Source organism: Notolepis coatsorum (assembly GCF_963971535.1).
Source record: "Notolepis coatsorum genome assembly, chromosome: 3".
NCBI lineage: Eukaryota > Metazoa > Chordata > Actinopteri > Aulopiformes > Paralepididae > Notolepis > Notolepis coatsorum.
Window position 1 is genome coordinate 212061862 of NC_140167.1, and position 72089 is coordinate 212133950.

The following is a 72089-nucleotide window of genomic DNA, read 5'->3' on the forward strand; positions in this document are numbered from 1 at the left end:
AAAGAACACATTTCTGAATTTAGTTTCAAAATAGCGCCCCCTAATGGCAAAGATCTGAAATGTTACATATATGTCACTAGGGATGGGTACCTTTCACATTTGAACCGATATCGGTACCGGTACCTGTGAATCAATACCGGTACCCAACGTTACCTTTTTTCGGTGCTTTAGTCTCTAAAATTTTTTGTAAAAAAAGAAATTCCAAATTAATAAATAAATAATGTATTTTTATTACTTTATTATTATTTACATCTTACTGATGTAAAGCACTTTGAACTGCAATCCCCTGTATGAAAGGTGCTATACAAATAAAGTTATTATTATTATTTACTTAGAACAACATATATATATATACACACAAGTTAACACAAGTTACACAACACGCACATATCTTTAAATAAATGTTATGTTTATTTTAAAAAATATGTTTAACAAATTAACTAAAAAGGTACACATCTATATATTTAACTAAAAAAAAATAAAGGTACTGTATTTGACAAAATAACAAGTATAAAACAAGGGTAAACAAACCACTCTAGCAGCAATGAACTATTCTGCTGATAAATAAATACACATCTATTATTTAAATAACAAATAGATGAAAGTGTCTGCTGCTGTATTCTAGCAGTTCTTTTTCAAAAATATCAACATGTCCACTCTCTCTGGTAAGAGCCGAGCCCGCTCCACACTCACTGTGTCCCCGGCTGTGGAGAAGACCCGCTCTGAGGGTGTAGAGGAGGCCTCACTGTGTCCCAGGCTGTAGAGAAGACCTGCTCTGAGGGTGTAGAGGAGGCCTCACTGTGTCCCCGGCTGTAGAGAAGACCCGCTCTGAGGGTGTAGAGGAGGCCTCACTGTGTCCCAGGCTGTAGAGAAGACCTGCTCTGAGGGTGTAGAGGAGGCCTCACTGTGTCCCCGGCTGTAGAGAAGACCCGCTCTGAGGGTGTAGAGGAGGCCTCACTGTGTCCCAGGCTGTAGAGAAGACCCGCTCTGAGGGTGTAGAGGAGGCCTCACTGTGTCCCAGGCTGTGGTGAAGACCCGCTCTGAGGGTGTAGAGGAGGCCTCACTGTGTCCCAGGCTGTAGAGAAGACCTGCTCTGAGGGTGTAGAGGAGGCCTCACTGTGTCCCCGGCTGTGGTGAAGACCCGCTCTGAGGGTGTAGAGGAGGCCTCACTGTGTCCCAGGCTGTAGAGAAGACCTGCTCTGAGGGTGTAGAGGAGGCCTCACTGTGTCCCAGGCTGTAGAGAAGACCTGCTCTGAGGGTGTAGAGGAGGCCTCACTGTGTCCCAGGCTGTGGAGAAGACCCGCTCTGAGGGTGTAGAGGAGGCCTCACTGTGTCCCCGGCTGTGGTGAAGACCCGCTCTGAGGGTGTAGAGGAGGCCTCACTGTGTCCCCGGCTGTGGAGAAGACCCGCTCTGAGGGTGTAGAGGAGGCCTCACTGTGTCCCCGGCTGTGGTGAAGACCTGCTCTGAGGGTGTAGAGGAGGCCTCACTGTGTCCCAGGCTGTGGAGAAGACCCGCTCTGAGGGTGTAGAGGAGGCCTCACTGTGTCCCCGGCTGTGGAGAAGACCCGCTCTGAGGGTGTAGAGGAGGCCTCACTGTGTCCCAGGCTGTGGAGAAGACCTGCTCTGAGGGTGTAGAGGAGGCCTCACTGTGTCCCCGGCTGTGGTGAAGACCCGCTCTGAGGGTGTAGAGGAGGCCTCACTGTGTCCCAGGCTGTGGTTAAGACCCGCTCTGAGGGTGTAGAGGAGGCCTCACTGTGTCCCAGGCTGTGGAGAAGACCCGCTCTGAGGGTGTAGAGGAGGCCTCACTGTGTCCCAGGCTGTGGAGAAGACCTGCTCTGAGGGTGTAGAGGAGGCCTCACTGTGTCCCCGGCTGTGGTGAAGACCCGCTCTGAGGGTGTAGAGGAGGCCTCACTGTGTCCCAGGCTGTGGAGAAGACCTGCTCTGAGGGTGTAGAGGAGGCCTCACTGTGTCCCAGGCTGTAGAGAAGACCTGCTCTGAGGGTGTAGAGGAGGCCTCACTGTGTCCCCGGCTGTAGAGAAGACCCGCTCTGAGGGTGTAGAGGAGGCCTCACTGTGTCCCCGGCTGTGGAGAAGACCCGCTCTGAGGGTGTAGAGGAGGCCTCACTGTGTCCCCGGCTGTAGAGAAGACCCGCTCTGAGGGTGTAGAGGAGGCCTCACTGTGTCCCAGGCTGTGGTGAAGACCCGCTCTGAGGGTGTAGAGGAGGCCTCACTGTGTCCCCGGCTGTGGTGAAGACCCGCTCTGAGGGTGTAGAGGAGGCCTCACTGTGTCCCAGGCTGTGGAGAAGACCCGCTCTGAGGGTGTAGAGGAGGCCTCACTGTGTCCCCGGCTGTGGTTAAGACCCGCTCTGAGGGTGTAGAGGAGGCCTCACTGTGTCCCCGGCTGTGGTTAAGACCCGCTCTGAGGGTGTAGAGGAGGCCTGCACACACAGATATTTTTTTGCCAAGTTGGCCAGCATTGGCATCTGGTCCCTCTTCTGCCACCACCACAGGATAGGGTCTACTGAGCTCAGGACAGTAGGGAAGCTCTGATACACCTGTATCTCTTTCTTGGCCTTTCCAGCGGCTGAGGGGCCCTGTGGCCCTTATCAACTCTCTGGTGGGGAAACGCCGTCTTCTGAGCAAGAGTGAAGGGTGTAACATCTGCAGATGTCACTGTGACACAAGGCCGACAAGGGTGGGTTGAGAGTGGGACAGAGAGCACCTGGTCAATGAAAGCAAGAGTAACACAAATTCCTAATAGTCTTGGCTAGTACGTTTTGCTAGTAAAAAGCTAACGTTTTTACATAATCTTCTACTCTTTCCAAACAAAAACCAAGACAGTGAAAAAAGCCCAGTTATCTCCAACAACAACGTATCCAAATATAGTACTAACGCTAGCGAATTCATTAATTAATTACCTGACGATGTTGATGCCTCAGTGTCGTAGACGGATGCATCTTCATCAATGCTGGCTGCAGGCTTGCTGCTGATGCTGAGGGCTTACTTTTCTTTGCATCAAAGATGCTACAATCTTCAGCTTTCAAATAGATGCTGTGTTTGACCAAGTGTTTCCTCAAGTTGCTTGTATTACCCTTCCCTGTTTTGCACGTTGCGTTACAAATGTTGCAGAGAGCGTTGTCAGCATCTATTTTCATAAAGTGTAACCACACTTGCGACCGTTTTCGACTTGCCATAGTAAAATCCTAGGTAAACATGTACTGCACATGCCGTTCGTGCGGTTTCGTTTAGCGATAAACTAAACCTTGACGTCATCGGACTTAACATATATAAAAAATTATATATATTTTGATCTTATATATTTTTTTAAAGAATAATAATAAAAATCATAAAAATAAACGTTTTTTTGATTATTATTATTATTTCTTTTTAATACAGACAACGGTGTCTCACGTGAATCGATACTCGGTAGTACCGACGTGTTTCGGTAAGTACAGATAAAAGTACCAAATTCGGTACCCATCCCTATATGTCACATTGTTAATCATTAAACGTATTCCTAATTCCTATGTAGTGCACAACATCTAATGTAAAGTACATGTGATACCTGTGTCACAGTGGGTCCTAATGGGTTAATCAAAACTAACTCTTCTGTGATGTCTGTGGCAGTTATATGATTCAGATGTTGTTTAGTATTCAATTGACAAAAGATCATAGAATAATAAGGTAACACTTTTTATAAAGGCTCATTATTATAAAGTGTCACCAATAATAATATTACAATTCTATGCTCTTATAGGGTATACCATTCACAGATGTGGCTTACAATGTAACCAAAAGCTCCATTATCATTGTATCCACTGCCAGTCAACAATTAACCATCGGCTGGACTTTATCAAGCACCTTGACTATTGCAAGAAAAAGACCACCGCCACTGCAGAGACCACCGCCACTGCAGAGACCACCGCCACTGCAGAGACCACCGCCACTGCAGTGACCACCGCAGAGACCACCGCCACTGCAGAGACCACCGCCACTGCAGAGACCACCGCCACTGCAGAGACTACCGCAGAGACCACCGCCACTGCAGAGACCACCGCAGAGACCACCGCCACTGCAGAGACTACCGCAGAGACCACCGCCACTGCAGAGACCACCGCAGAGACCACCGCCACTGCAGAGACCACCTCCACTGCAGAGACCACCGCCACTGCAGAGCCCACCGCCACTGCAGAGACCACCACTGCAGTGACCACCAGTGCAAAGACCACAATGCCAACCCCCCCGTGTGGACAGATGAAAAGGGTGCGTCATCGTCTGCAAATAAAACAAAAATGTCCTAGCTGCCATCTTCTTATTAACAAAAAAAACCTTAAAAAGCACATAGAGGAAGCACACACAGACGCTGGACATCTCACCTAAAAAGTGAGTGTGTAGATCCTATCAATGGGATCTATGCTGTTCTTAAGACGTATCATGGTGTCAGCACTCCTCTGCATGCCCAAGTTAAGGTATGGGGGGAAAATCAACATGTGTCATGTGAATCTTCAGAGTGCCAGATGAACATGGAGTTAGCACGTAGGAGTGGATTAGCCGCTTTTCAGTGCAGACACCTGAAATATATAGCATACTGTATAGGGATGCACCGATATGAAAATTGGCCGCCGATATCGATACCGATTGTTCAGCTAACACTATCGGCCGATACCGATACCGATATTTGTATATTTGTATATAAGTATTTGTAATTTTTTTTTAATTTTTTTTAATTTTTTTTATTTTTTATTTTTTTATTTTTTTATGAAACTACTGTATATTTGTATGTGTATGTTTGTATTTGTAGGCCTCTTTACTTACTTAAAAAAAGGAAACATCAAGAAATATGTTTATGGTATCACTATCTCTCTCCCAGTATCGTCTTGCGGCCTGCAGAGGGATACTATTTTCTCAACCAGAGCTTTCAACCAATGCAATGGAACCATTCTTGCGGCCTGCAGCAGGATACTATTCTCTCAACCAGAGCTTTCAACCAATGCAATGGAACCATTTTGATTGACAGTCGATTCGGCCAATTACGCCACACCGCAAGCACCCACCTCCTTGTCCGGCAAGCGTTTATTCATTTTTCTACTTTCGGGCATGCCGCCATTGTTCTGTTTGCGAGAGCGAATACGTTAGCTTCCCGGCCCGCCGACCGGCGGTCCACAGCATGACCAAATGAGACAATGATTTTACTGCAACAAATGTTATAATAAAACAAAGCCTTTCTATACATTTGTCTGGTTGAAAACTTTATTAACAGAGTGCAGAATGTGTAGTTGGGTACGGAATGAGCAACGGAATGGAACCGAGCTATGAACGGACTAACGGAGTAATGCCTTGTTTACTGCCATCTTCGGGTAAATAATATGCTTGTTATTGAACGTGTAACACTAACTATATAGCGTTAATGCCACAAAACGAATGTTTGTCATTTTAACAGCAGATACTTTCTTAAATGCCATCTTCCCGAGAGAGGGTGTTGACGGGGAGTTGTGTTATTATTATTAATAGCATTGAACAGCTAACCGAAAGCTAGCGTTAACTAATGTTAAAGGTTTAGCCATAACGTTACCTTGGCTAAAGTTGGGAAGTTGGCAAAGGAGTATTCCAACGCAAATCACATTTTCACCAGTAACGTTAGTCTTGCATCTCCCGGTAGCTAATGAACGAACTAACGGAGTAATGCCTTGCTGCCATGGGTAATAATAATATGCTGATGTTATTGTCCGTGTAACACTAACTATATAATGTTAATGCCACAAAACGAATGCCTCGTTAATCATAAGTAGTAACTGATGCAGTAGCTTGTGTGCGTGTGTGGGGGACGGCGGGCGTTGTGCGCGAGTGAACTTTTTTTTTTGCCTTTTGACGCTACACAAATTGATGGGTATTTATCGGCGACTGCTATCGGCACATTTGAGCTTATCGGCCGATAGGCCGATAGCAGTCAACAAGGCACTTAACGGCCGATACCGATACCCGACCGATATATCGGTGCACCCCTAATACTGTACATTATATGCTTATCCACCGGCTCTTCATGAGGAAACCCTTAAAGAGATGGTTACCCTTAAAGAGTCTACGAACAGGTCGAAAAGTACCTAGCGGAAACAAATCTAATCTACGAATTCCAATCTGGCTTCAGAACATCCCACTCCACTGACACATGCCTTCTCTATTTGAACGACCACATCAAACAAGAGGTGGACGCGGGCAAATACTGCGGCATGGTCATGCTGGACCTACAAAAGGCCTTCGACACTGTCAATCACTCCATTCTGATTGACAAGTTAAAAGCAATCGGTTTTGATAGTCTATCAGTGAGCTGGATGCAATCCTACCTTGAGGGGAGGGAACAGATGGTGGAGGTAAACGGTACCCTACCCCCCCCCCCTTCACAGTGAGCTGTGGTGTTCCACAAGGAAGCATACTAGGACCACTACTGTTCCTAATTTATGTAAATGACATGTCATCAGCTTGTGACTGCAACTTGTTCCTGTTTGCGGACGACTCAGCCCTGCTGGTCTCTGACAAGAACAAGTTACAGGTTGAAAAAACCCTCAGCTCTGAACTAGGCAAAATCTGCATATGGCTCGCTGATAACAAACTATCATTACACATGGGCAAAACAGAGTCCATTCTCTTCGGCTCAAATAACAAACTCAGCAAGACCGCGACGGCTTCTCAGTTACAGTGGGTGACAATATTGTCACAAGGAAAGATGAAATTACCTACCTGGGTTCCATCCTAGAGGCTAATCTCTTCTGTGACAAAATGGCATCCAATGTAATAAAAAAAGTCAACCAACAAACTCTATTCTTGTACCGGATCTCCTCTCTGGTAAACAAGAATACCCTGAAGACTCTGGCAGGAGCACTCATTCAAGGGTACTACGACTATGCTTGCACCTCATGGTACCAAAGCACCTCAAAGGCGCTAAAAACAAAATTACAAACATCTCAAAACAAACTGGTTAGACTACTGCTTGACCTTACTCCTAGAACCCACCTCACCCCTGCCCACTTTGACAACCTAGGATGGCTTAGAGTAGACGACAGAGTACAGCAACTTGCAATGGGCCCGGTCTACAAGATACACTACACGACCAAGGTACCCATGTACATGTCAAAATACTTCCCAAAGGTCCGTGAATACCACGATCACAACACCAGAGGGAGCCACACAAATCATGTTAAACCCAGATTCGGCTCAAACAAGGGACTAAACACGTTTCGCAATTATGCCACATCAATGTGGAACGCCCTACCTAAAGCTGTAAAGGAATGTGAATCACTACCCACTTTCAAAACCACTCTCAAAGAACACCTACGGGAGACTGCAATTCTAAACTGGCCCCTGTAAATGTCCTAACCCAACCCCCTCCAATGTACAGTCATTTACCTAATATGGTTTTGTCAATATTCCAATGTACAGTTTTGCTTGTTTGTACAGTGTGTGTCCCCAACCCCCTCCAATGTACAGTAAATTACCTAGTATGGTTGTCAATATTCCAATGTACAGTCTTGCTTGTACAGTTGTACAGTGTTTCCCCCCCCCAACCCCACCCAACCTCCTCCAATGTACAGTTTTTACGTCAAATGTATATACTCCCTTTTCTGGACTCTTTTTGTATCACAAACGGTACTGTATTTGCAAATCTGGTATGTCATAAATGAAACTTGAAAGTAACGCAATAGTTACTTTCTGAAGTAACTAGTTACTTTTATAATTTGTAACTGAGTAAGTAATTTAGTTACTTTTTGGAAGAAGTAACTGTAACTAGTTACTTTTTAAAAGTAACTTGCCCAACACTGCATTTGTGACATACAAGATATGCAAATATACAGTACTGTTACTGTAAGACACTACATATGTGGGTGGTCTTGTGGTCAAAGTTATGTCTGTGGAATCATATAAGAACGTTCAATTTGACCAATTAAGGCCCTTTATTTTTCTAGATGCATATCACCATTCAAAATGGGACATCTTTGCCGGAGCTGCAGAGATGTACCACGTGCTGCCAGCACTTTCACTGCCCTTTCTGTGATGCATCCTTATTCAAACCAACAAAGTTGAGTAAGTTGAAGACCCACCTGGAGGCCCATTTCAAGCTGGGAGTTTCCTATGAAGGTAAAGTTGGGCAACATTCTCTGGGAAATGCAAATGGCGTTACAGTAGAGAGTGAGACCAATTCCATTTGAGAAGTTAACCCATTAGCACCCACACACCCATTTCTCCTTCAAGGAAAATTATGAGGGGCATAAGACTGACTAAATAGACTACAAAGAACACATTTCTGAATTTATTTTCAAAATAGCGCCCCCTAATGGCAAAGATCTGAAATGTTACATATATGTCACTAGGGATGGGTACCTTTCACATTTGAACCAATATCGTTACCGGTACCCAACGTTACCTTTTTTCTATACCTGTCTCTGTCCATTGCCCTCTTCAGCCGTGTGTCCATGGAAGCTGCCTGGATGGCAGGGTATTGTTCAATGAAGCGCTCTATCATTAGGAAGAGGCTGTTCCATCTTGTCCGGACATCTACAACGAGGGCATGTTCTGGAAGGCCTTTAGGAAAACAGACAAAAACAATACATTGCAATTTGCAAACTAAAGACATTATTTGGTTTGACTCCAGTAGAAAATAGTATGCATATATGGAGGAATTGTGTTGGAATTTAAAAACAATACAAATAATTATACAAAAAACAAAAGAAATTGGATAAATAAATATCCAATGATTTTTTCTTAGATTGACCTTTAACTTACCAAGGAGTCTCTGCTTTTCCTTTAAGACAGGCTTGGCGAGGCTAGCTTTCCTAAGCCGCACCACGACGGCCCGTCTCCTGGCAGACCATGCAGCAACAGTCTTCACAGTGTAGAGTTTCTGTGCTGCTACATTAGTGGGCAAAACATCCCATCTTCAACACGTTCAGCCTCTTCACAGCTACATCCATATTGGCAGCGTTGTCAACTGTGATCGCAACCACTTTAGATTTCACCCCAAAATCATGGAGAATTGTGTCAATCTCCTCTGCTACAGCAGGCCCCGTCTGGGAGACATACACTGCACGGGTGTGCAGGACTTTCTCCCTTAGCTCTGCCTCCACGATATAATGCACAGTGGCAGTGAGGTAGTGGTCTTGTGCCACACTGCTCCAACCATCAGCTGTCACTGCAACATGGTCAACTGCCCTCAGTTCCTCCTTCACATTCTCCTTCTCAATAGTATACCAGGCTGGTATCAACTTGTTGGAGAGAAGGTCTCTCGAAGGGGGGGGGGGGGGGGGGATTTTGGGTTCAGGGTCCTTGTCATCTCCCTAAATAGAATTATGCAAGACAAAATACTATAAATAACTACAATCAGAATAGTCTTTATTGCCAAGTAGTTTTCACATACAACAAGGAATGACCTTTGGTCGTTTTCGGTGCAACATTAGCGGACAGACATTAACAGACAGATAAATAATACAATAAGGTGGAGTAAGATCTAATTAAATATGAATTAAGTTAAGTATAATATAATTATGAAATAAAATAGGCCAGGGCTGCCTATAACTGTAAATAAAGAGGTTGAATAAAATTATATGGGATATAATTATAAACTAAATTAAATATGCATTAGTAACTATCATTAGTAATTTAGCTTCATGATCAGATCACAAACATAATCACTAATTTACTGGTGTGTGTGATATTTTACCTAAGCCACGGGGTATCCACCAATGAGAAGGGCAACATTCCTTTAACGATGAACTCCGTCACTGCCCTGTGGCCCTTATCAACTCTCTGGCGGGGAAACGCCGTCTTCTGAGCATGAGTGAAGGGTGTAACATCTGCAGATGTCACTGTGACACAAGGCCGACAAGGGTGGGTTGAGAGTGGGACAGAGAGCACCTGGTCAATGAAAGCAAGAGTAACACAAATTCCTAATAGTCTTGGCTAGTACGTTTTGCTAGTAAAAAGCTAGCGTTTTACATAATCTTCTACTCTTTCCAAACAAAAACCAAGACAGTGAAAAAAGCCCAGTTATCTCCAACAACAACGTATCCAAATATAGTACTAACGCTAGCGAATTCATTAATTAATTACCTGACGATGTTGATGCCTCAGTGTCGTAGACGGATGCATCTTCATCAATGCTGGCTGCAGGCTTGCTGCTGATGCTGAGGGCTTACTTTTCTTTGCATCAAAGATGCTACAATCTTCAGCTTTCAAATAGATGCTGTGTTTGACCAAGTGTTTCCTCAAGTTGCTTGTATTACCCTTCCCTGTTTTGCACGTTGCGTTACAAATGTTGCAGAGAGCGTTGTCAGCATCTATTTTCATAAAGTGTAACCACACTTGCAACCGTTTTTTCGACTTGCCATAGTAAAATCCTAGGTAATCATGTATTGTGCGTTTCGTTTAGCGATAAACTAAACCTTGACGTCATCGGACTTAACATATATATATATAAATTTTTTTTGGTATACTTTTTTTTTCTTATATATTTTTTTTTAAATAATAATAATAAAAATCATAAAAATAAACGTTTTTTTTTATTATTATTTCTTTTTAATACAGACAACGGTGTCTCGCGTGAATCGATACTCGGTAGTATCGACGTGTTTCGGTAAGTACCGATAAAAGTACCAAATTCGGTACCCATCCCTATATGTCACATTGGGCGTTAATCATTAAACGTATTCCTAATTCCTATGTAGTGCACAACATCTAATGTAAAGTACATGTGACACCTGTGTCACAGTGGGTCCTAATGGGTTAATCAAAACTAACCCTTCTGTGATGTCTGTGGCAGTTATATGATTCAGATGTTGTTTAGTATTCAATTGACAAAAGATCATAGAATAATAAGGTAACACTTTATAAAGGCTCATTATTATAAAGTGTCACCAATAATAATATTACAATTCTATGCTCTTATAGGGTATACCATTCACAGATGTGGCTTACAATGTAACCAAAAGACCCATTATCATTGTATCCACTGCCAGTCAACAATTAACCGTCGGCTGGTCTTTATCAAGCACCTTGACTATTGCAAGAAAAAGACCACCGCCACTGCAGAGACCACCGCCACTGCAGAGACCACCGCCACTGCAGTGACCACCGTCACTGCAGAGATCACCGCCACTGCAGAGACCACCGCCACTGCAGAGACTACCGCAGAGACCACCGCCACTGCAGAGACCACCGCCACTGCAGAGACCACCGCCACTGCAGAGACCACCTCCACTGCAGAGACCACTGCAGAGACCACCGCAGAGACCACCGCCACCGCAGAGACCACCGCAGAGACCACCGCCACTGCAGAGACCACCGCAGAGACCACCGCCACTGCAGAGACCACCGCCACTGCAGTGACCACCGCCACTGCAGAGACCACCGCCACTGCAGCGACCACCACTGCAGTGACCACCAGTGCAAAGACCACAATGCCAACCCCCCCGTGTGGACAGATGAAAAGGGTGCGTCATCGTCTGCAAATAAAACAAAAATGTCCTAGCTGCCATCTTCTTATTAACAAAAAAAAACTTAAAAAGCACATAGAGGAAGCACACACAGACGCTGGACATCTCACCTAAAAAGTGAGTGTGTAGATCCTATCAATGGGATCTATGCTGTTCTTAAGACGTATCATGGTGTCAGCACTCCTCTGCATGCCCAAGTTAAGGTATGGGGGGAAAATCAACATGTGTCATGTGAATCTTCAGAGTGCCAGATGAACATGGAGTTAGCACGTAGGAGTGGATTAGCCGCTTTTCAGTGCAGACACCTGAAATATATAGCATACTGTACATTATATGCTTATCCACCGGCTCTTCATGAGGAAACCCTTAAAGAGATGGTTACCCTTAAAGAGTCTACGAACAGGTCGAAAAGTACCTAGCGGAAACAAATCTAATCTACGAATTCCAATCTGGCTTCAGAACATCCCACTCCACTGACACATGCCTTCTCTATTTGAACGACCACATCAAACAAGAGGTGGACGTGGGCAAATACTGCGGCATGGTCATGCTGGACCTACAAAAGGCCTTCGACACTGTCAATCACTCCATTCTGATTGACAAGTTAAAAGCAATCGGTTTTGATAGTCTATCAGTGAGCTGGATGCAATCCTACCTTGAGGGGAGGGAACAGATGGTGGAGGTAAACGGTACCCTATCCCCCCCCCCTCACAGTGAGCTGTGGTGTTCCACAAGGAAGCATACTAGGACCACTACTGTTCCTAATTTATGTAAATGACATGTCATCAGCTTGTGACTGCAACTTGTTCCTGTTTGCGGACGACTCAGCCCTGCTGGTCTCTGACAAGAACAAGTTACAGGTTGAAAAAACCCTCAGCTCGGAACTAGGCAAAATCTGCATATGGCTCGCTGATAACAAACTATCATTACACATGGGCAAAACAGAGTCCATTCTCTTCGGCTCAAATAACAAACTCAGCAAGACCGCGACGGCTTCTCAGTTACAGTGGGTGACAATATTGTCACAAGGAAAGATGAAATTACCTACCTGGGTTCCATCCTAGAGGCTAATCTCTTCTGTGACAAAATGGCATCCAATGTAATAAAAAAAGTCAACCAACGAACTCGATTCTTGTACCGGATCTCCTCTCTGGTAAACAAGAATACCCTGAAGACTCTGGCAGGAGCACTCATTCAAGGGTACTACGACTATGCTTGCACCTCATGGTACCAAAGCACCTCAAAGGCGCTAAAAACTAAATTACAAACATCTCAAAACAAACTGGTTAGACTACTGCTTGACCTTACTCCTAGAACCCACCTCACCCCTGCCCACTTTGACAACCTAGGATGGCTTAGAGTAGACGACCGAGTACAGCAACTTGCAATGGGCCTGGTCTACAAGATACACTACACGACCAAGGTACCCATGTACATGTCAAAATACTTCCCAAAGGTCCGTGAATACCACGATCACAACACCAGAGGGAGCCACACAAATCATGTTAAACCCAGATTCGGCTCAAACAAGGGACTAAACACGTTTTGCAATTATGCCACATCAATGTGGAACGCCCTACCTAAAGCTGTAAAGGAATGTGAATCACTACCCACTTTCAAAACCACTCTCAAAGAACACCTACGAGAGACTGCAATTCTAAACTGGCCCCTGTAAATGTCCTAACCCAACCCCCTCCAATGTACAGTAATTTACCTAATATGGTTGTCAATATTCCAATGTACAGTTTTGCTTGTTTGTACAGTGTGTGTGTCCCCAACCCCCTCCAATGTACAGTAAATTACCTAGTATGGTTGTCAATATTCCAATGTACAGTCTTGCTTGTACAGTTGTACAGTGTTTCCCCCCCCCCAACCCCACCCAACCTCCTCCAATGTACAGTTTTTACGTCAAATGTATATACTCCCTTTTCTGGACTCTTTTTGTATCACAAACGGTACTGTATTTGCAAATCTGGTATGTCATAAATGAAACTTGAAAGTAACGCAATAGTTACTTTCTGAAGTAACTAGTTACTTTTATAATTTGTAACTGAGTAAGTAATTTAGTTACTTTTTGGAAGAAGTAACTGTAACTAGTTACTTTTTAAAAGTAACTTGCCCAACACTGCATTTGTGACATACAAGATATGCAAATATACAGTACTGTTACTGTAAGACACTACATATGTGGGTGGTCTTGTGGTCAAAGTTATGTCTGTGGAATCATATAAGAACGTTCAATTTGACCAATTAAGGCCCTTTATTTTTCTAGATGCATATCACCATTCAAAATGGGACATCTTTGCCGGAGCTGCAGAGATGTACCACGTGCTGCCAGCACTTTCACTGCCCTTTCTGTGATGCATCCTTATTCAAACCAACAAAGTTGAGTAAGTTGAAGACCCACCTGGAGGCCCATTTCAAGCTGGGAGTTTCCTATGAAGGTAAAGTTGGGCAACATTCTCTGGGAAATGCAAATGGCGTTACAGTAGAGAGTGAGACCAATTCCATTTGAGAAGTTAACCCATTAGCACCCACACACCCATTTCTCCTTCAAGGAAAATTATGAGGGGCATAAGACTGACTAAATAGACTACAAAGAACACATTTCTGAATTTATTTTCAAAATAGCGCCCCCTAATGGCAAAGATCTGAAATGTTACATATATGTCACTAGGGATGGGTACCTTTCACATTTGAACCAATATCGTTACCGGTACCCAACGTTACCTTTTTTCTATACCTGTCTCTGTCCATTGCCCTCTTCAGCCGTGTGTCCATGGAAGCTGCCTGGATGGCAGGGTATTGTTCAATGAAGCGCTCTATCATTAGGAAGAGGCTGTTCCATCTTGTCCGGACATCTACAACGAGGGCATGTTCTGGAAGGCCTTTAGGAAAACAGACAAAAACAATACATTGCAATTTGCAAACTAAAGACATTATTTGGTTTGACTCCAGTAGAAAATAGTATGCATATATGGAGGAATTGTGTTGGAATTTAAAAACAATACAAATAATTATACAAAAAACAAAATAAATTGGATAAATAAATATCCAATGATTTTTTCTTAGATTGACCTTTAACTTACCAAGGAGTCTCTGCTTTTCCTTTAAGACAGGCTTGGCGAGGCTAGCTTTCCTAAGCCGCACCACGGCGGCCCGTCTCCTGGCAGACCATGCAGCAACAGTCTTCACAGTGTAGAGTTTCTGTGCTGCTACATTAGTGGGCAAAACATCCCATCTTCAACACGTTCATCCTCTTCACAGCTACATCCATATTGGCAGCGTTGTCAACTGTGATCGCAACCACTTTAGATTTCACCCCAAAATCATGGAGAATTTAGTCAATCTCCTCTGCTACAGCAGGCCCCGTCTGGGAGACATACACTGCACGGGTGTGCAGGACTTTCTCCCTTAGCTCTGCCTCCACGATATAATGCACAGTGGCAGTGAGGTAGTGGTCTTGTGCCACACTGCTCCAACCATCAGCTGTCACTGCAACATGGTCAACTGCCCTCAGTTCCTCCTTCACATTCTCCTTCTCAATAGTATACCAGGCTGGTATCAACTTGTTGGAGAGAAGGTCTCTCGAAGGGGGGGGGGGGGGGGATTTTGGGTTCAGGGTCCTTGTCATCTCCCTAAATAGAATTATGCAAGACAAAATACTATAAATAACTACAATCAGAATAGTTTTTATTGCCAAGTAGTTTTCACATACAACAAGGAATGACCTTTGGTCGTTTTCGGTGCAACATTAGCGGACAGACATTAACAGACAGATAAATAATACAATAAGGTGGAGTAAGATCTAATTAAATATGAATTAAGTTAAGTATAATATAATTATGAAATAAAATAGGCCAGGGCTGCCTATAACTGTAAATAAAGAGGTTGAATAAAATTATATGGGATATAATTATAAACTAAATTAAATATGCATTAGTAACTATCATTAGTAATTTAGCTTCATGATCAGATCACAAACATAATCACTAATTTACTGGTGTGTGTGATATTTTACCTAAGCCACGGGGTATCCACCAATGAGAAGGGCAACATTCCTTTAACGATGAACTCCGTCACTGCCCTGTGGCCCTTATCAACTCTCTGGCGGGGAAACGCCGTCTTCTGAGCATGAGTGAAGGGTGTAACATCTGCAGATGTCACTGTGACACAAGGCCGACAAGGGTGGGTTGAGAGTGGGACAGAGAGCACCTGGTCAATGAAAGCAAGAGTAACACAAATTCCTAATAGTCTTGGCTAGTACGTTTTGCTAGTAAAAAGCTAGCGTTTTACATAATCTTCTACTCTTTCCAAACAAAAACCAAGACAGTGAAAAAAGCCCAGTTATCTCCAACAACAACGTATCCAAATATAGTACTAACGCTAGCGAATTAATTAATTAATTACCTGACGATGTTGATGCCTCAGTGTCGTAGACGGATGCATCTTCATCAATGCTGGCTGCAGGCTTGCTGCTGATGCTGAGGGCTTACTTTTCTTTGCATCAAAGATGCTACAATCTTCAGCTTTCAAATAGATGCTGTGTTTGACCAAGTGTTTCCTCAAGTTGCTTGTATTACCCTTCCCTGTTTTGCACGTTGCGTTACAAATGTTGCAGAGAGCGTTGTCAGCATCTATTTTCATAAAGTGTAACCACACTTGCAACCGTTTTCGACTTGCCATAGTAAAATCTTAGGTAATCATGTATTGTGCGTTTCGTTTAGCGATAAACTAAACCTTGACGTCATCGGACTTAACATATATATATATACATTTTTTTTTGTATACTTTTTTTTCTTATATATTTCTTTTAAATAATAATAATAAAAATCATAAAAATAAAAGTTTTTTTAAATTATTATTATTTCTTTTTAATACAGACAACGGTGTCTCGCGTGAATCGATACTCGGTAGTACCTACGTGTTTCGGTAAGTACCGATAAAAGTACCAAATTCGGTACCCATCCCTATATGTCACATTGGGCGTTAATCATTAAACGTATTCCTAATTCCTATGTAGTGCACAACATCTAATGTAAAGTACATGTGATACCTGTGTCACAGTGGGTCCTAATGGGTTAATCAAAACTAACCCTTCTGTGATGTCTGTGGCAGTTATATGATTCAGATGTTGTTTAGTATTCAATTGACAAAAGATCATAGAATAATAAGGTAACACTTTATAAAGGCTCATTATTATAAAGTGTCACCAATAATAATATTACAATTATATGCTCTTATAGGGTATACCATTCACAGATGTGGCTTACAATGTAACCAAAAGCTCCATTATCATTGTATCCACTGCCAGTCAACAACTAACCGTCGGCCGGACTTTATCAAGCACCTTGACTATTGCAAGAAAAAGACCACCGCCACTGCAGAGACCACCGCCACTGCAGAGACCACCGCCACTGCAGTGACCACCGCCACTGCACCGCCACTGCAGAGACCACCGCCACTGCAGTGACCACCGCCACTGCAGAGACCACCGCAGAGACCACCGCCACTGCAGAGACCACCGCCACTGCAGAGACCACCGCAGAGACCACCGCCACTGCAGAGACCACCGCCACTGCAGAGACCTCCGCCACTGCAGAGACCACCGCCACTGCAGAGACCACCGCCACTGCAGAGACCACCTCCACTGCAGAGACCACCGCCACTGCAGAGACCACCGCCACTGCAGAGACCACCGCCACTGCAGTGACCACCGCCACCGCAGAGACCACCGCCACTGCAGAGAATACCGCCACTGCAGTGACCACCGCCACTGCAGAGACCTCCGCCACTGCAGAGACCACCGCCACCGCAGAGACCACCGCCACTGCAGAGACCACCGCCACTGCAGAGACCACCGCCACTGCAGAGACCACCGCAGAGACCACCGCCACTGCAGAGACCACCACAGAGACCACCGCCACTGCAGAGACCACCGCCACTGCAGTGACCACCGCCACTGCAGAGACCACCGCCACTGCAGTGACCACCACTGCAGAGACCACCAGTGCAAAGACCACAATGCCAACGCCCCCTGTGTGGACAGATGAAAAGGGTGCGTCATCGTCTGCAAATAAAACAAAAATGTCCTAGCTGCCATCTTCTTATTAACAAAAAAAAACTTAAAAAGCACATAGAGGAAGCACAGACAGACGCTGGACATCTCACCTAAAAAGTGAGTGTGTAGATCCTATCAATGGGATCTATGCTGTTCTTAAGACGTATCATGGTGTCAGCACTCCTCTGCATGCCCAAGTTAAGGTATGGGGGGAAAATCAACATGTGTCATGTGAATCTTCAGAGTGCCAGATGAACATGGAGTTAGCACGTAGGAGTGGATTAGCCGCTTTTCAGTGCAGACACCTGAAATCTATAGCATACTGTACATTATATGCTCGCGCAATACCTAGTTTAATAATAAGTAGGCAAGTGTAAATTATACATTCGTCACTCAGTTTTAATATCGACGGATAGCTCAACTCGTTCGTCAGCTTGCTGTATACCCTATGGTCCGTCGGTGACAAGTTCTAATCACTTAAATTTTTTTTTTCTTTTTTTTTTACGTTTAATTAATTTATCATCTCTCTATATAAACGTAACTAGCTATTCATATCAATCGAAATAACGTTAATCTCCGATATTTAAACATGGTCCCCAAAATGAATGGAAGCGAATGAGGAGCCTGACACCTGGGAGGAATGGGGGTGTTGCAGCGTTGGGGATGTTTAAAAAATATAATTTAATATATAATATAATATAATAATTTGTGCTTCACCTAAAAATTTGGTCAGCAGCCTCCACTGATGTACAGTGTTGTCACGCGAAATAACGTTATGAATAAAAACGCGAAATAACATTATATAACGTTGCGTTACAATGTACAGTTTCTAGTTAATCAGTAAGAGTGTACTGTACATACAGAGTTAAGAGTGTACTGTACATACATAGTTGAGAGTGTACTGTACATACATAGTTAAGTGTACTGTACATACAGAGTTAAGTGTACTGTACTGTACAATACAGAGTTAAGTGTGTACTGTACATACAGAGTTAAGTGTACTGTACTGTACAATACCGAGTTAAGTGTGTACTGTACATCCCCAACGCTGCAACACCCCCATTCCTCCCAGGTGTCAGGCTCCTCATTCGCTTCCATTCATTTTGGGGACCATGTTTAAATATCGGAGATTAACGTTATTTCGATTGATATGAATAGCTAGTTACGTTTATATAGAGAGATGATAAATTAATTAAACATAAAAAAAAAGTAAGTGATTCGAACTTGTCACCGACGGACCATAGGCTCTACAGCAAGCTGACGAACGAGTTGAGCTATCCGTCGATATTGAAACTGAGTGACGAATGTATAATTTACACTTGTGCCAATTGCCTACTTATTATTAAGCTAGGTATTGCGTGAGCGTTGCTTGATCAACCTGCATGGTTATGTAGGGGGGATTACGAATGCATAATGCCGCAGCAACCTATTAATATTACCTATGCGACCTACAGTATGTGACACATTACATTTCCGCATTTCATTTCCGTGAGGGACCTCTGCTGCTCGTGCCGCGCTGCAACACACAGGAGCGGCAGGCGGCGATAAGGGGGCGGGCTAGCGCGCAGTCACGTGGGCGTCGTGGCCAATCAGAGAAACGCTGAACGCAAGTAGGTTACCTTAAGTGTTCACGCATCCGGGTTCTTTCTCACCACCAGGATTACTAACTCTCTCCACCTCTCTCGTACTGCAGAGGGAATTGTTCCTCTGCTGCATTGGTAACCGCGGCAACGTTGGCCAGAACACTTTAATAGAACCATTTGGGCGCCCATCTAAATTTAGCTATAGTATTTAATTAGGAATTGTATAAAGTAATAAATAATATTTGTATGTATGTTTTTCCCCCTTTTGTTTATATAAAATGGCATTATGATTCAAACAGTTTCCTCGCTCTTTCTAGTCTAGGTGACTCCATTTTAAGTTGTTTACTCAGTTGTGTAATTTGGTACAATTAGCTTAGCAGTTAAGGCATCCGACCAAACCCCTAAGGTGAAAGTTGTATACAGTCCTCTAAACTCCAGCACACAATCAATCAAACCAGCAAGTGGTTTGGTGATGACAAAAAACAGCTCTGCCTCACTCGACAAAAGCTTAGGAAAGACAACCAAATACCTCTATCTGTGAAGACTGAAGTTGGAGCCCCTCAGGCCAAAAAATACATATCTGTTTATGACCCCACACTTTCACATTACAGTCGTTTGGGAAGAGTCATGGTGTCATATGACACACAAAAAAATACATGGCACTGTCCTTGCCATAACACAAAGTGATCATGCCCACACAAATACATCGCCAAATGGCACTTATTTCAGACTCTCTCTCTCTCTCTCTCTCTCTCTCTCTCTCTCTCTCTCTCTCTCTCTCTCTCTCTCTCTCTCTCTCTCACTCAGACAGCCCTGCTGGCTGTAGACATATGGTGCTTCTTGGCGCGGTGAGTCAGAGGACTAACGTGTGGACGGTGCCTTCGCTCCTGGAGTCCGTTGCCTCTGTGGTGTCTAACTCCACGTCCTCTCTGTCCTCCTCAGGTATGGGACAGCAGAGCTTTGTCTACACCATGTTGTCCTCGTGGCTGACCTGGTGGGTAGAGACTACAGGGGTCGTGACCTTTCTCTGCGTCTATGACCTTTCTTTCTGTACATGCTCTAAAGTAACTCTAGATCCCTTCATCTGTTTCTCTGTGTGCTCAGGTTTTAGTAGGGGGTTCACTCTGTCCTCTATGGCAGTGGTTCTCAAACTTTTTACACCAAGTACCACCTGAGAACGTAGCTGGTTCTCCAAGTACCACCATATAACCGGCGTTAAAATACAGTCTATTCAGCTATGCACAGTTCACTCAGGAGGCAAATGTTAACTTTTGTCAGACACAGCCACAATGTACAAAGGGATAGCACTAGAACTAGCAAACGCTTCCACACAACTCATACATTGCAAGGGGCATTGAGAACATAATAACTAACATTCTCACATAGCAAGTGAGAAAATTAAGAACAACTGTATTTCAGCAAATGTACTTAATTCTCTCTCTCTCTCTCACACACAGCAAGCAATTGTCCGTCATTCTCTCTCTCTCACACTTTACCCTTTAAATGCCAGTGTTTGTGATGGGCATCACAAATTATTGTAAAAAAGAAAAGAAAACACACTCAATACATTTTTGAATGTTTACCCTTTAAATGCCAGTTTGTGTGATGGCATCACAAATTATTGTTAAAAAAAACACAAAAAATAAAATATTTTCAATATCAAATGCAAAGTACATTTTTCTGGGGGAGATTATTACAGGCTAGGCATGTGTCAATGATTAGCATGACATTACAAAAAAATAAAAATGTTATGATCAGGGCTGAAGTTGAATTAAAGATGTATGACTGTTTAGACTGCATTACGCTCTGTCACAGTGATCTCCTAGTTGTACTTAGGTTATCTAACTATCGTGCCGCCGCAACCAGAAACACTGGCCTGGCCTGCTTCTAAGTTCAGTGGCCTGACTGCAAAAAAAAAAAAAAAATTGCTTTTTTGTAAATGTTTTCAAGTACCACCAGCAGTACCACCAAGTACCACTAGTGGTACGCGTACCACAGTTTGAGAACCACTGCTCTATTAGGCGAGTCAATATATGGTTTAACCCCAAAAAAATTGATACAAAAGGTTTTTCAATGGATTCTGGTAGTATTGGGCGTGCTAAATAACATACTAAAAGTCGACCAAAATCGACCCCTCCGAAAGCCGTCATTTCCAAGATGGCGTCCCAGATGGCGCCGGGGCGATTAAAATGGCTATATCTCAAATTAAGAAAATGGTGCAAAGGATTTCTCAACTGATTCTGGTACCTCTGGGCATGCTCACTAACATACAAAAAATCTAGGAAAATACACCTTCCAGAAAGGCTTCATTTTCAAGATGGCGTCCAAAATTGCGGCTGGCCAAGCTTAAAATGGCTATATATATGTCAATATAAAAATTATATAAATGATTTTGTCATTTGATTCTGGTACCCCAAGTACCCCTAGACATACTTAGGAACATACTAAAGTTTTAGGGAAATACACCTTCCGAAGAGGCTTAATTTTCAAAATGGTGTCCAAAATGACGACTGGGAGTTTAGAATGCCTGTATCTCAAATGGGAAAACATTTCTAAAGGATTTATAAACTGATTCTGGCACCTCTATACATTAATAACGAGCAAAATATCTAGCTAAATATATCTGCTAGGAATGCATCATTTGCATCATCAAAATGGCTGCCTGTAGCTTATTTTGGCTAAAATTTAAATTGGTTATTATATTCAACCTAGAAAGCTGGCTTTGGTGTTGAACACAAAATAAATGACCCACTTATTGTGGTCTTCAGGCCTACTCATCATCATCTTCAGGATCCTCTGGGAGAAACTTGTTATGTGGATTGTCACATTCATGAAGTTGACATGGTCCACAGACAGTAGTACAAGGTAGTCCATATTTTCTGCATGAGCAGCGAAGTGTCTTGCAGGCAGTGGTACAGTTACAATGAATGACCTTCAAGAGACTGTCTGGAGCAGCATTCATTGTTGACATGAGTGGGACAAATCTATTGTCCTGCAGGTTCCAGCCCCAGTCTAGAGCATCTATACCATCATCTGTTCCCATCCAGACCATGACCTGGTAGTATGCTCTACGACAGTGGAATTTGGTAGCAGATTCAGTTGGTGGTAGACATTCAGGCGTTACCGTTGATGAAGCTGAGACAACCTTCTTGCTGAAAATGTTATATCTCATTTTTGCAAGCGAATCTGTGCACTTTCCACCAAAAAAGACAGCCATTGCTTGGCACCCAAGGTCATCGATCACATCTGTTGTCTGGTTTGGTACAGTGAATGCATTGGCACAAGCCTGAAGGACAGGATCCCCTTTTACAAGTTTTTGGAATGCTGTCTTTTTGCCAACTCCGAAGATCCGGGAAGTTGTGTCACAGCCAGTCACAGCATGGATGAACAGCAACTGAGAACACACATCCTGTCCGAGTACTTCTTTCAAATGGTTTATGGCGTACACTTTAAAACTGCCATCAGCTTTCGACTTGTCTGATCTGAAATAAAGGCCCTTGCTATCTCTCTGTGCATAGTAAAGAAGTAAGACGAGGAGATCAGTATCTTCTCCAATCAGCGTCGTGGTGTGAAGAAGAGATGATCCCACTGCAGCCCTTACTATGTCTACATCAGCATCTCCAAGTGAATTGACCACAGTGCAATCCCGTTCTTTCAGTTCATCACTTATCATGTGGATCAGTTTCTGTTTATTCAGATCTCTTGACAGGAACTCCTCCTTCTTACCTGAGAACTCTGTCTCAGCAGTGAAGTTGACAATGGGATGAATATTGTTTCCTCTTCTTTGATGTGTGTTGTCTTTAATGGATGGCCCATCCTCATAGCCATCAAACACAATGGTTGTAGCTGAGCCATAATGTTGGATGGTGAAGTCTGCATATGACTGTGCAATTTTACCATAGCTTTGTCCGTGCTTCCATTGTATTCGGTGAAGGAGTGAACCACCATCAAGAACATAATGCTCCGTTTCTGGTACAGAATCTAGGATTGCATCACTTGCATGATCACAGATCGCGTGCGCTAGTTGTGGTTTATCAGCTTTGCGGAAGACGTTTCCGGCTTCAAAGAGGGCAGGAGGGAAAGGACTGAGTTCGTAATGCATAACCTCCTCCAATGACAGCTCTCCAGTTTGGGAGACAATAAGGAAACGTTGAAAAAGAAGTGCAGAATCAATGATTCGATCAGGAGCAACCTTGATAGACGATTTTTGTCCAAGGGTTATGGCTTTATCCTTTCTACTAAATGAAAATGTGAATGCCGGCTGTCCGATCATTTTGTGCATGATGTTGCGTCCAACAGAGTCATAATCATGCACGTTCACTCCATCCTCAGCGACAACACCTGTAACAACATTCCTTAAAGAAGAGTCTGGAGAGAAAGGTGAACATATAGCAAGTTTTGAAGTGATCTTCTCCAGGTCAGCAGCATCCATTTTCATCCTTGCCTCTGTTGAATCCTTGTGCTGTTCTGATGTTGTGTATGTCTGGTTTGAGAACTCCTGCATTGCGGTGTTATACTCTGATGTTATGCCCTTTGACATTGTCCAAAGGGATCTCTGATTGTCGGTCATTCCACTTCCATGTGTCATCCCTCCTGTAGTCTTCAATGACCTCATCAATGTTGTTTCGATTACAAGATCTGAGCTGAGGCCTGCCCATGATTGGCTGCTGCGACGGATAACATGAAAACCCTTTTCAAATTGTCTGAAGACATCTGGGTGGTTGATGTGAAGCTGACTCATCTCTTGGACATAAAAGTGTGCCGATTTCAAGTAATTGTAATGCCCAGCCACAGCGAATATCGGCATGCATTCAGAAACAGCGCGTAGGTGCAAAAGCCAGGAACCTGTTGAGTTAACTGTTAACTATTGAGGTATACATTGCTTCAGACTGTTCAACCATTGCTGCAAATTCATGACTATCATCTACCATTTCTGATATTATCATGCGGTTAAGACATTTGTCAACCAGAAGATGGCCACGGAATGCTCTCTGAACTGATTTGCCTGTCATCATATGGGCTACTGAGTTCTCCCCATAGACTACCCCTAGAATGTCCTTAAGTCCTGTACCGTCCATCAGTGTACCAATTGCTCCTAGCAAATTCATAAATGTGTGAAATCCTCCTAGGAGCAGGACAAAGGACTTGAGGTGACTGCACTGTGGTGAATCTAGGATTATCTCTGCTGCTTTCCAATATAGGGGTTGGTCAAATGTAACTACTGGGGCAAGGTGGTGTTTGGATGCCAGACCACAAATGAACTCCAGTGTTGACAGAATGCATGTTTTGTCTCCGGAGTACATGTCTATCATTGGTAAGTATCTCACTGAAGACTGCCCTGGATGTTCTTCCCCCTTATGAATAATGTGCATCATCCCTTGCCAACCAGGTGCAGGCTGTTTGAAATTGAACGATAACTCCCAAAGCAGATCAACCATCTTGTTACATTCTGCGAGTCTTGGAAGTTCTTTAAATGTGGTGTCTCTGCAAAAGTGTTTGGCAAAGTGATAATCTATTATCACAACTTTTTACCTCTGCACAAGATTCAGTTAATTAATTCTGAACCTCGGAATCCTTTGGTCTGTCTTCTGTCCTGGTGTCAAGGCAGCTATCATGCCCATCCCATGAAATGTCCCTTTCCCATCAATTGTTAGAATATTATGATCTACATTGTCTGCAGCAAATAAGACGGTCGTGTTCAACACATCAATATCCTTACCAAGCATGTTTGATGCAGTACAATTTGCAGCATTCATTTCAAACCTCTGCAGTTCAGAATAGGAAGAGCAGAATCCCATCTTATTCAGCATATCTACAATGAACCGAGACCGGTTTAAGTGGTGCATTTGCACTGCTAGGCCAATTTGCAAAGGGGCAAGGACAGCTCGTGGTCGGACTGCCTGTATGATTGCGTGGCCAATACTAGCAATTTTCTGCTCTGTCTCTTTACCGACAAACAAAGCTTTTAACACAATGTGGAGTGATTGTGGAATATAATCAAGGGCATTCTGTAGTTTTAGTGTCTCTGTAGTCGGGTACTCATTAACAGGTGGAACATTCGTTTTTTAGTAAGCTATTTGTATTTGTATAGTCATTTTAAGCTCCTGGGCGCCAGTATGGACGCCATCTTGAAAATGATGCCTTTCCGGAAGGTGTATTTTCCTAGATTTTTAGTATGTTCACAAGCATGTCTAGAGGTACCAGAATCAAGTGAAAAATCATAGTTATATATTTTTTTTCTATTGAGATATATAGCCATTTTAAGCTTGGTCTGCCGCCATTTTTGGACGCCATCTTGAAAATTAAGCCTTTCTGGAAGGTGTATTTTCCTAGATTTTTAGTATGTTAGTGAACATGCCCAGAGGTACCAGAATCAGTTGAGAAATCCTTTGCACCATATTCTCAATTTGAGATATAGCCATTTTAATATCTCCACCGCCATCTGGGACGCCATCTTGGAAATGGCGGCTTTCGGGGGGGGTCGATTTTGGTAGACTTTTAGTATGTTATTTAGCATGCCCAATACTATCGGAATCCATCGAAAAACCTTTTGTATCAATTTTTTTTGGGTTAAGTGCTTTTTTTTTCATAGATTGACTCGCCTATATGGTATCCCAGCCAAGGTGACAATAGAGGCACGGGATGTCTGTGTAGTTTCCTTTCTTCCAGCATGGCTGCCTTATATAGCAGTCATTGTTTTGTGCATGGCAATGGAAGAGATTGCCGTTGTGTTTTACTGCTGTACAACTGTTTGCACAGAAAACAAAAGATAATTAGCTTTCCATGGCCACCATTAGCAGAACGACTCTGAGGTGGACCAAAGCAAATTGCTATGATACACTAGGAAGAGCCATTTTCAGATTCAGATTTAGATTCAGATTCCTTTATTGTCACTTATTTCAGTACTTTACAGCAAGAACAGTGACATTCTTATTTATTGTGGTCCTCAACCATAGCAGCTTCTATAATAAGATAGATTCTTAATAATAAAATAAGTTAAAAATACAATACATTTAGCATAGAATAAAATAAGATGACTAAAATAAAGATTACTATACAGTTCTAAAAGTGTGTATCAGGATGTAGATATTATACTATATACATTTTAAATAACAAAGATCCTATGTACAGTTCCAAAATAAAGTATGTGTGTAATGAGTAATATGCAAGTAAGTTCCGTCTGTGTCTCTCTGTGGAATGCTGCCCCCTCCTCCATTACCCGTCGTGACACATTTCAGAATCAACTGAAATCCTGATCCTCAACTCCCCCCCCCCCACCCTCACCCCTGCTGCTCAGACGTATGGTGTTCCTCATGACACCGAGCCACCAGGTAGGAAACACAGCGGGAACAACAGAACATGAACACTAGATCCCACGGCCCGGAAGGACGCTTCTGGTTGACCGAGCTGCAAAGCCGTGTATCATCATAAAAGACTTGCCTCTTACTTTAACCCCTAACCTTAACCACTCCCACCACCCTGGCCATGGGACCTAGATACTACCTTAACCACTCCCACCACCCTGAACAGCGTTTTTGTGTAATTCAATAAACACGTTGTAATTTTTTGCCTGATTATCGGATCTTCCTGAAATCGTTGTTTGGCATTGCACTTCAACGGGCGGGCGGGGTCAGTAGTCCAAACCATCCCTACAAGCGTGTGTTTTGCTGGAGTGTTTAGGACTAGGGGTGCACGATATTGATTTTTTGACCCCGATATCGATACCGATAACTTTCTGCTCCTCAAGGTCGATACCGATAACTGTCAGGATCCTAGGCCCGGTCCTGGCTGGACTGGGCAGGATGGTAACATTGGGCAGTACCCTCCACCTAACTTTGGGCAATGCCCTCTATCTGACATTGGCCCTCGGCCTGACATTGGCGCCCTACCACCCTCTAGTGGTGACAAACAATCGGTGCGCTCCAGTACACTGGACATCCTGACTACTGTGATAACAATAATTAATATTATGATTAATGTGGTGTCATGGTGTGTACTGTTGTTGACTTTCCCTTCCCTTGTGTGATGTGGTGTACTGTTGGGTTGTTAGGAGTTGCTTTTGTGTTTAGTTGTTCTTTGCTTATTGTCTAGGTGTTGTTTGTGATTCTGTGATTGGCCAGGTGTTCTTAATTGTTAATTAGTTGGGGTATATAGGGTTCTGTCTGTCCTCCCTTCTGTGTGGCGACATTCCTCCAGTTACCCCCTGTTCCTCCACGTCGTGTCGCACCGTTCTCCCTCTAGTAAGTCTTAGTGTTTGTTGTTTTGTATTGTGAAGTTTGTTATTTAGTTTCTGTATTTTCCCTGTATTGCACTGGATTCTACAGTAAACACCCTTCTCCAAGCTTCACTCCTCGCCTCTGCCTCCTCCATTCTTTCCCTTTCTGTATTATTGCATTCTACCTAACCCCATCGTGACAGAATGTCGCCACCAACATTAACGAATGCAGCAGGAAAGGCAAGCGATACCATCACCGTTGTCCTGGCCCTGATGGCCGGTGACATGAAGAGTTACTCACTGGCCAAATGGGGGTTCCTACTCGACCAGATCGACCAGGTCGCCACTGAGAATCCGACACTGCAGACGGCGATGTGGGAGATGGCTGGACATGTTGCTGTCCTCATGGAGAAGCATAAGCCGAAGGCTAGGTTAGCTAGCCTGCCGACTGTTCTCAGGCTTACGGTCAGCCTAGATCCTCCCACAGCCGCTGAGGTTGCTCGGATGTCCATCGCCGGTCGGACGTCCACAGCTAACCTAGCTCCGCCGGTTAGCTTCGTGCCAATAGCTGACCGGCCATCCCCAGTTAGCACAGCTCCTCCTGTTAGCTCCGCCACTATAGATGGCCAGACGTCCCCAGTTGGTACAGCTCTACCCGTTAGCTCCGCTCATACAGCTAACCAGACGTCCACAGCTAACATAGCTCCGCCGATTAGCTTTGTGTCAATAGCTAACCAGCCACTCCCAGCTAACCTAGCTCCGCCCGTTAGCTTCGTGTCAATAGCTAACCAGCCACTCCCAGCTAACCTAGCTCCGCCCGTTAGCTTCGTTTCAATAGCTAACCGGCCGTTTCCAGCTAGCACAGTCTCCACTGCCAGACTAGGCTCCAGGTTCAGGGTGAGCCTAGTATCTGAGACAGACCAGATGTCTCCAGCTAGCACAGTCTCCACTGCCAGACTAGGCTCCAGGTTCAGGGTGAGCCTAGTACCGGAGACGGACCAGATGTCCCAAGCTAGCCAGGCATTCCCAGCTAGCACAGTTCTCACAGGGAGTCCAGGGCTCACAGTTATCCTAGCCCCTGAGGCTAGTATGGCTAACAAGGCCTCCACAGCTGTTCCGGCTTCCACGCCCGAGACAGCTAACCAGACTTCCACAGCTAACATAGCTCCGCCGGTTAGCTTTGTGTCAATAGCTAACCAGCCACTCCCAGCTAACATAGCTCCGCCCGTTAGCTCCGTCCCAATAGCTAACCGGCCGTCCTCAGTTAGCACAGCTCCGCCTGTTAGCCCCGCTACAGTAGCTAACCAGACGCCCACTGCCAACCTAGGCTCCAGGTTCAGGGTGAGCCTGGTAGCGGAGACAGACCAGATGTCTCCAGCTAGCACAGTCTCCACTGCCAGACTAGGCTCCAGGTTTAGGGTGAGCCTAGTACCTGAGACGGACCAGATGTCCCAAGCTAGCCAGGCATTTTCAGCTAGCACAGTTCCCACAGTGAGTCCAGGGCCCACAGTTAGCCTAGCCCCCGAGGCTAGTATGGCTAGTAAGGCCTCCACAGCTGGTCCAGCTTCCACGCCCAGTCCAGCCTCTGCTCTGGGTCCTGGCTCCTCATCCCCGGATCCTACACCACGCCTCGCCGCCGAGACCGATCCGGTCTCCACGCCCTGCCCGGCCTCTCCACCTGGTCCGGCTGCCGTGCCGGCTCCCGGCTCTTCGACGGATCCTGGCTCCCCGTCTGGTCCAGTTCTGCGCCGTGATAGGCGTCCTGGTCCTCGCCGTGGCCTCCGCCGGGGTCTTCGCCGGGGCCTGCGTGGGATCCTGCTCCGGGGGTCGTCGCCGCCGCACCTCCATTCCGGCTCTCCTGAACCGGTCCCTAGTCCGGCGGCTGGAGGGCCTCTCGTCCGGGATCCGGCTCCAGGGTCCAGCTCCCCTTCCCGGGCTTCTACACCTGTACCCACCCCCCCTCGTCGGGCCTCGCTTCCCAGGTCCAGCCCTCCTCGTCGGGCCTCGGTTCTCAGGTTCTGCCCCCCTCCCCGGGGCTCGGTGCCCATCCCCACCCCCCCTCGTCGGACCTCTGTTCCCAGGTCCAGTCCTCCTCCCCGGGCCTCTGTTCCCGTCCCCACCCCCCCTCTCCGGGCATCTGCGCCCGTTTTCTACCCCCCTGGCTGCTATGCCCCTCCTGGGTTTTTCGTTCAGCCTCCTGGTCCCTCGTCTTCGGGTCCTCTCCCTGGGTCCTCTCCTGGGTTCCGGCTTCCTCCCTCACCTGCTTATGGACGTTGTTTTCGGGTGTCTGGAAGCCACCCGTTGAGGGGGGGGTACTGTCAGGATCCTAGGCCCGGTCCTGGCTGGACTGGGCAGGATGGTAACATTGGGCAGTACCCTCCACCTAACTTTGGGCAATGCCCTCTATCTGACATTGGCCCTCGGCCTGACATTGGCGCCCTACCACCCTCTAGTGGTGACAAACAATCGGTGCGCTCCAGTACACTGGACATCCTGACTACTGTGATAACAATAATTAATAGTATGATTAATGTGGTGTCATGGTGTGTACTGTTGTTGACTTTCCCTTCCCTTGTGTGATGTGGTGTACTGTTGGGTTGTTAGGAGTTGCTTTTGTGTTTAGTTGTTCTTTGCTTATTGTCTAGGTGTTGTTTGTGATTCTGTGATTGGCCAGGTGTTCTTAATTGTTAATTAGTTGGGGTATATAGGGTTCTGTCTGTCCTCCCTTCTGTGTGGCGACATTCCTCCAGTTACCCCCTGTTCCTCCACGTCGTGTCGCACCGTTCTCCCTCTAGTAAGTCTTAGTGTTTGTTGTTTTGTATTGTGAAGTTTGTTATTTAGTTTCTGTATTTTCCCTGTATTGCACTGGATTCTACAGTAAACACCCTTCTCCAAGCTTCACTCCTTGCCTCTGCCTCCTCCATTCTTTCCCTTTCTGTATTATTGCATTCTACCTAACCCCATCGTGACAGATAACCGATATATATATATATTTATTGTATTATAATTTAACCAGATTTATCATGACATGAGCGTTACTACTATGAACAAAACAAAGCCAAGAGAACAGTTTTGACTCTTCAAATAAAGTGACTATATTTATTTTTCCAAATAAATATAATTTGAGTCAATCACAAAATTCACAATCCGTCAATGTCATTAACAATGTGTTTCCAATGAGTGAACTAAAAACCAACAGGTATTGTGCTTTGTCAGTAGGGATGGGTACCGGTCACATTTGAACCGATACGGTACCGGTACCTGTGAATCGATACCGGTACCCAACGGTACCTTTTTTTGGTACTTTAGTCTCTAAAAATGTAATATGCCGACCTCAGTTGTAAAAAAAAAATCCAAACTTTAAATAACCACATCTTCGACAGTTTTCGGCTTGCCATTGCCCCGACTGCTTTGTTGTTGAATCAAGTCAAATCCTAAGTAAGCATATATTGTGCGTGTGAACGTTGACATGAAAATAAAAAAGTTTAAAAAAAAAAATTGTATCGGGTTTATCTGGATGACGTCATAATTGCTGATATTGGCCCGACCCGATAATTATCGTGCATCCCTATTTCGGACCCACCCCCACGCCGCAGCTCGGCAGGGAAAATAAACGAACCCGTTTCTAACGGGGTGCAACAATGCCGGAAGGCGCTAGAGGGCGGTATAAAAGACCGTCTGCCAGCTCAGACACACTCAGAACAGTATGCACAAGGTGCCCCGCTGAATTATGAATGGCAATAGCTAATAAAAGAAATACCGTGACAGAACCGTAGATCTACGTTTTCGGCAACCAATGTGTTAACTTATACAAAAGCAAAGACAGAAAATGATGTATATCTTCAGAGTGTCTCTCCATTTATTTAACTTGACTAATCAACACAGGCAACAGTCTTGAGTCTTCCGTCAACAACATGGCGGCTCGGCTGGTCCTACACTCCTGACTTCAGGGCCACGTTATCCATGTGAGTGTTGGCAGGACTTATCTTATTTGGAATATAATGTCTAAGCAATAGTAGCCTAATTTTCAATAAAAACATATTATAAATCTACATGCCTTGATAATGGCATTCTTTTATATAGGCTTTCAATTGTTTTGAAGCTCAATAAACACAGAGGATATTCAACCAGAATGTCTCCCATTTTGTCCAGGACATTGAAATCTTCCAGGACACATCGATCGGCACCAATTTCTTTCTTTGCGGAAACCCCCCTGCAGACCCCTGGCCAGGAATTGTGCCCCTGTGTCTCTGGAGAAACTACTCTGGATACAGTCAAGTCAAGTGTCCACGATTTGAGAGTTTGAAACAAACAGACTGAACTCTACGATAGGGATGCACCGCTCTGACTTTTTTGTGTTATCATTGGAACTCATTCTGAGACCCCGAGAGTGCAATGCCGGCCGAATCCTGCTAGGTGGCAGACCCTTTGAAACCTTATTTCACACTGTGTGTTACATTTTATATGGTCTGGGCGGAGAATTTGGACCCCGGCAAGTGAAACGCTTCATTCGAGCACCTTGGAACGCGTCCAGCACACATGATGCATATTTTGTACCATTTCATGTCAGGGACCCGATGGACCTCAATAGTCAATACTGGAAATTGCGATCAGACAATTGGAATATTCATTTTGGAATAACTCCTAGCAAAGGTAAGGACTATATTATGACATCAATCCTACTTTGATCCTACAGTGATTTCACATCGATTGCAACGATCAACGTATGTAGTATTCAATACGTATGCCGTTGCTGACGAGCAGAGCATCACAAAATGACCCCCCCCCCTTTGATGCCTTCATGATGAAGCATAATACCTATTATATACCTTTGATTTGGAAATAATATGCACATAGCGCTCCATAACTCAGCTTCCAGGAATTAGCCTGGATCACTCTGAAACTATACAATATTCACCACGGGATAACACGCGAACGTATACATGAAGAAATGTACATATTGGACTACAAATAGTGTCTGTCAAATGAGCCGGACTATTTTCTCCATAGCTATAGTATATTATAGAATATACAATAGATCCGCAAAGATCGTTAAATGTCGTGAAAATAGGGAATGGAAAGCTGGCGCTAGTGAGCAGAGATGGGGCGTGGCTATGCCGTTGAATGAGTTAAGTGACCTCAGTCCTTCATTTGTTTACAATACTGACAGGCAGATGAGGTGACCTCAGTCTTTTATCTGTTCCTCACTGTCTGTGGCAGTGGGGTGGTTCTGGTATCGGAGATGCTTGACACGGTTTGCTCTTTGATTGATTTGTCTGTGATCTCCAGAACATGGCGCTGTCGTCCCTCCTGGTGGTGCTTCAAGGTGACTCATCTCCTGAGGATCAGCGCGTGTCGTCTGCAGAGAGGATCGTCACGCAACTTTGGTCACGCATGTGTCCCAGCCAGGTGAGGCGGTGTACACACACACACACACACACACACACACACACACACACACACACACACACACACACACACACACACACACACGCACACACAAAGACAACACATGCACACAAAGACAACACATGCACACAACACGTACACACAAAGACAACACATGCACATAACACATGCACACACACACAAAGACAACGCATGCACATAACACACACACACACACACACAAAGACAACACATGCACATAACACACGCACACACACACAAAGACAACACATGCACATAACACACACACACACACACAAAGACAACACATGCACACAAAGACAACACATGCACACAACACGTGCACACAAAGACAACACATGCACACAGGCACGTGCACATACATATTTACGTGCATGCACAACTCTTTATTCTCTTCAGGTGCAGACCTACCCTGTTCTTCAGTGTACTCTGCGACTACTCCTGTCAATGTCGGCTGCCTTGGTGGAAAGCATCAAACCTCCGGTCATTTGCCAGGTATCTCACCTGCTGCCTTGTCTTTCAGTTCTCCTGTAGACAGACCAAGACTAGGAGAGAGTACTGCAGTATTGTTTGACTACTGTGTGCTGCTGTCTGTGCTGCAGGCTCTGCTGTGTGTGGGAGCTCTGGTGTCAGAGAGGTGTCCTGATGATGTGCTCCTTGCTGCCCTGGAGTTCCTGGCCTCCCTGGGGAAGGTCTTCATACCTCATGATAGCCAGGTATGTTGAGGACTCTGCTTCTCATATTGTACAGTAGCCTCTCATGTTGTACAGTAGCTTCTCATATCGTACAGTAGCTTCTCATATCGTACAGTAGCTTCTCATATTGTACAGTAGCTTCTCATATTGTACGGTAGCTTCTCATATCGTACAGTAGCCTCTCATGTTGTACAGTAGCTTCTCATATCGTACAGTAGCTTCTCATATCGTACAGTAGCTTCTCATATTGTACAGTAGCTTCTCATATTGTACGGTAGCTTCTCATATTGTACAGTAGCTTCTCATATTGTACGGTAGCTTCTCATATCGTACAGTAGCTTCTCATATTGTACAGTAGCTTCTCATATTGTACGGTAACTTCTCATATTGTACAGTAGCTTCTCATATTGTACAGTAGCTTCTCATATTGTACAGTAGCTTCTCATATTGTACAGTAACTTCTCATATTGTACGGTAGCTTCTCATATTGTACAGTAGCTTCTCATATTGTACGGTAACTTCTCATTGTACAGTAGCTTCTCATATTGTACAGTAGCTTCTCATATTGTACAGTAGCTTCTCATATTGTACAGTAGCTTCTCATATTGTACAGTAGCTTCTCATATTGCACGGGAGGGTGTGATTACAGAGGTATTTAAATCTTAGCCGCGTTTAGTGCACTTAGTATTAATACATGACTTTTAGACTGTGTTGAGCCCTGGTGGTGGCTATCGATTCCTGGGGCAACATCAAGGTGGTTGACCACTAATCAACCCATCTGGGTGGTAAAAAGTGGAAAACCGTTATGTTAGCCAAATTGAAAATAGTGCTTTAATGAACCCTCACACCAACCCATGGTCTCTCATCCCACCTACTCTCAGGTCACGCCAATACTGAGCGTGTCTGACTCCCACCTAAACATATGACGTATAATATCACACCGGTTAGGGTACCTTATGTATACTGCACCTGTGTATACCGTATACTTTACTAACACAGCGGTGGCCTAATGGTTAGAGAAGCGGGTTTGTGACCGGAAGGTCGCCGGTTCGATCCACGGGACCGGCAGGAAAAATCTGCCACTGAAGTGCCCTTGAGCAAGGCACTTAACCCCCAACTGCTCCAGTGGAGTTGCTCAGTGGCCAATGGTGTCAGACTGTGGTTGTATGAATGGAACTGTGTGAATGTGAAGCAGGGCGTAGCTGAAAAAGAGCATCTCTGCTCAGCGAACCTACCCTGGGTAAATAAAGGTTAAACAAAAACAAAAACAAAGATTCTAGTGGTTATTGTAACCATTTTTATCGTAATGTATAATATAACTGATAGGGCATATTACAGACCCTCATCTGCACCTTTGATCACACTGCCTACTTGCTCATATGCTTATATTCAGAGTTAATTATATTGTTTACACGGCCTATTATTACTTTCTACTGTACTATAATTGTATTGCCTGTATTTATATCTTCTATTACCCTGCCCATACCTGCACCTCCCTCCCCCATGCTGCTATGATGCCTGTATTTCCCCAAGGGGATCAATAAAGGAATATCTAATCTTAACTTAAAACTGTTATGTTAGCCTATACCAAATTGAAATAATGCTTTAATGAACCCTCACACCAACCCATGGTCTCATCGCACCTACTCTCAGGTCATGACTTATAGTTATCTACTCTATGTGTCTTTGTCCCACAGAACCAGGTGCTGCCCAGGGTGAGTGGTCTGTTTGGAGCCCTGCTAGCAGAGAGGTCATGGCTGCTCCACCAGCACGCTCTGGAGGCCTTCGCACACTTTGCAGAGGTAGGCCGAGAGAGATCACCTGTCCTACGTATACAGTGTTTAATAAGAGGCACCGTCCACTGGGCTGTTTCCCCCCTCCCCTTTTACTCAGGGGTGTAAAAAGTACCCAGAAATTATACCTAAGTGAAAGTATGGGTACCATCTCAAAATCTTTTTTCATTATTTTAATCTATTTTATTTTTTATGTTCTTCCATTTCATTGGTTGTTTTATTAATTTTAATTGTTTTATTCATTAAACTTTTTGTCTTTATCTCCTGTAGCACTTTGAGATTTTTACAAATGTAAAGTGCGGTACAAATTGAATTTATTATTATTATTATTATTATTATTATTATTATTAAGTACTAAAAAGTTACAGTAAAAACTTTTTTATTCCGGGGCAATGAAATGTTCCGTTTCATCTTCATCACTCGTACTATCGTTTGTGGCCATCTTCTGTAGCTTGTCACTCTGACTGTCTATTCTTCTGATAGCAGGTGTTTAATCAAAGGTCCCCGCTTTCTCTTGCACAAGGACCAATCAGCATGGGTATGGGCGGGTTAATTTTCCATTGATGGGGATTTGATTGGCTGTTTTTAAATAAAGTGCGGTTGCAGGATTAATAACGTTAACGTTAGTTCGGCCAGAGAAACAAATATACTAATTAAAATTGTTGGACCTGCGAGATTTGTACTTTGTAGGTCTGCATTTTAAATGTAAGGAGTAAAAAGTATGTTTTTTTTCTCTGAAATATAATTGAGTAAAAGTTCAAACCTAATAATACTCGAGTAAAGTACAAATCCCCCAAAACTGTACTTTTTACAATACTTAAGTACTTTACACCCCTGCTTTTAATACAGGTGTCCCTGAAACAAAACCATGAGTGAATGATACATTTGTAACACAGCAGGGTCATTTCAATAGGCTGTGTGACTTTCCTCTCAGTTTAGTGTAGTGGACACAATTAAACAGCAATACAAATGAATGTGTTTCAGAACTTTTGATTTCATCAGCATTTTGATGGCCATGTTCTGAAACATTGTTTCACTGCTGTCTGCATTGAATTCAACTTTCTCTTGAGTGCTGGTTGTGTTTGCGGTCCCAGAACCCACCTCACCCCTGCCCACTTTGACAACCTAGGATGGCTTAGAGTAGACGACAGAGTACAGCAACTTGCAATGGGCCTGGTCTACAAGATACACTATACGACCGGGGTACCCATGTACATGTCAAAATACTTCCCAAAGGTCAGTGAATACCACAACCACTACACCAGAGGAAGCTCAACAAATCATGTAAAACCCAGATTCGGCTCAAACAAGGGACTAAACACGTTTCGCAATTATGCCACAACAATGTGGAACGCCCTACCCAAAGCTGTAAAGGAATGTGAATCACTACCCACATTCAAAACCGCTCTTAAAGAGCACCTACGGGAGGCTGCAATTCGAAACTGGCCACCGTAAATGCCCAAAACCCCCACCACCTCCTAATAGACAGTCTCCTCCCCACCGCATGTATATATTTCTCTCCCACCCACCCACCCCCTCCTAATGTACAGTCCCCTCCCCATCATATATACTCTGTCAGGATCTAGGGGTAACAGTACTGTATATTTGAATACCGTTTATGTCACAAATTTATCAGTACTAAATACCTATATGTCCCTATGCCATAAATGTCATGTATGTTGTGTATGTCATAAATGTCTATATGAATTGAAAATGGGGGACCCTGATGGAAACAAGACAAACGTCTTTCTCAGGTCTGCATCCCCTTAACAATTGTATGTATTGAGCCGTACTATATTGTACCCATTCTGCAATCTGTTAAATAAAGTTTTCATTCATTCATTCACTCTTTTTAGGTGTCTTGATGTAAGATGTAAAGCCCTATGAATGTTTTTCCCCCATGCTGTTTTAGTTGACAAATCATGAGGAGGTGATCTCCCAGAGCTTGTCTGTAGACGACACCAAAAGCAAAGTGGTCAGTTTCCTCAGCAAGGTAAGGAATGCCAGAATATATTATAATAATCTAGCTTGATTGATTGATTGATTGATTGATTGATTGATTGATTGATTGATTGATTGATTGATTGATTGATTGATTGATTGATTGATTGATTGAAAATGTTATTAACAGATTGCAGAATGGGTACAATACAGTATGGCTCAATACAAACAATTGTTAAGGGGATGCAGACCAGAGAAAGACTTTCGTCTTGTTTACATCAGGGTCCCCCATTTTCAATTCATCATAACATATATTACATACACATGACATACAGATACAGTACTGGTAAGAGACGTAGGGAGAAACGGGGACAATATTACTTTTTAATGTAATGTTTTCTTGCAGACTACTGGTGCACAGGAAGTGATGAAGACACGACTAGAAAGGCTCAAAATGGAGACGCCAGTTTTTGCGGAACACAATGAGAGGCTGGAGAGTAATAAGGAAGCTGCTTCCAAGATGTCTGCAGCTGAGGTCAACGCTGACTCAGAGGTGAGAGTGGCACACAGCCGGGTCAGCGCTGACTCGGGACGTGAGCCAGTACTGTCATGAATAATAATCAGTGTATGTTTAGTGCCTTTCTATTAGGGGTGGGGCCGGGTTATAACATAATAAATTAACTAATATCTAGTTTTCAGTTTCCAGTCTTGATACGATTTAAACTTGAACGTGATGTTAGAATTGTTAGCTCACTAGCTCCCAGATTGACCCAGATTAGCCAAGCACACAAACACAATATACAAGCTTTGTAACATGAAGGTTAATAGCAATCTAGAATCTAATCTATTGAATTGCCTAGTAATGGTAAGATGTTTTTATTTGTGTTTCTTCTTAAATTAATACATCTTAAAATATAAGGTTTAAAATCAAATTGTAGCCCCAAGAATCAAAATCAAATTAAATAGTGATTCCCCAAAATGTCCACCTCTCCTGTCTATTTATTTACAAACTGTATTACAACATGTAACACAGTTTAGACACTGTGGGCACAATACCAATGATTAAACAGTACTGTGTAATAGGGTTAGGGTTAAGTACTGTGTAATAGGGAATATTGTTTGGAATGTTAATTACGGTATAGCAATACTTTTCACTGTACTTTAAGGCATTTGAAGCCCTTGGATATTTAAAAATATGATGTTTAAAAAGTGAAATAAGTCATTCTTAAAATACTTTGAATTCCATTTAGTAATGGTTTCATGAAGTTTGACTCATGAGTAAAAATATAAATTATTTTGACATTTTATTGCCCATATAAATAGTATTTCAACTCTTTACTGTGGTCAAATTATATTATAGTATGGAATTTCAATACTCAAGGTATTGCACACAATTCAGAATCACAATAGTATTGTGATACTATCTTACAAGGAGCTCCTAATATTTTCCTGATTGGAAGGTGCTATATCTGAGATTTATATAGCAATAAAGAACTATATGCTATGTAAAAACATAGTGGAGTAATGGTGTCCTGAGCAGCGAATGAAGTCACACTCCCTCTGTGTGTGTGTTTGTTGTTATTCCAGCGTCTCTGTTCTTCTTTGTTCTGTTTCGGTAGCTGAGCTGGCTGCGTGTGCTTGTTTAGTATATGCATGTATGCGTGCATGTATCCCCTCGCTACACCTGATTAGATAAACGTGCTGCTAGTTGATTGGTCCCCGTTTCTCAGCTCCGTTTTCAAAAAGAAAACGGCGGCTTGTTTACTCATCAAATATCTTTATTTTTTTTTACCTAAAATGTTTCAGACAACATTTTATGCGGGAAATAGGACACACAATTGCTGGATGTTGATTCATATTTAACACTTTAATCGCAGATGACGTGTTTAGACGTCATTCCTAGCCATGCTCATTCTGCCGAAGACGCCGTAACTCGTCTTTGATATCAATATTTCAAAAATCTGTGATCGAAATCATATTTCCCCTCCGGGGCCCTGAGATGTACTGCAAAGCTCCACTCAACTCTCTAGCGGTTCAAGAGCGCCATCTGGTGGCCGATCGGCAGATCGCCAACAGGAAATGACTCATCGAACCGGAAGTGTTCATCCATATGTCGTCCGGGCACTCGCTATCGTTAGAGAGACTCCATCTTGACACAGTGAACATCGATCGGTGCAAATAACTCGAAAAAACAACATGATTTGGACGTATATACTATTATACAACCTGGAAATGGATCGGGCATTTCTCCATCCCATAATAGAAAAAATTCTGTTCCACGCTCATCTGCCAGCGGCGTGAGGAAGCCACGGTGAGTTGCAGCGTTATATTCTAACGTGTTCCATATAAACTGCTATGATGACCATATGACCCACACTGGATGAATCATCTAACGCTGCCCACGGAATTATAAACGACCCCCCGCCCATCCGGTCATCATCAGATGATACGTAGTAACTTCTAGAACTACGTGCAGTTGAAATTTTTTATTGGCACAGATCGCTATCAAACTGTATTTCATCATGCATATAATGCATTTAGGGCTATAAATCACGTTCTGAAGAAAGCTGCAGAAAACGATAAAAACATACTTATACTTTAGACCGTATTTTAGTATGAATATGTGAATGAAAAAGTATAACATTGATACACCCTGAACAATACATATAGGACCGTGAATGGGCCATGATAATGTCAATTTAGCAATACAATTTAAAAAGTTATAGCCCTGCAAAGAAGGGGAACTTCTCCATAGACAAATAGAGATGGCGAAGGATGGTAAATTATGAATTTTAACCATGGCGATCAAAGTGTTAATCTACAACTGACCTTTTGAAGCATATAATCCACCCAAAGCATAGAAGCATAGACTGCATGCGCCCTTTGTTTTGGTCTGAGATGCCAGTGCTCTACTGCCATCTAGTGGCTGAATCTGCTATTACAGCTCCTTTAACTGGAAGATATGGCTCCTCTGGTGACACATGGTCTGGGAGTGTGACACCATTATTCCACTATGTCTTTACTTAGCAAATAGTTCTTTATTGCTATATAAATCTCAGATATAGCACCTTCCAAGCAGGTAAATATTAGGAGCTCCTCATAAGATAGTATCACAATACTATTGTGATTCTGAATTGTGTGCAATACCTTGAGTATTGAAATTCCATACTAAATGGTGCATTTATATATAGTGCTTTTATCCAAAGCGCTTTATAATTATGTTCCTCACATTCACACACCGATGGCGGAGGCAACCATGTAGGGTGCTGCCAACCTCCTTATCAGGAGCTAAGTGTAGTTGCTCAAGGACACTTCGACACGCTGCCCAGGAGGAGTGGGAATCGAACCGGGAACCTCCCAATTACCAGACGACTGCTCTAGCTTCTGAGCCACTGTCGCCCCCTCAGATGAATGAATGACGTTGCTTCACACTAGAATAGGGATGCTCCGATATTGATATCGGATATCGGCCCCGATATGACTAAAATAGCTAGATCGGGTATTGGAGACTATTATAAAAATAATAATAATAATAAATAAAAAAAATTATAATTATTATTATTATACTTCTTTTTTTGTTATTTAATTTTAATAATGAACAATTCAGTACATTTATATCTGTTAATTTGTTACATTTTGTTTCACTAAGTTAGGAAAGTCGTGATGTTGCCTTGCACAAAAGAATGATCCCAGTCTCTTCATTGAATGTGGATCGGTACTCAGTATCGGCCGATACCCAAAGCCCAGGTATCGGGACTGAAAAAGTCGGATCGGTGCATCCCTACACTAGAATACTAGTGTAATACTAGAATATAATTTGACCACAGTAAAGAGTTGAAATACTATCTATATGGGAAATCAAATGTAAAAATAAATGTTTTACGAGTAAAACCTGATGAAACCATCGCTTGATGGAATTCAAAGTCTTTTAAGAATGACTTTTGGTATCATCAGATACCAAATTCATCGACTATGCCTTAGTTGTGACAGTAAGCAGTTACTTCCAAGGAAAGATGGATGATTTCTCATGTCTTGTGATGATAACAATACATGTCTCCCTTGCAGCCAAAAAAAATCTAACCCTAACTAACCATACTGTCATGCACTTGTCCTAATATACTAACCTACACTGTAGCACTCAACACTTTGATGAACATTGTTACTCAGCTGATAGAGTTGTGCTCTTCCTGATGGCTTGTCGTACAGAACTTGTAAGTCGCTTTGGATAAAAGCGTCAGCTAAATGACTAAATGTAAAAATGTTTGAAAAGAGCTCGCCAGGAGACCAGTGTGGAGGAGGAGTACAGGCGCTACGTCGAGACAGCTGAGAGCGCTCTGAAGGCCCTACAGGCTCTCACTGAGAGCAGCACCAACACAATGGTCCCACCTCCACCATGGCTGGCATCTAGACTACTGGAGCTGCAGACTCTAATCTCCCAGATCAGCACGGTCCAACCCACCACCAGCTAGCAGCTCTATGGTCCAACCAGCTAGCAGCTCTACGGTCCAACCCACCACCAGCTAGCAGCTCTACGGTCCAACCAGCTAGCAGCTCTACGGTCCAACCCACCACCAGCTAGCAGCTCTACGGTCCAACCCACCACCAGCTAGCAGCTCTACGGTCCAACCAGCTAGCAGCTCTACGGTCCAACCCACCACCAGCTAGCAGCTCTACGGTCCAACCCACCACCAGCTAGCAGCTCTACGGTCCAACCCACCACCAGCTAGCAGCTCTACGGTCCAACCCACCACCAGCTAGCAGCTCTACGGTCCAACCAGCTAGCAGCTAGCAGCTCTACGGTCCAACCCACCACCAGCTAGCAGCTCTACGGTCCAACCCACCACCAGCTAGCAGCTCTACGGTCCAACCCACCACCAGCTAGCAGCTCTACGGTCCAACCAGCTAGCAGCTAGCAGCTCTACGGTCCAACCCACCACCAGCTAGCAGCTCTACGGTCCAACCCACCACCAGCTAGCAGCTCTACGGTCCAACCCACCACCAGCTAGCAGCTCTATGGTCCAACCCACCACCAGCTAGCAGCTCTATGGTCCAACCCACCACCAGCTAGCAGCTCTACGGTCCAACCAGCTAGCAGCTCTACGGTCCAACCCACCACCAGCTAGCAGCTCTACGGTCCAACCCACCACCAGCTAGCAGCTCTACGGTCCAACCCACCACCAGCTAGCAGCTCTACGGTCCAACCCACCACCAGCTAGCAGCTCTATGGTCCAACCAGCTAGCAGCTCTACGGTCCAACCCACCACCAGCTAGCAGCTCTACGGTCCAACCCACCACCAGCTAGCAGCTCTATGGTCCAACCCACCACCAGCTAGCAGCTCTACGGTCCAACCCACCACCAGCTAGCAGCTCTACGGTCCAACCCACCACCAGCTAGCAGCTTCACGGTCCAACCCACCACCAGCTAGCAGCTCTACGGTCCAACCCACCACCAGCTAGCAGCTCTACGGTCCAACCCACCACCAGCTAGCAGCTCTACGGTCCAACCCACCACCAGCTAGCAGCTTCACGGTCCAACCCACCACCAGCTAGCAGCTCTACGGTCCAACCCACCACCAGCTAGCAGCTCTACGGTCCAACCAGCTAGCAGCTCTACGGTCCAACCCACCACCAGCTAGCAGCTCTACGGTCCAACCCACCACCAGCTAGCAGCTCTACGGTCCAACCAGCTAGCAGCTCTACGGTCCAACCCACCACCAGCTAGCAGCTCTATGGTCCAACCCACCACCAGCTAGCAGCTCTACGGTCCAACCCACCACCAGCTAGCAGCTCTACGGTCCAACCCACCACCAGCTAGCAGCTCTACGGTCCAACCCACCACCAGCTAGCAGCTTCACGGTCCAACCCACCACCAGCTAGCAGCTCTACGGTCCAACCCACCACCAGCTAGCAGCTCTACGGTCCAACCAGCTAGCAGCTCTACGGTCCAACCCACCACCAGCTAGCAGCTCTACGGTCCAACCCACCACCAGCTAGCAGCTCTACGGTCCAACCCACCACCAGCTAGCAGCTCTACGGTCCAACCCACCACCAGCTAGCAGCTCTACGGTCCAACCAGCTAGCAGCTCTACGGTCCAACCCACCACCAGCTAGCAGCTCTACGGTCCAACCAGCTAGCAGCTAGCAGCTCTACGGTCCAACCCACCACCAGCTAGCAGCTCTATGGTCCAACCCACCACCAGCTAGCAGCTCTACGGTCCAACCCACCACCAGCTAGCAGCTCTACGGTCCAACCCACCACCAGCTAGCAGCTCTACGGTCCAACCCACCACCAGCTAGCAGCTCTATGGTCCAACCCACCACCAGCTAGCAGCTCTACGGTCCAACCCACCACCAGCTAGCAGCTCTATGGTCCAACCCACCACCAGCTAGCAGCTCTACGGTCCAACCAGCTAGCAGCTCTACGGTCCAACCCACCACCAGCTAGCAGCTCTATGGTCCAACCCACCACCAGCTAGCAGCTCTATGGTCCAACCCACCACCAGCTAGCAGCTCTATGGTCCAACCCACCACCAGCTAGCAGCTCTACGGTCCAACCAGCTAGCAGCTCTACGGTCCAACCCACCACCAGCTAGCAGCTCTATGGTCCAACCCACCACCAGCTAGCAGCTCTACGGTCCAACCCACCACCAGCTAGCAGCTTGGACTCTCTTTACTTTCCTTGTGTGTGTATATACCGTTACCATTTTTGACATTTGCGTTTATCTTTTTATTAGTATGGTTTATCATTAGTTCTCGACTGCAAATTGTTTATTAAACTTTACCTTTTTTTTTATACTGAAGTCATTTTCTCAATGTGCCCATATACCACAACAATTACAAATTGATTGTTGGGTTGAAAGAAGCACAGCCAAACATAAATACAGGCCAGGGACTGTAGACCATGTAAACTACTGTAGCCATCCTCACCAGGGCCCTCATTCATCAACGTGTTCTACGCACAGATCTGTGCTTACCCTGTGCGTACGATCATTTCTAAGCAAAGAGTGGGATTCATCAATTTCGATTTGAACTTGACTCCGTGCTTACATCTACGCACAGGTCGGACCTGGCGTACCTCGCGCCCAGTGGTAGAATATCGTTACTACGCATAAGCACTCCTCAGTCCTGCATTAGTTTCAAGGCGGAAATAAGCTTCCGTGCATTAGTGTTCAACTTCTGTATGACCCGTAATTCATTATAGTTCATTGTAAAATAGCGACAGTAGTGTAATTATAACGGGCTCACACGCGAACAAGAGGTTGGCCTGCTTGTTTGGCACGGGGGGGCAGACGCAAAACACCAACCTCCAAACGCGATTAGATATTGTTTCAAATAAAAAGCAAATTATTTTGTGTGTCATGTTTCCAAATAAGATTGGTCACGAAATGCTTTCTACTTCAATTTGTTGGTTAGAATAGATGACCTCCGTTGAAACTTCACTGAGACTAACAGTCTATTTGTGAGCTCCCGCACAGATGTGATGATAATAATAATAATAACAATAATAATAATAGCTTCATTTTATATAGCGCCTTTCAAGAGACCCAAGGTCGCTTTACATAGATAGGGGGGGGGGAATAACAAAGTAACAAACATAGTGGACAGACACACAACATATATATATGATGATGGAATTCATTCAAGATCCTCTCCACCCTCGGGTCTTTGCCACCGCGGCACGGTCCATCGTGATATTGGAGATGGATCGACCAATAGACTGTTACTGTAGCTGTCAAAGCTCCATCACAAATGCAGTTGTGTGAATAGAAAGGGATTCCACTCAGTCAATGTTGCAATGCGCATTTGCCTGATACATGTTATTGCTGGATGCCGGGAGGAAGGCGATGCTGAATGTTTTCAATTCATTAAATAAAACTGATACTTTTTGCAAGGGTTTACTGACTGTCATACAAATGATCAACCAACTACATACTGTAACTTTTCAGTGCACGTTCTTATTTACATTGTGACAACAGCCTTGTGAGTTCCCGCAGTGACCCGCACACAGACATGATGGAATTCAAGTTCATGTTTGTATTGATCACATATAGGCAGGCTACACATGGCGTACCTGCTACATCATACATGGCAGTAAGATTCATTGTTCTTGTATAGCTCTCGTATTATTGTTTATGTAGGCTACCCAATACTGACATCAAAATGGATTGTAGTATGCCTCTAGAAATCATATGCAGCAGGTAGAAAATTGACGGGAGATCCATCGCGATTTGGAATCAAATTGAGGAGAACTTTAATCCCTGGGTATTAATCAAACAACACAGGAAAAGGCAGTCATATTCCAGCGCGGTCTTTATTAGCCGACAACAAAATAGATGCCTCTAAAAATCATATAGCCAATCGAACACAACTAATAAAGGCATTCATATTACAGCACGGTTATAATGACAGACAACCAACGCCAAACAGTGGTCAACGAACGGTCTTTATTAGTATTTTGAGCTGTCCAGGCAGAATTGCAGCAATGGTCTTAGGGAGCCGTTGATATCTGACATCACCGTTTACAAATCCGCCTTTTATTTATCCCATAATACGCGATAGTGTCTTCTTGGTTCGACAGCAGTGAATTCTCCGTGGAGTTTCTCGGAGTACCGCTCGGGTCAGTCCATTATTTCACATCCCATGGGGGGGGTTTCCTCACTTTCATGACCATATATGGATAATCATGCACGAGCATTGACGGTAGAACAAAGTTCTACGGAGGAGCGTAGAGCCTGCGTACGCACCGTGTGATGAATCCCGACTTCCCTGTGCGTACACTAGTTCTACATTCCGTGCTTACGTGTGGAAATAGAACATATTCTACGTCCACGTTGATGAATGAGGGCCCTGGTCCTTCTCAATTCATTGATGCTGGTAAACCAGGATGAATTTCAGGACGTTAGTAATAAACTCCCCCATTGTTCTACCATTGACACCCACATTGGAGTTCGGATGGAAGCTTTTCGCATCGTGCAAGACAAATACTGCTCATCTTGTACGACCATAGTGGTAGGAGTGAGAAACGTTGACAACGTGTCTGGGTCAGCTGGAAAATTTCTGTCAAACGGAACCAGAAAATATATAATAACGAGGCCATGTTTGATATGATAAAACCTTTATTTCACCAGCAACCTGAAAGCTACAAATAAATTATTTCGATCTCTATTTCACATTCATTCAAAGTGCCATCCTCCCATAAAACCAATCCTCATCACGTTTTGAACAAGTCACGGTGTCCATCCAGATGGTTATGCCAGTAGTATGGCACAGTAAGAACTAGATCAGAAGAGGCCATTGGACCATATTCACACCGGCCATTTTGCTCTTATGTCATGGTTGAGATTCCTTTCCACCCTGCGACCACCTGTGGGAACAGGGTGGAAAGGAATCTCAACCTGAGCATGACATAAGAGCAGAATGGCTGCCGTGTGAATATGGTCAATTCACTGAAGATCAGGGTCCTAATTTATTATCTACTCATTTCTTCAGAGATTTGGGCATTTTTTACCCTGGTGGTTTTTAGGGGGGCCATGTTGTTTAGTATTGTTGATCATTTGGAACCAAACCATGTTTCTTCAACTAGTGTACCACTGAGCTCTTCTGACCAGTCCAGGCTCTCCAGTTCTAGGTTAAAGGCCTCGCTAGAGTAGGTTTTGAGGTCTCTAGATGTGACTGTTTTGTGACAGCCGGCCTTTTGTTTTAGCTTTTTGTGGGTACACAATATCATATAATTAACCAATCTGGAGTTTATCTGAATGCAATTGTAGAAGGGTGGATTATCCCTGCTTGTGGGAGTAGTAGTACACAGACACTGGGTAGTAGGATACTATAGAATTGGACCTATATGTACCCCCGTCTTTGGCCCGGAACGTCGTTCTGGAGGGCTCGCAGCAGGAGTGGATGGGGCCCAGGATTTACTAACCTGGGGACTGGTACTCTGGTCTCCCTCGCCTTCCAAGGCGGTCAGCAGTAGCTCCCCACACACTCTCACTTCCCCCAGTACCTCCGACAGCCCTCCCACACCCAGTGACTGTCAGTTCAATAGTATTATTGGGCTTCCCTTTAAGCAGTACCCTTCCTTGACCACCTGTATAGACCCTTCAAATGCTATTCTGTGAATGGGGTGTAAGGGTTAAATAATTATGCAGTCACAATATTTACCCAGGGGTTAGAATAGCAAATGGAAGAAACAGACACACAGACAGTGCTCCCAATAAGGTCTACTTTATATAGAAGCCTGGGCAGGTTATCAGTTACAGATAATACTTCCAATTTATTCATACATGGCACCGGGTGCTCTCACTGATAATGTAGGGGAAACTATTCCCACCATAGGCACCACGTGCTCAATACATTAATAACACCCCGCTTGTACTAGGGGAGACCCAGGCATAAAGTAGAGAAACATTGGGAATTCAAATAACAAGAATAACAAAATACCAAAAGAAAACCAAGTAAATGTGGGCCCACGTTACCAAAATAAAACCTACACTAAAGCCGGCTTAAATTGTTTGGGGTACCCCTTAGACACTGGTTGTTAGCGTTCACTTGAATGGACGTTGATGTTGATACACGAGGTACCGTTAGTACTTAGCCAAGATGGCAGACCCACTCTTATCACCTCTCGTCCAGGTGACAAGATGGCGTCGGCGATCCCGCGAGCACAGCCAGCGGGCTGGGCGAACAGCATGGGCAGTGGTTAGCTGGAGGAGCGTGCTGTGATGGCGACCTCTGCTGGTGGGAAGAGGCGTCCTCTGTAACGTCTGGGGGACGTCCACTGCTGGCTGTTGCTTGCTGCTGTCGCGCGAGCTAATACTGTTGCTACCCTAAACACAGCTAAGCTTCGGGTCTGGATGCACCCTCCTGCTATATCGGTTGTACTACTAACGCAACGTGGCTGACTATACCACCGGTCTTCAGCGCCGCGCGCCCGGTAGTCTACTGGAGTCAGACGGAGCCGTTAGCAGCATGCTAATACACCGCACACTTACTACTATAACCCGGTTAACTATAGACGTTAGTCCCGTTAACTCTAGACGTTAGTCCTTAGTTCTGTATCGCTTACTAACACACTATCGCTGGTACTTCTAGGATAACCTGTCAACTAGCAAGTACTTCTCATCATCCGTTGCTCGTTCCAACGGGGCTCTCCTCATAACTTCTCCAACGGGGCTCTTCCAGAGCACACGCCCGCTGTGACTGCGACTGTTCACGGTCAAGTCCACTGCCGAAAAGAGCTTCCTGGTCCTTTCGCCCCCAGGTAACTCCCTCTTCCTCATTGCTTTCCTCTCTCCTCCGCTCCACCTGCCACCACTGCCACTCCGCCCCCTGCTGGCAACCTCCACTGATCCCACTCTAGGACCGCTCCAGAAAGGGAAAAGTGGTGAATCTCGCCTAGGGCGCCAAATGTGCTAGGTCCGCCCACACACACACACACACACACACTTCAGAAACAAACATAGTATCAATGAGAGCATCAATAATACATATATATATATATATATATATATATATATATATATATATATATATATATATATATATATATATTTTATGGGCCCCCCCCAGTGCTGGGCCCTTGGAATCATCCTAAGCCTAACCCTAACCCTCTTCCCACCTTGGGAACCATTTTCTGAGATGGAGCTATAGTGAAATGTATGACTAGACCAAAGGTTCTTTGTACGAGTTCCATGGGAATAGATTGCTGTGCGATAACTCAATAATAATGAAACTAAATAAGCTTGGTGCCTATTTATTGTATTTATTGTTTTTAGTGTTAACCCCATAGAACCGTCGGACGTCCTCACAATTCAGCTGAAATGACTGTCCCCCCTCCTTTTTCCTCCGATTTTCTCCCATCCCAATGTTAGTCGTTATGCCAATTCCCAATCCCCTTCCTGGTCGCGTGTTGCTTTTTAACAGCGGAGCAGTGCAAGAATGTGACAATTTGACCATGTGACCGCGGCAACGCGGGAGAGCGGCAGTGCGGAAATAGGCTGTCTCTAAGACAAACTCTAACCTTAACCAGCTCCTTAACAGCGCCTAAACTTAACCGTTCTAACCTTAACCAACTCCGAAACAATGCCTAACCTTAACCTTAACCTTAACCATGCCTAACCTTAACCTTAACCATAGAAAGAATATTGCCATTCTCTAAGACAAACTCTAACCTTAACCAGCTCCTTAACAGCGCCTAAACTTAACCGTTCTAACCTTAACCAACTCCGAAACAATGCCTAACCTTAACCTTAACCTTAACCATGCCTAACCTTAACCGGCGAAAGAATACATGTTAAAAAAAAAATCACGTTAAAAAAAGAAAAATTGATGGGATTCGAACTTGTCAACAATGAACCGCAGGACCGCAGGACCGCTGCGTTGCCAGGTGAGCTGAGCGCCGAATGAAAATCATGGCGGATTAGGGCGGTTACATAATGCCGCAAGCTCTGCCGAGCTCTGCCGCTCCGCTCTGCGGTTGCCGCGTCTGCCGCGGGGCGTGTCGCAGCCAATCAGGGAAAACGCGGAAGCAACGGCAGCACTGCTCCGCTGTTATTAAGCAATAAGCTTCCTGGTCGCTGCGCACCTACCCCCCACAGTCGGTCTGGGAGAGTGGAGGCTATCACATGCTTCCTCCGACACACGTCTAGCCAATCAACCGCTTCTTTTCACCTGGCAGCGCAGACTCTCACTGAGAGGGTGTAACGTGTGGAAGGTCACACTACCCCCCTTAGATCCTATCCACGCTGAGCAGGCGCCCTGACCGAACTGTAGGAGTCGCTGTTTACAACGACCAGGACCCACCCCGCCAGCTTTCCCACCCTCTAATACTGCCAATTGTATTATTGTGAACGACCAGCCAAGCTGGTGACAACGGCGGGAGCTGGATTCGAACAGGAGAATCCAGCGTCTCCAGCGTTGGTGACGAACGCAATCTCCGCTACGCCACCTGACCGCCCCCTGGTGCAATTTCTTTTATATATTGAGAAACAAAAGGAAATCACATGGTCATGGAAAAGCTGGAAAATACATATTTAGGCTAATTGCAGGCCTGAACAATGTATGGAAAATTATACATGTCCAAATAGTTTTGGAAATGTGTTCATACTCTTGTTTTCACAAGGTCAAATAATAAATGTCAAGCTTGACTGCTGGTAGATCTTATCTTTTTGAAGGAATAACAACCCAGATAACATATTTCCCGAGTGATTGTTGGAGCTGTTCAAAATAAATATTGGGACATTCAAATCAACTATTCAATGTTAAATGTATGAACTGAACATAGACATTGGCTATTTGTCATATGGAACAGTCACGGAAAAGTAGGAACCCTGAACTGATTTATTTTCTTTTTTTCTTTAGGTGGCGCACAGAATCTTCCATTCTGTCAAATGAAGTCCTTTCTTGCAGATGCTATTCTTAAAATAATTAATTATATCCTATATGAGAACAGGGTCATTTTAAAAGATGTGTGTGTGGGTCTGTTGTAACTTAACTGTATGTATATCTATTAATGTGAATACATTGTAAATTAAATGTTCAAGCAGCGTGATTTGTTTGTCGGCATTCACTAAATGGTCATGACTGTGTGTTTTTGTCTATTACATTTAAACACTGGAAAACTACTGTGAATAAAACATGAGGGATTTGTAGAGATTTCCGAAAATGCCTCCATGTGAAGTTTTACACAAAAACACATACCCCCAATTTTTTAAGATTATTCACAACTACTAGTAATTTACTTTTGAATGAGATGCTACTATCTTATTAGACTTCCAGGTCAGTAGATGGCGCTCCTGCGCTCCTGTTACTGATAGAGGAAGAAGTCCAATAGTCTTGTCTTGGGTCCAAAGCACGCGCAGAATCAACGCTGCCAGCAGAGCAAGGCTGAATAAAGAACGTCATTCTCCATCATTCATCACAGGTATAAAATAATTATCTAAAACATTATTAAAGCTGTTTAAAAGCGAATGTGAACTGTCGGTGACATGTTATGTAAGGTTTTGAGTGTGTACATGAACATGTTTGCACGTTTGGACGAGTAGTTTTAACTTTGGTCAAGCTGAATTGGCTAACTGCTGAATAATGGCTAACTGCTAGCTAGCTGTTTTCATAGTGTTACACCGACGGTCCCGTGGGCGTGTAACTGTTCCGCAACAGTAAGTGACTTCCGGGGTAGGCCTGATTGGCCCCGACAGGCACGTGACGCGGCAAACTCAGGACGCGCAACGAAGCTGCTGAGAGCTGTCGCGCGGAAATAGGCTGTCTATTGCCATTCTCTAACACAAACTCTAACCTTAACCAGCTCCTTAACAGCGCCTAAACTTAACCGTTCTAACCTTAACCAACTCCGAAACAATGCCTAACCTTAACCTTAACCATGCCTAACCTTAACCATAGAAAGAATATTGCCATTCTCTAAGACAAACTCTAACCTTAACCAGCTCCTTAACAGCGCCTAAACTTAACCGTTCTAACCTTAACCAACTCCGAAACAATGCCTAACCTTAACCTTAACCTTAACCATGCCTAACCTTAACCGGCGAAAGAATACACGTTAAAAAAAAATCACGTTAAAAAAAAAAGATTTGATGGGATTCGAACTCACCAACAACGGACCGCAGGATCGCAGGACCGCTGGTCTGCCAGGTGAGCTGAAGCGCCGAATGAAAGTCATGGTGTATTTGGACGGTTACGTAATTCCGCAAGCTCTGCGGCTCGGCTCCGCGGAGCGTGCCGCGCGGCAGAGAAAGTTGCGCGTCACGTGCCTGTCGGGGCCAATCAGGCCTACCCCGGAAGTAACTTACTGTTGCGGATAAGCTATAAGCGTCCCGTGGTGCTTGTGCGCGTGCGTGCATGTGTACGTGCATGTGTACGTGAGCGTGTTACTGTTGCAGCAATGGCATTTGCTAAGATTAGCTAAACTAAGCTAAGGTTATGAATGTAATCATATTCAATGAACTATTGGGTTTTTTGTACATTGAATGTGATTGTTCTGACTACAGGATTAGATATTAACTACGTTTGTATTTGTAAGTAAGAATATAGATGGAATTTAATGCCAAAACTTAAATGTTTTATTGTTTTGCACATTATTTCGTTTTATAATACATTTGAAGATTGTATCTTTTATTTTTTTTTGATCAAGTTTTTTTTTTATTTGAAGATACAATTTTACAGTTGGGCCCACATGGGCCAAAAGAAAAGAAAAAGTAAAAATAAAGCCCTCCCTCCCTCCCCTCCCCCCACCCCAGGGGCGTGATTACGAAACCTAGCCGCATTTCTCGGAGACGCTCTCTGATTGGCCGACGCCTGTTTCTACACTGGTTAAGCTTAGGCACTCTTTCGAAGTTGGTTAAGGTTAGAGTTTGTCTTAGAGCATGGCGATAGAACGCCAGGTAGTTTGCAGGCTGTTTGACGTGGAAATGAACAAAGACACAGCTCGTCACGGATTGGGCAAAGGCGTCAGTGGCAAATCAGAGAGCGTCAGTCAGTGCCAATCAGAGAGCGTCTCCGAGAAATGCAGCTAGGTTTCGTAATCACGCACCCCAGGGCTGTATGTTTTTTTGCACATATCACTGGTGCTACAGAGGTTGATCGTTTTGTAGCACAGGCCAAAATCTTGTAGCACAAGTATAAAACGTGTTATATTTGTAACAGTCACAAATGTGCCTATTGTATTTGTGTTATTTAGTTGCAGTGCCATGTTTGGCTGTCATTTTCATGCTGACAAGTTGACGTCACACAGCCAGACACGTTACGTGTAAGGAATTATGGGATTTGGTGTTGGGTGTATGGACTCTACTAGGGGTGGGAATCACCAGTTTCATCACGATATGATATCGATTCTTTGGACAACGATACGATATTTGCCGATATCACAAAGTCTGCCACGATACGATACGATTCGATTCAGGTGCCTGCGATCGATATGAGACGATATTATATGCCCATTTAACACAATCAGTAACATTTAGATCAACTCAAAAAAGGCAACGGAAATATCATTTGACATTTTTATTTTTGACCTCTTCCAGACTTAAAAAAATAAATGTATCTACTTCTTCTCCCATTTTCTATTTTTCTCCCATCCCAATTTCGTATTGTTCAATTCTACCCTCCCCTGTCTCGAACGTTGTTAGGCCATGCCTCCCACAGGTCGGCTGCAATGTGGACCAAGCCTTGCAATCACCTGTCCCCTCCGGTACACGAGGCAGCTGTCGCATCTTTTCACCTGAACAGCACAATCTCTCAGCTGCGAGGGTCTGCGTGGGAGGGACACGCCGCCCTCGTTGCTAACTTATTCTGCTGCGCAGGCGCACCAACCGACCTGTAGGAGTCGCTGTCCACAACGTCCGATCCCCACCCACCCCCTAATACTGCCAATTGTATTAGTATGAACGACCAGCCAAGCTGGTAGAAACGCCGAGAGCTGGGCTCGAACCCAGCATCTCCTGCGAGCGCCTTAGCCGCCCGTGACCTCTTCCAGACTTTTAAAGGAAAAACAATCTATTGTTTTTAATACAAATAGACCTCCTGTTCACTGTAAAGTGCCACGTTTTGATATATTGAGCTTTAAACTTTAAGTAAATTTTTTTGGAACTCACAACACGCAACCTAAAACCCCTTTCTCTCCCAAACCGTTCCTGCAATTGTTTTATGTTGCACGATGATCATGAATACATTTATTATGTATTGTATTTTTTATGTTTAAATATCAACATTATCTGTCCACCCTCAGTACATTTACTATCAATATAATATACTCGTCTGACTTCATCTGATCTTTTCAAACGCACACACACAGAAGGGAGAATGCCTGCCGCCCCCCCCCCCTCCCCACTCTGCCCGTCTGCTGTTCTCTCTATATGGCTCTGAACAGAGTTAGCTTGTTGTTAGCTTATGCTAACGTAACGTTAATTTCGGTCTTTAACACGACGTGGTCATAGGCTGCGGATGAGCTGGACATTAGGGTAGGCTATAGATGGGATAGGACTTTTTCCTTTTTCTTTTTTGCTTGCACGCAAACGGTGCACGCAAACGGTGCTGTCCAGGTTCTGATTTCATACAATACACACACCCACTAGGCTACTACAGTGAGCCCCACTCATTTCATATAGTGCAAATTAATTGTTCAAATGAATGCATCCAATATGATTAACCATTGTCTTACCTAAATGCGACGTTTCGCGCATCAATGATATTTTCTGCTTTAAGTTTGTCTGTGAGATCACTTTCAATGTGAAGCGGACTCAGAGTTGACTGTCTCTCCTGGCGCATATTGTTGTTCTTCTTAGCCAGTTTTGGATGCGCCTCATTGGGAAAGACCGTTCACAAGTTGCGGTGCCGACGGCAAAGAAGGAAACGTTTTTCGTAATTTGGATCTCATCATGCTTTGAAAACAATGTACATAGTAGCTCTAAAAAGTTTCCACGGTTTGATTAACTCTGACTCAGTCTCATCATGCCCTCGTAGAGCAAGCCCATGGCCTCAGGTGATCCGGTGTTATGCCCAGGCGCAGGGAGCGAAATTAACTTTTTGACTCACCGGCCAGTGGCGGGTAGATGGGAAGAATCTACCCGCCAAGCATATTTCTTACCTGCCAAATTTTTTTTGATTAAAACAATAAATAAATGTATTTTATATAAAAAAGATTTTTTTAATAAAATATATATATTATATAATCATACTTGTAGTTGTATTATCTGAAAAACATCGCCACCACGCAACAAGTCAAAATGCTCGCTATCTGCAAACAGCTCCACTGTCTGTGTGTATACTCGAGTAGCCTCCAGCTCCAGCAAGGATTCTCCGGCGCTGCAGCTGGCCCTTAAACTCTACATTCAGCATGCAAGGATTCTCCGGCGCTGCAGCTGGGCCCTATTCAGCGTGCCCTCATGCGAGAGCAGAGACAGAGCAGAAGAAGAGCGTGTCGCGGATGTCACGTTGGTAAACAAGCCAACGAGATGGATTCTCCGGCGCTGCAGCTGGGCCCTATTCAGCATGCCCTCATGCGAGAGCAGAGACAGAGCAGAAGAAGAGCGTGTCGCGGATGTCACGTTGGTAAACAAGCCAGCGAGATGACGCGCCGTGAGAGACGGGGTTGCCAGGCTGCCTAGGCTGCCTATAATAATGCGCAGACTGGGGCTGCCGGTTTGGGTAGGCATAGCCTAGCCTGGCCTTATATACCCGCTGCCTATGGACGTGGTCAGGGGTGCAGTCGTGCACACACGCGGTTACACGCCGTGTTATTAGATCACTGAGGCAGAACTAAGTACGCGCGATCGCGCACGGATGTGTACTCGCGTGTACGCGCAGTCGCGCACACAAAAATGCGCTGTATCCATTCGTTGTGACTAAGTACCCGGCCGGCGGCCACCGTTTTACATAACAAAAAGCGCAGGTAGACTAGGTGTCTGGGTTGGCTATCTGAATGCATCTCCCCCTTCATTCTGTGTGACGGCAGTGGAGGTGAATACTAATGTGGCTCGGAATTCGTGATGGGGGTCTACCTGCTTATGATTGAATCAAGCGTCTGCCGTGCTGCGCGCCAGCTTTCCAATTGCTCTCGCGCGCGCGCACATTCACACAAATAGAGAGCAAGAAGAGCGTGTATGATAGAAAGATTGCACTTGCGTATATGCGCTTGTGTGTGTGTGCGTGTGTGTGTGTGTGTGTATAACTGCGCGTGCGAGTGGGTGTGAGGGCACCACAAGGTTCATCACCAAACCTCCCTTGCTGTGCACTAGGAGTCATGCACACACAAAATTCAAGTAAACACAAGTTGTCTGATTATTTTAAGTTTGCTTTTGTGTTTGTGTGTAAAACAATTTCTTTAATTGAATTAACTTAAACTAAAAGTAAATACAAACTAAATTAACAATGTAACTTACATTGTTAATTTAGTTTGTATTTACTTTTCTAGTTTAAGTTGATTCAATTAAAGAAATTGTAACTACTATTACATTTAAAAATTGTTTGTTTTTCAACCATATCTGTTGACAATATAATTTCTTTATATATTGAAGGCTACATCCTGCTACCTTTTTCAGCTTCTCTATTTCAAAAAAAAAATCTGTTCTGTGCGCATGCATGCGCGCACGTGCACGTGGCGTGTTACCAGTTCCCATATTACGACTGCACCACTGGACGTGGTCATAAAGGAATGGCGAGGATTGCAAAGCAGTTAGATGCATTTGACCCGTTGCGGAATAAAACGGCAGGGATTTGTTTTGGGTCGCGAAATAGGCACACTAGCCTTGCTCTGTTTCAATGTCCGCGTTTCAGAGAGTAGGTTTCAGACACTACTGCTGTGTGCTGTGGAGCCGAGCGGATACGACTCCACAGGATTTTCAAAATAAGAGTATCGATATGAACCGAATGTTGTTAGCTGCCGGAGCCATAGATATTATGGCTGGAACTGCGCTTGGGCGGAAATGAGACCTGCCACCGGATTTTCAAAATAAGAGTATCGATATGAACCGAATGCCTATCGCACCAGTGCTACTGAAGTAAATCCATTCATCGCACAGACCGATGTTGCTGTAGCACGTGCAACATATATCGCACTGTCCAGACAAAATCACTCTTAAATATCTTAAAGCATTTCTTAATCATTGTCTTTCCTTTTAAATCACCAGACAGTAGTGAATATATGCATCTCTTGTATTCTGCAGATAGAGAAAGAAAAATAAGAACAAAATAATAAGAAGCTGAGAAACGAGGAGGGCCAGTCAAATCGTCTGTCACATTATCCGCTTCCATATCCTCAAAGAAAGTCAGGTAAGGATCCCAGATATTGTGGAATTTTTCGGTACAACCTCTGACAGTATACCCTCCAGTTTAATGTGATACATGACATCTCTCATCCAGTGGCCGTACACGGGTGAACCCGGGTCTTTCCATTTGAACAGTATTAGTATTTATTAGTCTAAATATTGCAATATATGGAGATGGCTCTACTATCTTTCCAAATATCTTAGAGAAGGTGTCAAAGATGGCTTGCCAAAAGGTGTGTAACTTTGGATACGTCCAGAACATGTGGAGCAGAGTGGCTGGAGCCTGTCTGCAGCGGTCGCATAGAGCAGGGGTGCCCAACCTTTTTTGAACCAAGATCTACTTTTTTAATTTGCCACATAGCCGAGAGCTACCAGCCCAAATTTGACCTACTCTCGGCTAGTATTAGTAGTAATAGTAGATTAATAATACCCATTCAATATGCACATGACAGAAAATATTATATGGCATATAATATTTTCTGTCATGTGCATATTGAATGAGTATATAATATGATATTTTATATATCATTGTAACGGTGTAGTGTAGGAATTACAAGAATGACAAGAATGTTATTAATGAAATGAATGAATATTATCAAACGGAATTGTTTCTGTATACACATTTATAAAACGATCAAGGCATATTTAGCAATTTTTTATGCGTTCACATGCGCTTTTCAAGAATAAACAAAAACGAGACTTAATGGGAAGGGTGTGCTTGTACATTTGACCATAGTTCCATGATACGTGGCTGCGTTGTGCTGAGAAAGAGGCGCAGATCTCTGACTCACAAAGACGGGTCCGTGGCCTCAGTCATTCTTATGGCATTTACCCTCAGGGATAAGAAGGTTGTTACTTTATGTACAAATAGAGAAGAAAAACAGAATAGATAGTGTATTTCCTTTTTATTTACCTTATTTTCATACAGTGCAGTACAGTAAGAGTTTGCATATCGTGATGATGCGATGTGCTTCACATTTAGTCAGAAAATCAAACAACAACCTTCAACCACAGTGACAATCATGAAACTATCAAACAAATAAATAACATATGGCTGCCTATTGCAATAAACAAAAATCCAGTTCAATGAATTGGGTTAAATTCTGTGCCCTAGAATACTATTGGCAGCAAACAGCTGGACAGATTCACCATGCCAGAGTTGATTGTGACTTTAAGATATATCTTAGAGTTTTTTTGCATTTCCCCTAGGAGTTCATAAAAGGTGTCAGGCTTCCATAGTGGCATCACTCAAGTTAACTGTATAGTTTTTTAAATGTGCTATAGATAACATTGATCCACTAGATGTCGCACTGGAGCACCAGCATGTAATAATCAGGTGCATTCCACCACGTGGATAAATGGGTAAAGGGTAGGAAGGGGATACATGTACATGTAAACGTGTAAACAACTAATTCATTTTGGACCTGCACATGTTTAAAAAATAAATAAAAAAAATCATAAAAAATAAAGATTTTATTTATGGTAAATTCATGAATCAATATTTTTTTGGGGGGAAAGCAATACTTTTAATCAGCACCTTTCTAAAAGATCTCCATAAAATGTTATATATAGCACCTTTAACAACCTAGTCTAAAGGGCTGCCGGGTAGCGCAGCGGACTAAGCGTCTGTCTACCACCGCAGAGACACTGGTATTGTATCCGGCTGTCAGCGGTGCCTCCGGCATACTGACACAATAGACCTATCTCAAACCCTACCCTCTTTTCTTGATCCTCCAATCACAACGGTCTCTTGCCTCGGACAAGCTTTGTTTGTCCGAGGCAAGCGACAGTTGTGATTGGAGGATCAAGAAAAGAGGGCAGGGTTTGAGATAGGTCTATTGGCAGTGTCAGCGGGTGGGAAGCCCGTGGGTGGTATCCTGGTCGTTGTAAACAGTGACTCCTACAGGTCGGTCAGGGCGCCTGCACAGCGAGGGAGGGAACTGGTGAAGGTAGTGTGACCCTCCCACGCGTTACACTTCACCAATGAGAGTCCGCGCTGTCAGGTGAAAAGAGGCTGCTGGCTGTCTCCTATGTATCGGGAGGTAGCATCTGATAGACTTCAGGGCTCCCTAGACCGGCAAGTAGGGGGCAAATGCGCGCAACGACCAGGAAGGGGAGGGGGGAATTGGCATAACGACTAAATTGGGATGGCAGAAAAATACAGAAAAATAGGAGAAAAAGTAGATAAAAAAAAAACTAGTCTAAAAAGAAACAATTTTCAAGAAGTAATTTAGCTTATTTTAATGTATTGAATGCGAAAGTCTGAATAAAGCCTGAATGCTTGTGGCACCTTTAGTCATTAAGTCATATGGAGGTATTAAGATTGGCCACTTATATCATAGGCAGCACCAAACACCATGTTATGGCTAATAACATGATCATATTTGACATGGTATGAGAAATTAAAATCCAAAGCGTGACAACAACAAAGCCAACCGACAACAAGGTGAAATCTATGCACACTATGCATCTAAATCACTCACCACATAGACACCACCGAACTACATCTAACAGATACGCACGCACGCACGCACGCACGCACGCACGCACGCACGCACGCACGCACGGTCTACTTGAAACCAGCGCGCGATCTACCTGTCGATCGAGGTCGACTGGTTGGGCACCACTGGCATAGAGGATCTATGTCGGGATATATTTTAGAAAGCCTGTCTTTAGACCAATGCAGCCGGTGTACAATTTTAAATTGGTTAACAGCATGCTTAAGGCAGATTGAGGAAGAGAAAATCCCCTGTATTATTCTGTCCCATGTGTCTTCTGTGATTGGCTCATCTAAGTCTGCCTCCCATCTGCCCCTAAGAAGATCTAGAGGTCGCAAGTTGCTTCTATTAAGTAATTCGTAGATTCTGCTTATAGCTTGTTTCTGGGTCAGTTTGCAGTTCAAGATTGAGTCTAAGAGAGAGGCAGGAGGACACAATGGGTAGCAGTCCGAGCTTGATGTTACATAGTGATAATTGCACATGGGTGAGTAAAGTATCCAGCTGGCGTGAGAGCGTGGGTATGTGTGTGCGTGTGTGTGTGTGTGTATGTGTGTGTGTCCATGTGTCTATGAGTGGGTGTGTGCCTGGACGTGTGCCCTTCAGTGTACGAGCAGTTGTGTGCGTGTAGGGCTGGACGGTATGGTCTAAAATGTATATCACGGTATAATTTGAATTATAGACGGTAACGGTATATATCACGGTATATTCATTTATCTTAAAATGTCTATATAAATGCTTCTGAAGGGGTAAAACACTGGCAGCTATTACTGTACTCTTGTATTACTAGGACATATTTCACATAGTACAGAGGTATTTTAAGAACATTTATTGTGCAAAACTGCAATAGAAAATGCAAAACCTTTTCTCAAGTGTCCGCTGGCAGGTGATGCATATCGTGGATCGTGTTTTGACCATGTCTTTAAAGCCCTTTCTATCGATAGTTTGAAAAGGAACCATGTCCTTACACAAGTAAACAGCGTTTGTTATGTCGGTCCACCGCTGGCTTTTTTTGTCGTTGTTGAAACATAATAAGAAAAATAAGAAAAATATTCTGTTACAACTGCTGAACTATATACTATAGCTAATGTCCATCAATATATTCCTTTGGAATGAAATAGGTTCAAGAATCGAATCAGGATTGTTAGCAGAGAGAGAGAGAGGGAGGGGGGAGAGAGTGAGAGAGAGAGGGAGGGGGGAGAGAGTGAGAGAGAGAGCTGCTAGGAGTAGCCAACGTCAGCTTGCTGAGGCTTCATCAACAGGCTGCTAGGAGTGGATCTAATGTCAGCTTTCTGAGGCTACATCAACAGTTAACATTACTTAAGATTTTAGCGCGACGTGGGCATTCCAGAATGGCGAGGATGCAAAGCATGTTAGACGATTGGACCCGTCGCAGAGTTTACATTACACATAGAAACTGCGTGACTCGCGAGAGAAGACGTTGTCACACAGCTGTGTGCAGCGCAGGGCTGAAGAGCTAGTTCGCTTCTAGAATTGAAGGTCCGCTCTGTTCCGTGTCTAGTATGAAATGACAATTGCGACACGCCCACTACGCAAAAAGCATCTGTGCTCCACACTGTGGTTACGTCATTGCTACTTTAGAGTTGCTCTACCGGTCACAAGGTATAGTCAAAATCCATACCGTAGCGCAAATTCATACCGTTTATACTAGGGATGCCCCGATCGATCGGCCACCGATCGTTATCGGCCGATAATCAGTATAAATATGCGATCGGTGATCGGTGATAATGCTTTATTTTCGCCGATCATCAAAACCGATCTCACTCGCTGTCTCAGTTCTGTCTCAGACACCGGGTAGTGCGGCGTCTGCTCATCCCTCCAGCCCCTCCCGCACGCATGTAAACACGGGTCTAGTCTAGTCTAGTGGGACGGGAGGACGGCGTCTCCCTGAGCTAACGTTACAAAATGACCCAGTCAACTATTCACTTTTAGTTTAATACATGATGAGGCATTGTCTAACCGAACGGTATCTAGCCGGCTATAGCTCCTGATATCAACAAATGCTCCAGCAATAGTCTAGTAGAGACGTGTATGATACCTGTTAGCTCTCGTTAGCGCAAGTTAGTTCACTGTTCAAAACGAAATGTCCCATTGCAGCGCAGGAGAATCCTTGCCGTAGCTCGAGGCTACTCGAGTATAGGGTCCAGGTGCAGCTCTGGAGAATCCTGGCAGTAGCTGGAGGCTACTCGAGTACACACAGACAGTGGAGCTTGTTGCGTGGTGGCGATGTCTCGCAGATAATACAAGTACAAGTCTAATTATATAATATATATATTTTATAAAAAAAAATTATGTATATAAAATAATTTTTAATCAAATTAAAAACGATCGGATCGGTATCGGCCGATATGGCTCACGACGATCGGTGATCGGTATCGGTGGCAAAAAACGTGATCGGGGCATCCCTAGTTTATACCGTATTCCGTTTATACCATCCACCCCTAGCGTGGATGTATTGGACATGTTAAGTGTATGAGTGTGTAAGTGTGTGTATGTGAGTCTATGCCCGTGTGCCTGTGTAAGCGTGCATGCCTGTGTATGTGTGTCTCTATATGTGCGTCTGTGCGTGTGCGTGTGTGACTGTCTACGTGTGTGTACGATTCTTAGCACTTGAATGAGCATTAAAAGGATAGCGTGCTACTTCGTCAGTAATTCTTACTATGATTATCAAATAGAATTTGGAGTAGTGCTCAAATATGTCTAGATAATGTATCCAGTAGTGTGTGTAAGCGTAGGTGTGAGCGTGTGTGTGCATGCCTAAATGTGCCTATGTGCGCGGGTGTGCATGCGCGTGTGTCATAGCCCTGAAATGGATGGATATTTCTTTTTTTTTATCCACTTTTTCTCCCATTTTTCTCCCATCCCCAATTTCGTATCATCCAATTCAACCCTCCCCTGTCTCGAACGCTGTTTCTTGCCTCCCACAAGCCGGCTGCAATGTGGACTAAGTCATACATTGCACGAGTCCCCTCCGATACTCGAGGTAACAGCAGTCGCATCTTTTCACCTGCGCGGCGCGATCTCTCAGCATCAGGGGTCTGGGCTTTGGAGGGGCCCCGCCCCCGTCGCTTCCTGATTCTACTGCGCAGGCACACCAACCGACCTGTAGGAGTCGCTGTCCACAATGCCCGATCCCCACCCATCAGTTTCCCTCCCCCTAATACTGCCAATGTGTATTAGTGCGGACAACCAGCTAAACTGAAAGCAATGTGGAGTGCTGGGCTCGAACAGGCGAGCCCAGCGTCTCCAGTATTCGTGGTGAGCGCCTTGCCCACTGCACCACGTAGCCGCCCTAAATGGATGGATATTTCAAGGATAACATGGTAATTTGTCGGTAGTACTGTATGTGTTTGGTAAGTTACACATTAGTTACTAGCTTCGTTGTGGGGATCATTTTTGACTGACATCTCCCTCTCTAGTATAAGCCTTCTGTTTTGAATTCTACTTGGGTAAAATCAGAGACTTGCTGGATGGTAAGTGAATTACTTAGCTTAATATATGATATCCAGTGGTGAATTCTCAGTGTTAGGCAGCTGCTATCACACACAGATTATCATACAGTAGACATTACAGTGACGGCAATACACATAGTATCCTGTTGAAGTTAAAATGATACATTGTTCACATCACCTGTATATCATAAGTAGTACGTACACACCGACAGGGCCGCCTGGGAGAAATGCGAGGCCCTGTGCGAGATTTATTATTTAAATAAATAAATAAATGTTTTCATACAGTCAAATTTTTTTTTTTTTTTTTTCATACAATCAACATATTCTTAAATAATAGCGCTGCCCGAGGCTGGGCATGATACAGTCAACATATAGCAAGAGAGAGAGCGAGAGAGAGCTCCCGTTCTACAGTCAATATACAGTGTACAGAGAGAGAGAGAGAGAGAGACACATTGGAAAGAAATTGAAATGCTATTTGGCCCTAAACAGAGAGTACACCTTGTCATGGTGCAGGCCCGACTACATCTTCTGTCAAAGATGATGTCGTAGTCAGAGTGCCAGGGCCTGCTATTCTCACGGCTAATGTCAATGGTCGTAGCACAAGCTAACGGCTAACTCTAGGCTAACTGATAGCATCAAGCTAACGTTCCCAGCCGAGCGAAAACGAGCAGCTAACGTCGTAGCTAAACAGCTAACTGGCTAACAGTTAGCTCAACCCGGCTATCGCTAACCATTAGCTAACGCAGAAGCAAGCTATGCGGCTACCACTGAATACCTGAGCACTGTGACTGAAGATCCTTGACTAGGTACAGACTCAGCGAGCACAGCCTAGCCATCGAGAAAGGCCGCCATAGGCAGACTGTGTGTGTTAGAAAGAGAGAGAGAGAGAGAGAGAGAGAGAGAGCATGTGTGTTTGTGTGTTAGAGAGAGAGAGCATGTCTGTGTGTCGTGTGTGTGTGTGTTAGAGAGAGAGCATGTATGAGAGAGATAAGCAAAGATGAGCCCCTAAAGGATATTCAACTTTTAATGGAAGAACAAAACAGAAGGAAAAGATAACTTCACAAAGGCAACATGAATATACATAGATCCAAAAGGACAAAGATCAACACTTAAATCCAAAGAGAAGAGGGTCTATACCAGAGAAAACAAAGTAGCAAGGAGCCAATGGCCGACATCAGCTAAATAGGCTAACTGCAAATAGAGTAGCCACTAGCCAGGTACTGACACCAGGCCACACACAGCTTTGGCCAACGCTACCCAAGCTACACAAACGACCAAGACAATTCACACACAGCACATGTCGTATCTCCAAATGTTGTGAAGTAACATATGTTTTGCCTGGAAAAAAACATTGTTATTAACAAAACATTCGGGAGGGGAAGGAAGGAAGAGTGGGGTAATGTCCAATGGACATCTTACCTGCACCAAGGAATGCAGGGCGAAAGGCCGCAACACAGGTCTCCACGTTGACGAAAGGCCTCTCGCTGGCGGGACAAAAATAAGCTATGGCCGGAGCCTTGTCATGGTGCAGGCCCGACTACATCTTCTGTCAAAGATGATGTCGTAGTCAGAGTGCCAGGGCCTGCTATTCTCACGGCTAATGTCAATGGTCGTAGCACAAGCTAACAGCTAACTCTAGGCTAACTGATAGCATCAAGCTAACGTTCCCAGCCGAGCGAAAACGAGCAGCTAACGTCGTAGCTAAACAGCTAACTGGCTAACAGTTAGCTCAACCCGGCTATCGCTAACCATTAGCTAACGCAGAAGCAAGCTATGCGGCTACCACTGAAAAACTGTACAACGTGAGAAAAGCAATACAGGCCAACACTTCAGACAGCCGCTGTATTTTCGTCTTCTCATACGAAGAGAGAAGGGAAAAAGAAGGCAATACACGTCCCACTACAGAGTGGTGTTTACCATAGCGGTGCCGGCAACAAGTCCCTCGCGGACTATAGCCGACTTGAGCATGGAGATATTCTCATAATGAAACACCAAGCTCACCTCCCTCGCACCAGGTGCTGACACCAGGCCACACACCGTTAGCTACTAGTACTACAACAGCTAGTCGGCCCGTTTGGCTCCCGAGAGAGAGAGAGAGAGAGAGAGAGAGAGAGAGAGAGAGAGAGAGAGAGATATCCACGGCGGGAATAGAATAGAGTGCATTAAAAACTCACCAAACGTCCAAGAGGATGGAGACAACCGCGTGGAGTTGACGAAGTTCATCTGCCGAACGACCCTCCTCTTCATCTTGGCATAACAATGCTGCATGCGCTGTCTCTAGGTTAGCTAACGCTAGTTAGCCTTTAGCTAAGCTAGCTACTAGCCGACATCATCATGGCTATATCCCGACTGAACCACACGTTAGCACTCAATATTATAACGTAGCTAAAGCTAACTAGCTGTCCCTGTCTTTAGCCGGGATGGCTAGCCTGACTGAACTGTCTAACATGCAACAACTTTCATCTTCAGTCCATCTGCCGAACGATGTCCTCTTCATCTTGGCTGGCATAACCTCCAATGCTGCACGCGCAAAATAGTCAGACGCTACCTTACCTGTAACCCCTCCCCTCATTGAAACCAATTCTGCTGCCTGCAGAGCCTCAGAGCTGCCTCCAATAGTGTCTGCAGAACCTCAGAGCCAGGAACAAGTCAGACACATTCTACAAACGTGTCTAATGTGAAATATATAAGCATATTATATACGTGTCTTATATAATATATGAGCAAACATATAAGCATTATTGTTTTTTTTTATTTATTTTTGTGCGAGGCCCCCCTTCCCGCGAGGCCCTGTGCGACCGCACTGCTCGCACACCCCCTGAGGCGGCCCTGCACACCAATATATCTCTTCTTTCTATGTGGTCTGTCTATATAGGATCAGAGACTTGCTGGATGTTGAGTGAATTATATAGCTTAATAACCAGTGGTAAATTCTTGAAACTGAGTAGGTGGATCGTTACACTTAGATTGTTAAATAGCAGATTTTACAGTGACATTTAAGCAAGTAGTATCCCGTTGAGGTTAAGATGACACATTATTCACAACATCTGCACGGCATAGATAATATATAAATATCAGAATATCTCCTCTTTCTGATCGAAAACATTTATAGTGGTGTGTAGACCAAACAGTATCTCGACAAGTTTAAATTTTTATAATTTTTGTTTTAGAATGCCAGTACTGTGTGTATCGAGGGTAGCCTACCCGACATCTTCTTCTGTTGCATGGACAATGTTCCTTCTGACATAGCCCATCGCTTCACCTGCATAGATGAATTCTTTATCTTCTTCATTGTACGTGATGCGGAATGCCGTACCTGGTGTCATCACGGCCGCGCAGTAGTTTCCTCACCTCAGTGAATGCAGCTCTGGCCTTTGCAACGCTTGCAGCATAGTCCGGAAAGATCACAATAGCCACTCCGTCAGACCGTAGTGGGGCTTGGGTGCGCGCCCTGCTTAGCACCTCGACACAATCTTGATAATAATGTAGCTTAGCTACGATGGCGTGTGGTTTTCCGTCTGATCTCTTCGGCCCCAGGCTTCTGTGTGAGCGATCAACCAGAATCTCATTATCCAACTGCAGCGCGTCCTTAAGTAGTTTTGAGACCGAGGCTGTTGAACTTGATCCATTCGTCTCAGGCACTCCTATCATCCTTACGTTGCACCTCTTCATTCTTCACTCCTATCATCCTTACGTTGCACCTCTTCATTCTTCACTCCTATCATCCTTACGTTGCACCTCTTCATTCTTCACTCCTATCATCCTTACGTTGCACCTCTTCATTCTTCACTCCTATCATCCTTACGTTGCACCTCTTCATTCTTCACTCCTATCATCCTTACGTTGCACCTCTTCATTCTTCACTCCTATCATCCTTACGTTGCACCTCTTCATTCTTCACTCCTATCATCCTTACGTTGCACCTCTTCATTCTTCACTCCTATCATCCTTACGTTGCACCTCTTCATTCTTCACTCCTATCATCCTTACGCACCTCTTCATTCTTCACTCCTATCATCCTTACGTTGCACCTCTTCATTCTTCACTCCTATCATCCTTACGTTGCACCTCTTCATTCTTCACTCCTATCATCCTTACGTTGCACCTCTTCATTCTTCACTCCTATCATCCTTACGTTGCACCTCTTCATTCTTCACTCCTATCATCCTTACGTTGCACCTCTTCATTCTTCACTCCTATCATCCTTACGTTGCACCTCTTCATTCTTCACTCCTATCATCCTTACGTTGCACCTCTTCATTCTTCACTCTTATCATCCTTACGTTGCACCTCTTCATTCTTCACTCCTATCATCCTTACGTTGCACCTCTTCATTCTTCACTCCTATCATCCTTACGTTGCACCTCTTCATTCTTCACTCCTATCCTTACGTTGCACCTCTTCATTCTTCACTCCTATCATCCTTACGTTGCACCTCTTCATTCTTCACTCCTATCATCCTTACGTTGCACCTCTTCATTCTTCACTCCTATCATCCTTACGTTGCACCTCTTCATTCTTCACTCCTATCATCCTTACGTTGCACCTCTTCATTCTTCACTCCTATCATCCTTACGTTGCACCTCTTCATTCTTCACTCCTATCATCCTTACGTTGCACCTCTTCATTCTTCACTCCTATCATCCTTACGTTGCACCTCTTCATTCTTCACTCCTATCATCCTTACGTTGCACCTCTTCATTCTTCACTCCTATCATCCTTACGTTGCACCTCTTCATTCTTCACTCCTATCATCCTTACGTTGCACCTCTTCATTCTTCACTCCTATCATCCTTACGTTGCACCTCTTCATTCTTCACTCCTATCATCCTTACGTTGCACCTCTTCATTCTTCACTCCTATCATCCTTACGTTGCACCTCTTCATTCTTCACTCCTATCATCCTTACGTTGCACCTCTTCATTCTTCACTCCTATCATCCTTACGTTGCACCTCTTCATTCTTCACTCCTATCATCCTTACGTTGCACCTCTTCATTCTTCACTCCTATCATCCTTACGTTGCACCTCTTCATTCTTCACTCCTATCATCCTTACGTTGCACCTCTTCATTCTTCCCTCCATATCCTCACATTTCTCTTTGATACCGGTCATCTCTGCCTTTAGGTCCTTGACTGTGGTTTGCAGAATTGCGACCTCATCTGCCCACGCTGATAGTCCGGCCTCCATTTCCTTGACTGTGACTTTTAACTTGTCAATCTCTTCGCGTATATAGCCGCAGTATTATTTCGTATTTCCGCTTTTACCTCCTGTAGCTCCTTTTTAATAAAGTTGAAGTCTTTGGAAAGTGCGTTCTTCAGTTCTGATTTTATTATCGCAGAAATGTCTGCTTTTAGCGTGCGAAGAATCTCCGACTTCAAAGCTGTGGTGTCTGTAGCTGGCATTCTTGAAGGAGTGGCTTTCGTCGGCGTGGGGGTGGAACTCGGCGTGGAGGCTGTGTTAGGCCTAGGAGTGGATGGTCCAGTGTACTTAAATGTACGCAGATTCGCCGCCATAGTGTCCACTGGCTTAGTCAATGTATCCTGAGTAAAATTCACCAAGTTTTGTGAAGTAAAAAGCTTGTGTGTTACTCCATTGCCAGCTTAGCCTCTGAAGATTGTATCTTTATATTATTTTGTTTATTGCATTTTTCTACAATAAGTAGTACAACATATTTGAATGTTAAAGCACTACTTTGTATATATTTTTGTCAGAATAAACCACTGCCAGTAGAGCAAGGCTGAATAAATAACGTCTTATTTCTCCATCATTCACAGATCCACAGCGCACTCTTGTATCACTTGTACCAACTTAGATTCCCCTAGATCTGAGGCCGGTAACAAATTCCATAAACTGATATTTTTATTTTATTTAACCAGGTAGGTAAATTAAGAACAAATTCTTATTTACAATGAAGGCCTGGTGAGAGGACAAAAGGGCCTCTCGAAGGGTAACAGGGAAAGGAGACCAAATGTGCTAATAAAATAAAATAGATAGAGACATGATACATACATCACAGAGGTATTGGAAATAATTAAAACGCAAACAACCAAATACAATTACAAGGTATATAGATGAAACCGTTAAAAGGCTGGGTGACAGTTGCAGGTGTGTGTAAACAACCATAAACTGAGATGGGACGAGCGTCCTCTAGCGCAGGGGTTCCCAACGTTTTCAGGCCGCGACCCCCGAAATAACGGTGTCAGAGAGCCGCGACCCCCACTATTATAGGAGGTAAAAAAATATATATATATTATCATTTATTAAAAAAATATTTTATAAATGGAGATGTATGGTTGAAACATGCAAATGTTCAAACGCACACACACTAATAAACATTGGAGGCTTTTAACCAGGGCCGGACTGGGGAAATCATTCAGGCCAGGAAATATAGTGCGAAATATAGCCCCCGTCAGGCCACTTTTTAAGCCGGGGGTCTGGGGATCACCCACCAGGAATTATTTTTGTACAAAGACTTCATTTCCTGCATTCTGGTTCAGGAATTATTTTATTTGTACCCTTTAAATGCCAGTGTTTGTGATGGCATCACAAATTAATGTTAAAAAAAAGGCTAGCATATATGATTAGCAACAACACTGATTTTGATGGATTTTCTGTTTTTTTGTAATGTCAGATTGAAAATAATACAATATTTTATTCAACTTCAGCCCTGATCATAACGCCACATATTCATTTTATAATTCTAACCCTTTAAATGCCAGTGTGTGTGATGGCATATATTTGCAATATATCAAATGCAAAGTAGATTTTTCTGGGGGGGATTATTACAGGCTAGCATGTGTCAATGATTAGGCCTAACAAAAAATATTGTTTGGTTCCTGTTGGTTGTCAGTTAAAGGGGAACTATCTTATAAATGACCTTTTCCAGTATTTAGGGTCATTTTCTAGCTATGTGGACTTATAGTAATAGGATCTATGTCTCTAATTCTCGATTTGGCGCATTCTTCCAATTCTCATCTCACAATAATGTCCCTCCCTCAAGTGAGTCATCTGAAAATTAGCGTATTCGGGACATCAGGTGGTCCTCATTTGCATAATAACGCCCGCCCCCCTCTAGCTGCCAGCCGAGCGAGAGCGAGTGGGGAATGTCCCCACAACGCGCGTGTGGTTTAGCAGCTTTCATGTGAGAGAAACAGGAGAGGATATCAGGGAAGAGAGAGAGAGAGAGAGAGAGAGAGAAGAGGATTGCTCAGGCAGAGTTCTATTCAGGCTGCACTTATTATATTATTAAGACAGGTCTGCTCTAAACACATGTTTATCTCTCTCATGGGAGTCGCAAAAGTCTGAGCTTGAGAGAAAAAAAAAGAACTGTGTAAACACTGCGTGTCTCCCGGGCAGGGCGTAGCTGGGGGGGGGGGGGGCTTAGGATGATTCCAAGGGCCCAGCACTGGCCCCCCCCCCCTCATTGATAGTGTGTGTGTGTGTGTGTGTGTGTGTGTGTGTGTGTGTGTGTGTGTGTGTGTGTGTGTGTGTGTGTGTGTGTGTGTGTGTGTGTGTGTGTGTGTGTGTGTGTGTGTGTGTGTGTGTGTGTGTGTGTGTGTGTGTGTGTGTGTGTGTGTGAGAGAGATATATAGAGAGAGGGGGGGCTTTGGTAGACTATTGCATTGGTCCATTTAGAGCTGCCGCGATTACCGCATTACCGCGGTATCGCTGTTACATCACGGCCACCGCAGAGTAGGCTGAATACCGCGTCACCGCTGTTTTTTTATAATAATAATAATAAATTACCCTCCTCTCGTTGGGCTTGCGGCTCTGCAGATATACCCTACAACTCTATCGAGGTTCCAAGCGACCCTATTGGGTACCAGAAAAGTCACGTGAAACATTGCAGACCACTGATTGGTCAGAAGAGAGACGCGTCACACGTTGTAGCGTCATGCAGTGTGTTACCACCAATCGGCAAGCGCGTATTAGGTTTTTACTTCCTGAATGTCAGCTCATCACAACACGGCTAATAACGTTAGCTTTAACTCTCCGCCGGAGTGGACTACCATCGCTCCTAAGAAGTACTAAACGAGACATAATGATTTTACTGTCTGCAACGAATGTTATAATAAAAGCCCTTCGTTCTATACACTTGTCTGATTGAAAACTTTATTAACAGACCGCATAATGGGACAACTCAGCACGCTCTGAGCAAAGAAAGGAACTGAGATATGAATAGAGTATTGCTTGCTATGGTCCGGTAAATACGCTGATGTTATTGAACGTATAACTATATAATGTTAATGCCACAAAACGAATGCCTTTATTATAAAGTAGTAACTTTATAGTAATAATAATAAGAAAGGGTCGGGGGGGTTAGGGGTAACCACCCCTGCCCGCGACACCGAGTGAACTGCGCACGACCAGAGGGGAAACTTCGAATCCGTGTTTCACTTTCAATAACTAATGCGTGCTTGCCGAATCCCAAACAATATTCATGCTGCAAAGTCATCCTCTAAAGATAGACATTTAGACTAGAGGCAGGCTATATGCTATAAAGCAGGGGTCGGCAATTAGGTTTGCCCACGGGCCAAATTTTCCCCAAGCCATTGTGTGGCGGGCCAATGATAATGAATTTTTTTTAACTCTGTCAAAATAAACGACATATACATGTTTGCACTGTCTTTTTTCTATTATAAAGTGCCTCTCACACAGTGCATAACACATGAACAGATCAGTAATTTGATTTTAATGCAGGTGCTTGCATTATAAATCGAATGTATTATTATTAGTATAACACATGAACAGATCAGTAAGGGTGCATTTGATTTGAAGCACCGACGGCGGGTGTATTATACATCGAATGTATTATTATTATTATTATTATTTATTATTATTATTATTATTATTATTATTATTATTATTATTATTATTATTATTATTATTATTATTATTATTATTATTATTATTATTATTATTATTATTATTATTATTATAATAACACATCAACAGATCAGTAGGGTGCATTTGATTTGAAGCACCACAGCGGGTGTATTATACATCGAATGTACAACTCACCATAATGCAGGCAGACCTGGGCTTATTATTGTTTCTGCTTCCTCCTCAATCCATGCTAATGTTTGAAATATGTCAAATGTCCACTCGCGTTGAATGCCCACCCATGTCCACCCAACTTGAACACAG

The 72089-nt window shown here is 44.2% G+C and overlaps 1 protein-coding gene across 1 annotated transcript; it reads left to right on the top strand.

Moving 5' to 3' along the window:
- Positions 1–19037: 19037 nt before the first annotated feature.
- LOC311224617 (FIGNL1-interacting regulator of recombination and mitosis-like) lies at positions 19038–50678 on the top strand. Its single transcript, XM_084309658.1, has 9 exons — positions 19038–19150; positions 20066–20117; positions 32628–32747; positions 33168–33263; positions 33371–33484; positions 35161–35265; positions 37169–37249; positions 37604–37750; positions 50557–50678. Exons 3-9 carry the CDS (start codon positions 32631–32633, stop codon positions 50587–50589), a joined length of 693 nt encoding a protein of 230 aa, XP_084165784.1. The 5' UTR covers positions 19038–19150; positions 20066–20117; positions 32628–32630; the 3' UTR covers positions 50590–50678.
- The last annotated feature ends 21411 nt before the right edge of the window (positions 50679–72089 follow it).

What these genes read in the sequence shown, in the direction of transcription:
- LOC311224617 (XM_084309658.1), top strand. Translation starts at nt 32,631, where the DNA reads ATGGCGCTGTCGTCCCTCCTGGTGGTGCTTCAAGGTGACTCATCTCCT. An exon ending in TCATACCTCATGATAGCCAG is followed by an intron (nt 33,485 to 35,160) that starts GTATGTTGAGGA and finishes TTTGTCCCACAG; the next exon opens with AACCAGGTGCTGCCCAGGGT. An exon ending in AGGTCAACGCTGACTCAGAG is followed by an intron (nt 37,751 to 50,556) that starts GTGAGAGTGGCA and finishes TTTTTTCTTTAG; the next exon opens with GTGGCGCACAGAATCTTCCA.